At 31.6% G+C, this 72,089-nt stretch overlaps 1 protein-coding gene, 1 long non-coding RNA gene and 1 pseudogene across 6 annotated transcripts; all 3 read right to left on the bottom strand.

Moving 5' to 3' along the window:
* Window positions 1–28,966: 28,966 nt before the first annotated feature.
* LOC100802541 (60S ribosomal protein L5-2) lies at window positions 28,967–30,439 on the bottom strand. Of its 2 annotated transcripts, XM_041013850.1 has the most exons (4): window positions 30,245–30,439; window positions 29,994–30,110; window positions 29,517–29,911; window positions 28,967–29,268 (listed from the first exon to the last, which is right to left on the bottom strand). In XM_041013850.1, exons 1-3 carry the CDS (start codon window positions 30,248–30,250, stop codon window positions 29,615–29,617), a joined length of 420 nt encoding a protein of 139 aa, XP_040869784.1. In that variant the 5' UTR covers window positions 30,251–30,439; the 3' UTR covers window positions 28,967–29,268; window positions 29,517–29,614. The 2 variants fall into 2 exon arrangements, with proteins under 2 accessions (XP_040869784.1, XP_040869783.1); XM_041013849.1 differs by having other exon boundaries at window positions 28,967–29,911; window positions 29,994–30,308.
* Window positions 30,440–59,643: 29,204 nt separating this feature from the next.
* On the bottom strand, window positions 59,644–65,923 carry LOC100801483 (putative UDP-rhamnose:rhamnosyltransferase 1; annotated as a pseudogene).
* Window positions 65,924–67,359: 1,436 nt separating this feature from the next.
* Window positions 67,360–70,590, bottom strand: LOC102668504 (uncharacterized). 4 transcript variants are annotated; one of them, XR_005890951.1, is made up of 6 exons: window positions 69,956–70,590; window positions 69,556–69,633; window positions 69,359–69,436; window positions 68,899–68,981; window positions 67,670–68,447; window positions 67,360–67,593 (listed from the first exon to the last, which is right to left on the bottom strand). It is a non-coding gene; the product is annotated as an uncharacterized lncRNA (long non-coding RNA). The 4 variants fall into 4 exon arrangements; XR_005890952.1 differs by having other exon boundaries at window positions 68,014–68,447; XR_005890950.1 differs by having other exon boundaries at window positions 67,360–68,182; window positions 68,324–68,447.
* Between the last annotated feature and the right edge of the window lie 1,499 nt (window positions 70,591–72,089).

Raw genomic sequence — 72,089 nt, 5'->3', positions numbered from 1 at the left:
CACCATTCTGTTGTGGTGTATAGGGAGCTGTAGTTTGATGTATTATTCCAGTAGATTGAAAATAAACCGGATCATAATACTCACCTCCCCTATCCGTACGAAGAGTTTTGATTAACCCATTTTGATGAAGTTCTACCTCTTTCTTATAAATTTTAAATTTATCAAGAGCTTCATCTTTTGTATTTAATAAATATACATAACAATACCTTGATGCATCATCAATAAAAGTAAGTGGATATTTTTTATGACCTAATGATGGAGTAGCATGCAAATCACACAAATCACTATGAATAAGGTCTAAGACTTTAGTCTCACTTTTAACATCCTTAAAAGGTTTCCTAGTGATCTTGGTCAATATGCAAGTTTTGCATTTTTCAATGTTCATATCAAAAGGAGGAATCATACTTGTTTTTGACATATCTTTTAATCTTTTGTAGTGAACATGTCCTAATCTAGCATGCCAAATTTCTGATTTTGTCATATTAGTTATAGAACTACACGAGGCCATACAAACAGATTCATGAACAAAAGGAACATCAATGTTTAATTTAAACATTCCATTACAACGATAACCAAATCCAACAAACGAACCATGTCTTGACAAGATGTACTTGTCACTTTCAAGTACTTGCTTGAAACCACAATTATTTAAAACCATACCAGACAATAATACGAATACCAGGTACAAGTAAGACATTATCCAAATACAAACTTTTTCCGGAAGTAAAAACTAAATTCACACAACCTAATCCTAGGATTGGTTCAGTTGCAACATTGCCCATCTTCACAATAGAGCCATCATCGATTGGTCTAAATTCCTTGAACCAACGACGATCTTTGCACACATGGCTTGTTGCTCCCGAATCAAACCACCAAGCAACGTCATCATCCTGCACATAGAATGCATCAGATATTAGTGATACATAATTTGAATTCGTATTCGAATTAAAATTATTCACTACAATCTGACCTTGTTTCTTTTCAAGATCATTAGACCCACTTGGACCAGCCTTGTTCTTTCCTTTGAACACCCGGCAATCCCTCTTTAAATGACCAGGTTTTCCACACTTCCAACATGACAATTTTGTCTGTTTGTTTGGACCTTTGTTCTTATTTCCTTGAAATTTTCGTTTGTTACCTTTAGCATTGTAATTTTGCTTAACTGTTCCACTTTCCTCTACCATATTAACGGAAGAGGAACCTGCTACGTTTTATCATTGACTTTGTCAATTTCCTGAGCCCTCAATGACTCCTCAATCATGAAATGACTACCGAGTTGAACCAGAGTCAACTCTTCCTTCTTATGTTTCAAGGTATACTTGAAGTCTTTCCAAGAAGAAGGCAGTTTATCAATTATAGATGAAACTGCAACAGATTCATCCATTTTCAAATCATGTTGAGTAAACTGACCCAAAATCCACAGCAGTTCATTATATTGTTCCATAATAGGCCTCGAATCAATCATTTTGTAATTAAAGAAATTACTAACTAAGAATTTGTTACTTGAGGCATCTTCTGCCATATACTTGGATTCAAGAGAGTCCCATAATTCCTTAGCAGACTCAACATTTTGATAAATATTAAAGAGAGAGTCAGACATACCGTTCAGAATGTGTCCACGACAAATGTAATCGTCGTTCTCCCATTTTGAACGCTTCCTTGTTTGATCCAGAGTTTCGTCTTCCATAAACACCGGCATTGGTGTACTCAGCACATACACCACCTTCAATGTTGTCAAGAGAAAGTGCATCTTCTTCTGCCATCTTCTAAAATCCTGCCCTTCAAACTTGTCCAACTTCACAAACTTGCTTGTCATCTTCGAACTATCGTTCGTCATCTCGAAAAAATTCGATTCAATCTTTTGTTGGTTAATTTGAAAATCGAGATAATACTAGATAAATCTGAAGTCGTGTATAACACTTTCAGATTGAATCAAATTTCGGGGTTCAACCAAAATTGTTCAATCGGATAAAATCAGAAGATTATAATTCAAGAGTTTTGTTTTGGTCTTGTATGTTTTGTCACCCGTAATGCTTTCTGAACCAGAATGATTATTTATGGAACAGGTGGTTTTTTATGGTTGATGGAAGTTTTATCTTTTTTAAAAACTGCCTTTTCCTGAAAGTCACTTTCATGTAATTTCCAAAATTTGCCTAAACCGAAAATCTCGTTATTACATTAAAACAAGCGTGCACTCTTATTTTAACATAATAAAGAGATCAATTACACTAAAATGTCCAACACTACGTACAACTGAAACATGGAAGAAAAATGATGTACACTCGGCATCGATGTTTTCTGAAATCTTATCACCCTTACCGGCGATTGAAAAAAGCTTTTAATGAAAGTCAAGAGCATGAAATTGCATTGATACCTTTAATTCAGCAGGTTCTTGAGCATGTTGAGGACATCAATACTATATTTGGAAAGACTTAAAAGAAGTTGGCAACTAAAACTTGCATATGGAAGAAGAGGTTGATATTCTTTGATCTTCCACACTGATCTGATCTAGATGTTAGACATTGTATTGATGTTATGAATGTGAAGAAAAATGTGTGTGATAGTGTCATCGATACACTTCTTAACATTCAAGGCAAGACAGAGCATGATTTGAATACTCATCAAGATCTAGCTGAGATGGGTATATATGACCAGTTACATTCAAGAACTAATGGTAAGAAAATATACAGTTACATCCAATGTCTGATGATAAGAAAACATACTTGCCTCTAACATGTTATACTTTGTCTAGAAATGACAAGACAAGTTTTTGTCAGTGTCTGTAACGTGTGAAAGTGTCATAGGGATACTCTTCAAATGTTAAGAGTCTTGTGCAGGTGAAGGATTTGAAATTAGTTGGCTTAAAACCTCATGATTGCCACATTTTGATGCAATAACTCTTGGTCGTGGCAATACGAGACATCTTGCCTAACAAAGTCAGGCATGCCACATCTCGCCTGTGCTTTTTCTTCAATGCCATATGTAGCAAAGTCATTAACCCTCTAAAGTTAGATGACTTGGAAAATAAGGATGTTATTATCTTGTGTCAATTATAGATATATTTTTCTCCTTCACTTTTTGACATCATGGTTCACTTAATTGTTCATTTGGTGAAGGAAATGAAATTGTGTGGTCCCTTTTATTTACGGTGGATGTACCCGATTGAGCGATACATGAAGATCTTTAAAGGATATACAAAGAATCTACATCGTCCTGAAACATCCATTGTTGAAAGGTACATTGTAGAAGAAGCTATTGAGTTGTGTTCAAAGTATATTGAAAAGGCAAAACCTATTGAGCTTCCTGAGTCTTGGCATGACGAGAGAGTGTGAGGTAATAACTCCGAAGGCTGCATGTAATAACTTCATGTCTGAAGGAATTGAAACAAACTCATTTGTATATATTGAATAACAGTAATGAAGTTGTGACATACATAGTTCGTCACAAAGCATTAGTCAAAGAAAGTAATCCAAAAATGACCAAGAATAAGGTGTTGAAAGAGCATAACAAGTCTTTCTTAAATTGGTTTAAAGATACAATCTTTGGTGATGATAATGCTTCTTAAATGTTGAGAAAGTTAGCATATGTGCCTAAAAGAAATGTTAGAAATGGTAGGGATATGATATCAACAAGTATTTGTTCTACACCAAATCACAAGATGACAAAAGTACAGTGTAAAACAGTTGGGTTAGTCTTAAGGCTGAATCCCAACACTTTGCTACTGTAAATAATGACAATCCCCGTTTAGCATCCATGCCTTACTTTGGAGTCATTGAAAAAAATCTGGGAGCTTAATTATGTTAAATTCACTATGTATTTTTAAGTGTAAGTGGGTTGATAACAATATCAGTATGCGGACCGATGATTTCGAATTTACTTTGTAAGATTTAAAGAACATAGCTTGTTAGAATGAGCCTTTCATCATGACACAATAAGTTGAACAAGTGTTTTATGTTCAAGATCCTTGTGGTGAAAGGTGGTCAATGGTTCTACACGAAAAATTCATTGGTGTTAATATTGAAGATGATGATTCAACCCTATCACACTCCTTTCTCCACACATGTGCCTAACGTCAATGGAGAAGAAGAAGTTGATGACGTCAATGCAAATCGTAATGATCATGATGAAGGAGAATTAATTAACATTGTATAATGTAATCATTTTTTATATATACTTGTTTCCATATTTACAATTACATAAATTACTATACTTTTGAGTTGACTTTAATTAATGTTGGTTTTTAACAGGCATATGGTTACACCACTGAGCTCCCCCCTCTTGAGTCAGTACCTTCATTGACTACATCGAAGAGGGCTAGAAAAGTCACACAACTTATATCATTGTCTGTCAAACTCGTGGGGGTAGAGAGGTCACTAGTTCATGTGGATCTTACCGCTACGAAAGTTGATGGTCCATACAAAAACAAATTAAGGACCTATTTAGGGGTTATTTCTCAAGACAAGGTGGATGTTACATATGTTAACTAGAAATAGGTTTCTGGAGCTTAGAAGGATTTGATTAGGGAGGACATTCAGGTATTTCAATTAAAACTTGTATTTAAGGCTGAATTTGATATATTAAATCGGTACATTTTTGTGATTCACTAACTCTTACAATTCATTTTGTATTTAAGGCTGAATTTGATATTCTTGAAGCGTCCGATAAAAGGACAAAGAAGAAAATCCTGCAAATTGTAGGAGAACGTTGAAGGCAATTTAAGTCTGATTTGACCTTCAAATGGGCTCTAGTAGAAGGCAAGGAGGACGACGATGACAAAGTCTATGAGAAGTACAAATTTAGCAAAGAGAAGTGGAACCAATTTTTTCAAAGTCGTAGCGACCTTTTATGGGAGGTTAGTTGTGATCCTTCAACTTTTTGACATTGACATTTGTAATTGATTTAAGTTTTTTTTATTTATTTATTGTCTATTTCTCACAGGATGTTGGAAAGAAGGCGCAATCCATGCAGAAACAAAATGTTGCCCCTCTCGTACTTGAACAAAAGTTAATGGAGGAAAATCAAAAGAAATGATTGGGGCAAACAGCTCAATCTGGGAGCACTAAAACAATCTTTGATCCTCCATCTCCCATTAGACAACATGTGAAGTGGAAAATGGCTCACACGAAAAAAATTGGGTCAAATGACATTTGAGGCAGCACACCAAATTGCTGATAGGATTGTAAGATAATTTTTAGTTTCAATTGACTCTGTTTATAATAACAATAATAGTCCATAAACAATTTCATATTTTGTTAATTGCAGGATTCCCTGGAAGAGCAATCCACACAGGGTAGCTTTGAAGCTCATGGACGTCAGGATGTACTGACTGTTATCATTGGGCTACTAGAGCACCCTAGTTGTGTCCGTGTTGCTGGAGCCGGTGTGACAATCATGAAATACTTTAGACCAGCTTCAACAGGCTCCCACACATCTACGTTGATTAGCCTAGAAGAGATGGATCGACTCAAACAAAATATTAAGGAAAAAATGACATAGAATATCATGGACGAGCTTGAGCAGTCAATCATTGAAAAAGTGACGAGACAACTAATGTTGTCCTTCAGCCAAATGCAATCCCAGGGAATTGTACCTCCTGTTGAGCCTGAAGTAGCTCCTTTGGGTGTTGATGTCAGCACAAAGGGAAGCTGTGTTGATCCCTCGGGGCAGGACCCAAACATAGATGCATTAGGCAGGCGTGGGTTGTATGTTGATGACAATCCTCCCCGCCTGGTTTCCTTTGGAAGAGTTTATGAGTGGTCGACAATCATGCGCCATGTGTACCATGTCCCTTTGGGCAATGATCTGGTGAAGGTGGGTGTTGAAGAAGTTTGAGATGCTGATGCTAGAATCCCTATACCACTAAAGTGGTTCAGTTAATGGGACAAGCCCTTAACACCTTCCTTGCTTGGTTGACACATCTTGTATAGTCTTTTTCAGAAAATGTATTTTCTTTTTGTTGTGTTTATTATTATTAAAAAAAGATTTGTTATAAATAAAGTGTTGATTGTCATTAACTTGTGTTTATTAATTGTGTAGGATAAAGATGTACCAAAGGGAATGGCAAGGCAAGGCTTGTTGATAGGCTAGAACCTGATGATGATCCTATATACCAGATGACATAGATGATCTCACAACTTTTCCTCAAGCCTATGCAGGTGGTGTGGGATGCAACTATGTTTGGGGTGTAGAATGATAATGTCCCCTTGTACATAAAGCATGAAGATCTTAGGAAAATAGCGCATGGTAGTCAATGTCTAAACATCACTTTATACAATTGTGGATCATGTAAGTAAATTTAAATTACAGTCCATTACCTAATTGATTATTTTAAATTTATGCAAAATTTACTTTGTTTTAACAACAATAGACATATGAATGAGTTAAGTCTGTGACTGGGGAATGCATTTTGTGTATGAATTCTTTGAGACACAATCCATACAGAGACTTGGGCAATCGTAGTTTGAATCAAAGGATTATATTAAGAAATTGATGCATAATTCATAGAGAGATGTCTACCTAGGAGCCTACTTGAATGGGTAAATAAAACTGAACAAATCAATTTAAATAATATATGCATTATAATAACTTAATATTCTCCAATACAGTGGACATTGGCAACCGGTGGTTATATATCCTGAGGACAATGTTGTCGCCTGGTTCTGTTTCTTGCATAATAATCTCGACAACTACTTGAAATTAATGGTTAACAGGTCCGTTCTAGTTTGTAACACATTTACTTTATCATTGGTATTTAACACCAATATTTTAATTGTACAATATACATGCATATTTCTTTTAACCAATGATTTGAAGGGATTCAATGATAATCGCAAAAGTAAATCCAAGACAACTGCTAAATGGATTTCAGTTAAAAGTCATTTAAACAATGTTTGATCTCTTCAAAATGACATTTTATTACTTTGTACGCTAATTTTGGGATAACTTTGAACATCTTATTGAATTTAGTGTAATATGCAAAGAGGAAGCACTAAGTGTAGCTATTACGTCATGTATTGGATGTCAGCCATAGTCTTAGGAGGTTTCAAGGATAATTAGGAAATAGTAATTGTTTACTTCAAAACTAATTTCATTTGTTATAGTTATTATTATTTACATCGATTAAGTTATATTTTATTATATCATACAATGTTTTATTGATCCAAGACCATTGGAACCAAAGAGAATAAAGACAATTTACATTCAGTGGACAAGATGTTTACTAAGAGTTAAAAATGAAGCACTAAGTAGTGTTTAAGAAATTTTGCAAATGTTAGACTTGTGTAAATTCTTATGTTATAGATGATATTTATGTATTGGCATTATTATATTTATTAATATTTATTCAACAATAATTTGAATATAATATATATTGCCTGGATTGATTTGGTTTTAGCCTGGATTGGTTCTGTTTTTAATTTGCAGGTTTGGGTTCATTTAATAAATAAACAAACTATTTAAAAATATAAAAACAACACTTTTGACAAAATCGATGTAGCTTATGCTTTTTTTTTTTCTATTTGCTACTTCAATATCACATTGGTTCTGGGGAGAACCGATATTGTATAGGGGATTTCAACATCAATTTTTACAACTGATGTTAAAAATAACCTACTTTTAACGATGATCATTTTAGCATCAGTTCAAAATCGATGTTGAAAGTCTAAAATAACTGGTATTGAAATTTCTTTTTGTAGTAATGAATATTCATTCATTCTTAAACCTAAAAAAAAAAACTCCTTAATTTTGGGCTTGCTCCCCTCTTAGGCGTAAAAAAATGTTAAATCAAACTCAATTCCCCAAGAGGCTCAAATTAATTAATGTAAAAAGATAGAGTGATATCGGATATAATGAAAACAAACTTTAGGAATTTTTAGTTAGTTCGATTTATTATTGACCCTATCCATAAATTTGAAGAAACAAGTTAATTTACCTAATTTTTTTTTCTTTTATTAATTTTTGTCGTTGCTTCTTTTCTTAAACCGAAATAAAAGAACAAATGTACTGAATATGAGTTTTTTTTTCCCACATTGGACAACGTTGGTTACCTCTATTTTTTATTTGATACAACTGCTTAGTAAGTGCAAATTGAATGCTGACAGAGGAAGCAAGAGGAATGAAATTAACCTAAAGAGGAAGCAAGACTACTTATGTTTTATATAAATTTTGACGAGAGTTGTTTTGATTCCTCTAATAATTGAATGTAACATTAAGCAGATAAATATATATTAGCTGGAATTTTAATGCTTGTATAATTTGAATATGAATTATACTAATTCTGTCATTGTAAAATTTTCTATTATATTTTTAATGTAAGGGGAAAATAGGTGTTTTATTTTTAATTATAAAAGTATACTTTTTTTTATTCTTCATAAGTTTTAATTTTAATTTTTTAAAATAATAAAAAGAATTACTCATCTACACATAATTTGTCTTGTGCATCGGGTGGGCACATGCACTAGTTTAATATAAAAGATTATTTATAAAATGGATGGAGTTTTAGGATTAATTGAAATGAAGTTTTTATATGTAAAAAGAGATCAATTTTAAGGATAAATTGGAAAAAATTAAAGTTTGAGCTATTAATTTGTAAAAGGAGTATAATTTAAAGATTAATTAAGTAGAAATTAAAGTTTATAAGGGTATTTAATTTCTTTGCAAAAGAGATAAAATTCAGGGAGATTAAGTGCTTTAATTTTTTTTTTTGAAAAAAAACTTCTAAAAATGCTAAAGTAATTATATTAAATTATTAATTGGTTGTGCGATAGTAACAACACGGAATGCGCACATTTCATTTAGAGAGAATTGAATAGACAATTCAAAATAATAGACAAAACGGGATGGTGGCAATATCTTCCCTTTTACTATATGTGCAGGTAAAGGTCATGATTCCTTTTGTTGCTGGTGACACAAGCTTCAGCTTTTTATCAAGTGAAAATTATGTAAAGGTTTTATAGACATTATTAGTCAAATGTATAAGGAGGAAATGTGTATGTATGTATATAGTCAAATGCCAATTAATGACCGCAAATTTAAACTGTGTAAGCCGTTCCATCTAAGGAAGAAGGAGAAATCATTTGTATTCATGGAGAAAACTCAACGGATTTTCTTAACCTCCAAGCCTCTTCGAGAAGGAAAAACTGTTTTCTTAAAGCTCTATATATAAGGACGAAGAGATGTTGAAACTCATTGCTAGAAAGGAAATTAGGATATAAATGATATAGATCAAGAAATTGTATTGCACATATATATCTTAAGCTTTTGATTCTTGTATTTTAGGCCAAACTGTCCAAGACTTTGGAGAGCCAAATCCACTTAGCCTTAGAGTGTCAATAAAGATATCTCAAGGGAGACTTGTTAATGGTGTAACATTGTGGTTTTTTCATAATGTATGTTAAGTGTTTAATTAACACCACAAGAGGAATTAAATTTAAATTTATATTATTTAATGAACTACTAAATAAAATAGAGTATGTTGTTCATGTGTTGATCTTGGTATAGGATTTGTCTAGTTGGAGTTGCAAAGGGACTTGAGAAAATCTCTCTCTCTTGGATCATAGAGTTCCCCCCTTTAGTTCTTCCTCAATAAATCAGGTCTACATATAGTGTAAGGAAAGCTTACTTTATCTTTGATTCTATGTGATGTGTTTTGAATTGATTGTGATGCTTATTTGATTTGTATTGATATGTAAATCATATTTGAGGAGTGAATTTCGAATGGGATTGTTTTGGTTGCCATTAGAGGTTTATTGTAGAGTTTTGAAGTTCTGCAACTCTATTTCACTTAAGCAAGGGGTCATTCTAGATTAAGCGAGACAAGTGGCAAAGGGTGAGTCTAGATGCTATTCTAGCTTAAGTGAGGAAAAATCCTAGCTTAAGCAAGAATACCTAAAAAGGATTAAATTGGTCTTTGAAATTCTTGCTTAAGTGAGACTTAAGTAACGCTTAAGCGAGAACAAAGCAAAGATCAATATGATCCCTAGGAGTAATCTTCCTTGAGGAAGATATAGGTGGCACTTAAGCGATGTTTCTAACAAAACACTTTATAAATGGGTTCTAAATGAATTTCAATTGGAATTTTTTCTATTGTATAAGGATAATGAATTGCCATAAATGGATCCTAGTGCTCTATTAGGAAATCCACATATGTTAAGAATTGATGATGTTGTGAGATGGATGAATGATATGTGAATTCTATGAACATGTATACAAAAGTAATATGTTGAATTATAAGAAGATTATGTTATGTCGAGGTGTTTATATTTATATGAGGAAATATGATTTCTATTTATTGAATTTACTGACATGTGTGTTGGTGAATAACTTTGGTGTCAAGACTATCCCTATGCACTTCAAAATGAATTAACATTGCTTTTTTATAAGATTTTAAGTTAGGTTGTTTTAGGAGGGAAAGTTATACGTCAGAACTTTGATTCACTAAAACAACTTGGGGGACTCGCTTAATGGATATCCTCTAAGTACCCACCCTAGGTGTTTAACTTCGATTGGCGTGTCAAAGTAACAAAATTGAATCATAAAAGACTTGTGGACTCATTTAAGTGGTAAAGGATGGGATGAATAATGATGAGATGTATTTGGACCATTAAGTCAGACATTTGAAGATGACAAATACAAATGTGTCGTAACTAGGATCACAAGGGTTCCAAATATGTTTTTTTTTTGTTACATTATGGGTGCACAATTGTTGTATATACACAGTTGGTTCATAGGCAAGAGTAAACAAGTAGGTTAAGATTTTGTCAAATGGAACCTCAACTATGTGTTGGAGGAATTACGAGGCTAAAGGAATAGGCCTATAAAATAAATGGGTAGGTGAACCCCTTTATAGGTTGGGGCTCGACCAAGGTGAGCCAATACCATACCCATCTATTCCAACAAAACTGCACTTCTTTTACAAGGTCAGCCCAAGGGACTCTTCGAATGGTCAAAGGAGACTATGATAAGGAATGAGGCCTATGGGCATCACTCATATGGTGTTGAAACATCATGGAGTAGAGTTAGAGTTTGATGTTTTAGGTTGCCTAGTGGCTTTTGGTGTATATCAATTGTGATCATAGTTTGTGATGATTGAATTACGATGAGACTTTTGATAATGGATGTTTAAGAGTGAATCATAATGTTTGATGCTTTATGACGATAATTAGAAATTGAACTATGGTGTTGATGATGAGTTGAGTTTATGAGATCACTGCTAGTGATTAAATGTTATTATTTTGTTTCTACTAAAATGCTAAGTTTTATAAGTTGAGAAAAAACTATAGTTAAATTTAAAAGTATTTTTTTCTTCTTTTATTTGATTTTAAGTTGTGTCACTATTGCAAAAAGTTGATTCTATGTCAATTCTATAACACTTTCAAAGACGATTTTGAACCGTCTTTATAAACAACATCGTGGAAAGTCAAAATTTTCTACGACAGATCTTAAAAAATCGTCTTAGAAAAACTATTATTCTAAGATGGTTTTTCGGAAAATAACTATCTTAGAATGACCACATTCTAAGACGGTTCTCTTAAACATCCACTGAAAATCATCTTAGAATATATTTTTTTATAAAAAAATAAAAAATTGAGAATTCTAATATGATTTTTCCAAAAATCGTCTCAAAACCTGTCTTAGAATGTAGACATTCTAGGATGGTTTTTCTGAGAACCGTCTAAGAATTTTTAAAAAAAAATTAAAAAATTTTAAAAACCCGATCAACATATCCAATTCCTCTCTGCCTATTTGTTTCTTTTGCTTCATAAATTATTTTATAAAGTAATTTGTTTCATTTTCTTTCTTTATTTATATTTTTTTTCATATTATAAATCAAACCAATTAAGATATAGATAGCCTAATAACCATAATTTTAATCGATACAATAGTCCATACATACCAGAGTAATAGCCATATTATAAATCAAACCATAATTAATTCATTATATGACATTATAAATAAGATATAGATAGCCTAATAACCATATTGCAATTACATTCACTTTAAAAATGATAATAAGCACTACTAGAAAACACATTGACTATTGGATGCATAATTAATTACTAGTCCAGAATCTAGATAGTGGAAACACCTCTTCTTGGTCACCACTCTCTTCATGCGCACTTCTAGTAATAATTCCTAAGAGGTGTGCCTATGTGTTGAACACCCATTCATTAAGAGAAATGATTGTTGGAGGAGAAAACAAGAGATAGAGGTACTAGAGTGTTTCTGAAAGGAAGCAGCTCTGCATCATATTGTGTTTTGCACATGTATTCACCTGAGCAATTAGCCATAATTTTGTTTAGTAGTGCACAATGTATAAAACAGGAAAATGTTTCATTGTGCAATTTTATTTATGATATATGAAGTGAACAAAGAGAAAGAAAGCAAGAATAAATCTATGAATCCAATTAGTTCTTGATTGAACATTCATAATTTATGATTATTTCACCCTAATATGAGAATAATTAACAAATGCATGCACAACTTTTTTAGGGTTCATAGTAAATCATGCAGGAGTAAATATTGAAGCACCTTATGAATTTCTTACATCTTTGAGTCCAACATATCCTGTCTCAATCTGAGAATTGTTTTCAAATGCTTGGAAAATATTTCAACCCCATTCTCGGTATGTTTCGTTTCCAGTGAAACTCCAAAAGTAGAATAAAGACTCAATTGTTTCAAACCTTTGGATATTCCATGAGATACCAACACTCATATCCTACAATTTTCCTAACCTTAGCACATAACATTGTGGGGGATTTGACTACCAATGTGAGCATTAAAGATTCAAACCTACCCATTGCTTAAGTAATAGTTCTCTCCTGCCAATTTAGTTGGTGTTAGCTGATAGAAATTGTAGCAAGTCCATGCAAGCTGCAGAATAGGATGCATTGGAATTTAGTGTAGTTTGAAAGAAAAATAGCAATAGAAACCAATATATTTCAAGCACAAATTAGAAATTATCATCAAAACCGTTTCCTTTTTGGAAAAAAAATAAAATAAAATTATATCAAATATAAAACTAGAATGTTGTGTGGTTAGGCCTGAAAGAGAATTTACAGCTTAGCCACAAGATGCAACCTAATTCTTTATTTTGTTATCAGTATCACTACCTGTCACCCATGGCACCAAATGTAATTACTCCACTTGATTTAGTTCCAGTAAGTGGATTAATGTATATAGGAAGCAACCCATCCTCTGGAAAAGTTTCATAAAGGCCCTTAATGACCTTTTCAGCCTGAAATAATCAAAAGGAAAAATCATAAAATTCTCAAAATCAATATGGTTAGTGATGTGAAAAAACTAGAATCTGCAATAAGAGGCAAAGTCATACAAAGTTAACAATTTTTATTGTCAAAAATAGTCAGGAAGCACATAAAAAGCAATAAGAGGTTACCTTTTCCTTGTACTTGCGGTCATTTGTCCTTTGAGAGAAAGCAATAAATTCAAGTTGCTTTTAACCAGAATCCGCAAGAATACAGTTTCCTTGGTGATAGAGAATGATTAATTAAGAACATAGACTGAGCTACAAAAATTCATTATAGTCTATAGGTGTACTAGACAAATTTTGAAAATCATTGCTTAAAATGAGACCATCACATTTAGTTCTATCCATTCCACCATTACAAATGCACTAAGAATCAAGATAGCATTACCTTCAACCTATAGTAAGGACATAAAATGGGACCATTTTTCACCCAAAGGATCTCTTTGATAAATCAATGAAAATTATATATATATATATATATATATATATATATATATATATATATATATATATATATATATATAGTATGTGTGTTGAACAAGTGGCTTCAATAACTTAAGAGGGGGGGGGGGGGTTGAATTAAGTCTTACAAAATTTTCCACTAACAAACTTTTAACCCCTTTTTAAATGGTAGACTCAAAATGCAGAAGAAGAAGCAACAATCAATTTAATCGATGTTCTTTAAATGTGTAAGATAAAATTGATTGTAATCAAATAAATGAGGTAAGGGCAGAGAGAATTGCAAACTCGATTTATACTGGTTCGACCACTTCCCGTGCCTACGTCTAGTCCTCAAGCAACCCACTTGAGATTTTCCACTATCTCTGTAAATCCTTTACAGGCTTTGGACATACCTTGGGATCCCTCACCCTTGTGTTTAAGATTCTCTAAGAGATAACCAGTCTCTTGATTATAATTCTCACAATCAAAGAGACAACCAGTCTCTTAATTACAACTAACTATCTGAAATGAACAGAAAGATTTCTCTCCTTTAGAGTGGATGATACAAACTGAAGATCCTAGAGGAATTTCTCTCTTTTAGAGATGATAATACAATTTGAAGTTACTAGATGAATTCTCAATAGATTTGCAATTGTTTGCCCAAGAGTTGTTGAGAGAGCATTTGACAATTAAGTTCTCTTAAAATATCTCTCTCTTCCTTTTTGAAGTCAGAGACACATATATATAGGCCTATCGTGCCTTTTCAAAATGGTTAGAAGAGATGTGTCTTTTCAAAAAAAAATTTCTGAAATTCTTCACTGACAATCAATTACAGGTTTCTGGTAATCGATTACACAGTTATATTTTGAAAGGTTATGACTTTTTAATTTGAATTTCAGGAGTTCCGTTACTTTTAATCGATTACAAACATCTGGTAATCGATTACAACTTTTAAATTCAAATTTCAAAACCCTTTTGAAAAGCTGATTTGCAAAATTGTCTTTTGGTAATCGATTACACTGCCTGATAATCGATTACCAGAGCCTTTGATCTCTTGGAAACAATTTGTTTGAGGCCTTATCATTTTCTTGATCTTTGTTCGCTTGACCTTGAATTAATCTTGAAGTAATGCTTAACCTTTGAATGTTTGTTGAAGTAACCTTGTAAGCAACCTTATTTGATTCTACTTTGGTATCATCAAAACTCTGTATTCTTACATCCACAATATATATATATATATATATATATATATATATATATATATATATATATATTAACAACTTTCAAACCACTAATTTTTTCAGAGAAACAGATTCTATGAAAAGAATAGTCCACCTAAATTAATATCTGCAAAATTTAATTGAAAAACTAGTTTATTTGACATAGTAATAGGTAGATTGAAAAAGCAAAGTACATAGAAACACAAGCTACCTAAATCAACAATGTTAATCTAAGAATCAGCAAAGCAATACAACCACACATGGTTACATAAATACGCATACATACCTCTTCGCAACTTGATTCCATCATCACCTTGATAGACCTAGTAACAAGCATAGCACCAACCCTTTGTTACAATATATAATCATAGCATCAAAAAACAGTAAATTAACACATAAATTTGTTAAAATTTGGTGTCTGTTTGAGAAGTGCTAATTCTCAAAAGCCCTTCCAAGAAGTTGACAAAAATAAGTAAAACCAAATACACTTACATTAAAATTTTAGATACTTCTTTTTCCAAATGAAAGAGAGAGAGAAAACATAATATGGCAATTACCAATGCCTCTTCCTCTGTAGGGTTTGATGACAACTAGCATGGCAATGTAGCCTCTAAAAGTGTTATGGTGTTCCCCCATCTTACATACCATGGTGCCTACATATTTACCCTTGTGGAACGCCTAAAACCAATAGGGAAATTAAAAAAAAATCACAAATTTTTAATGAAATATAAGTAGGGAAAACAAGAATTAGAGGAAAAAGTAAAGAGATAAGGAACCATGAATGAAAGTTGAGGTGCAAACCCCACCTTCACTTCGTTCACCCTAACCCCATTCACATTCTCACCCTCCCCTTCACACATCCCCACCTTCAAATCCGCCATGACCGTACTTTCCATCGCACCGGGGCAACACCTTGGCGTTGGCAACTCCTGCGAGAACCACCCCTCGTCGCTGGCGCAAACCCCACCTTCCCCACATGCTCCATCATCGTGAAAACCCCTCTCCACCCTCTCAACACCACATTCCACGCCATCCTCACCTCTACCTGATGAGGACATGAGGGTTCATATCATTACCACCCCTCCCTCAAAACGCCATCATCATAGCCCATGCCGAAGCAAAACACCTTGGATGCGTCCATGAGCAAGGTGTCACAGGGACTCATAATGGAGACAATGTTAGAGTTGTGCGTGGAGATGTAAATGGCGAAGACGAGGTCACCAAGTGAGAGGCTCGACTTCAAGGGTCTCCGGAGGCGGTGTGTGGATGATATGTTCCTTGCTCAGAATTGAGGTCAATAGGATCGACGGTAATGTCATCGGAGAGCGGTTTAGAATTGGTACCGCCTGCAACTACAGAGAAGAATGACTATTAATGAAAATGAAGGAATGAGAAATTGAAATAGCACAGTGAGTAGGGAATTAGGAATGGAGAGAGACGATTTTGGTTTATTGGGGAATGGAGAGACCAGGGTATTAGGAGCAGGAGAGCACGCGAGAAGAGAGGAAGGGCCACTTTTAATTTTTAAAAATTTTCAAATTCAAAGATGGTTTCGCAAAAATCATCTTTGAAATGTTAGTGATATTTACAAAAATGACACCGCACACTCAATGATGACGATTTTGGAACAATGGTCGTTGAATGTGCGTCGTAAATAACAACTTTTTTAGTAGTGTGTTTTACATAATTATATATATATATATATACACACACTCACACACACACACACACACACACACACACACACACACACACACACACACACACACACATATATATATATATATATATATATATATATATATATATATATATTTATTTATATTCTTATTTAATTTTGAATTGTGTTCAAATATGTTTATTCTCGTAAGTTTAACCTTGTGTGTGGTATATGTGGTTATGACTATGATGGTATGAGAGATCATGTTCAGAAAAAAAATATGGTTAGGAGACATACTTTTCTCTTACAATCAACACAAATGGACTTGCAAGAACAGGAAGATGTGCTTTTTTTCTTTCTTATTTTGTTTAGCTTTTGTGAAGTGTTGACCAAGTTAGGTATTTAGTTTTCTTTTGTTTATGGTTGAAGTTGGGGTTGTATTTTAGTATTACTTATAAAAAGGGGCTAAGAAACAACAATTTGTAATTATTTGGTTTTAAGTGTATGGAAGATTTGTATTTTTTTCAGAAGAAAGTTTAGCATTTGGGTTTGAAACAATAAGAAAAAATACTACCAATTACTTTTTTTTTTTTACAAACAATTCAAAATAAAAGCTAAATAAAATTAATATTGTAAGTTATATTTAGTTATAGGTTTAATTATTCATTTGGTCCTTATAGTTTCATCATTTGTATCTTTTAGTTCCTATAGTTTTAAAGTAGTTTTTTTTAGTCCCTATAATTTATATTTTAATTCTCTTTTAGTCCCTATAGTTTGAAAGTGATTTTTGTAGTCTTTATAATTTGTATTTTAATTCCCTTTCAGACCCTATAATTTGAAAGTGATCTTTTTAATCCACATACTTTATATTTTAATTCCCTTTTAATCCTTACCATCAAATATATGAGTAATATTATCAATTACAATTAACTACAAAAATATTAACAAGTAATTCATAACTAATTACAAGATAACATGTGATAAAAAAAGTTGATAATGTATAACTAATTTGTAGCTAATTATTTTTATATTTTTTTGTAGTAAGGACTAAAAGGTAATTAAAATACAAATTATAGGAATTAAAAAGATCAGTTTCAAACTATAGAAACTAAAATAAAATTAAGATACAAACTATGAGGACTAAAAATATCATTTTTAAACTATAAGGATTAAAAGAGAATTAAAATATAAACTATAGGGATTAAAATAACTACGTTCAAACTATAAGGATTAAAATGTACGAATCGTGAAACTATAGGGACCAAATAAATAATTTAACCTTAGTTATATAACGAAAGTGGATGGTTAAGAATATATTTTTCCTTAAAGATGTATTATGTATATGTCCTCAAATAAAATCCATTTAGGCATTGATCAGAGAGAGATCGAGAAGTGTTGAATGGAGATTTTTTTTTAATCTAAATAAATTTTTTAAAATAAAAAATAGACTAACAACGAATAGTAAATGTAAAAATTCAGAAATGTCATATAAAAAATCAATAATAATTTTAAAAAAATAGTATATTCTAAGACCAAATAAGCATTCAATAATTTACACTTCTCTATACAAACTTTAAAGTCTTTCCAGTTTGTTCATCCACGGGTCCGGATCAATTAAAAAGTCTAATTTAATATTATTTTTTTGTAAAATCAACATATAAATTATTAAAGTATAAACGTACAAAGCATCTGAGAAAAATAATCAGTTCCTTGTTCGCGTGGCCATAAAATAATGCACGTAATGCACCTCGAGAATATATATATATATATATATATATATATATATATATATATATATATATATATATTCTGATATTTTCAGAGTAATAGTTGAAATTAAAATTAAAAATCTAATGTAATATTATTAAATAATTTCTCTCATAATTTTTAATTAATTTTTTTTAACTTACCTAACTTTTAAATTTGGAGTAATGGTTTGTAAAAGAAATATATTTTGTTTACTTTTTAGAAGTCTTTTTATTTATTAATTTATACAGAATTTTTTTTTTTGTTAATTTGTTGGGAAAGCCGCCCCATTAGGAAATAACAAGAACTTATAAATGTAAATTTATAAATGTAAACTTGATTTATAGTAATTAAAAATAAATTAAAAATTCCAATACTTCATGAAATTAGATAAAATGTTTTTTTTTTCTAAAATATGACTAATAAATAGGGGTGTTCACGGGTACAAGTCACCTTCAAACTCAAATTTGATCCAAATCAATCCGAATTGAGTCATTTGTATATTTAAATCAAACCAAACCAATCATATACGGATTGTATCATAAATTTAAATTTATAAATCCAATCAAAATTATATATATATATATATATATATATATACCGTGGATATATCAACAATAAAATTTAATAAGTTTTCTGTAAGTATAAAAACTTATGATTACTATTAAAATATCAAATGTTTGGGTAAAGCATCTTACTATTAGTGTAAATCATAATGCCTAACCCTTTTTTAAAAAAATTAAATGACATTTTTTGTCGACAAGTTATGTTGTTTTACATGTTTAATTTAAGGGTAAAATAAATATAAATGAAAAAAGTGTTTTCCACAAAAAAAAAAAAAAAAGAAGCATTTTCTCTTTTGATATGGCATGGAAAGAAGACGAGAGTAAAAGTTTGTAACTTAATAAATTTATTTACTTAATAAATTACTTGCACCATTATAATTGAATAATATAAAATTATTTAATGTAGTTATATTTTTACTTTTACTTTTATTTCCATTGAAATAAGAAGAAATTAAAATTAATTTATTGATAAAAATTTAATTATGATGATTTAAAAATGTATTTAGTTAGATTAGTGTTAGTTGAGAAAAAAATAATATTTAATTAAATAAATTCAATAAGATCTATAATCAATTGGAAAATATTAGTATAATTTGGCATACTTTAATTTAAAAATACATTAAAGATAAAATAATTTATTAAACTGTCAAAAATAAAAAAAAAAATTGAATTTATGACCTAAAAATATGTTATTTTTTATCCAAATAATACAATTTTTTCCTTCTTTTAATTTTGTTCAATTTTTTCTGCAATACAATTGTATAGTATTTTAACATGTATTTTACACAACCAAAAATTATAATAAATAAATACTTTTATATATGTAAATTATATTATAATGAGTATACATAATAAATAAACATTTTCAAAGATATATTACCTTTTAGATTTATGATCAACAATGCATATTGTGAAACGAGTTTATTTGTTGATGTTTTCTTTTTAAAAAAATGTAGAAATTCAATTTAAAAATAGATGAAATTAATATATTAAAAAAGATGTACAAGGTTCCAAATTTTCTAGAAACACTTTCATAAAAAAAAAAAACTCCTCAAAATACGTTCATTAAACAATATGTTATGAAAACATTGTCATTCAAGATAATTATCATAATTTATACAGAGAAGGTTGAAAATGTCTATATTTTTATATTCTCATGATATATAGATATCTAGTAGGCTCGAATTTAATACCTTATCAGCATTGTCACATGGCAATTACCTTAGGAACAAGAATCCCGATAAAGATGTCTAATTCTTTACATCATTATAAACATTTTATTAATATCTCTTATTTCTCTATATTTTTCTCTTCTTATCATATTATACCGAACTTGAAAAAAAAAACGGGAGGGGCCAAGCTATTTTCTTCTTCTTTTTGTTTTTTTCTATGAAGGGGCCAAGCTAATTAAGGTCACAACATCAATATATTAAATGTAGCAATTTTGATAATTAATATCACTACTTATAAGTTATTTTAAACCTTTGATGATATTTTTTAAATATTAATGGTGATTTTTTTTGTTGAGGAGGTAGAACCCAAAAATTGTATTTTATGAAAATAAAATATTTTTCCTATTTAATTAACATCACTTTTCAGAATTTTCTTTTCTTTTTTGACCTTTATACCTTCATCTACTACAGAATTAAAAAAACTGAAAAGAATTATTTGTAATTTATTTTGGAAAAAATTGCAAGAAACATTAGTTTTATTTATAAGAAGAATATGTATGAGAAATGAATACATAAAAAATTTAAATTTTCTAGGAATTTTCAATAGATTTAAGGAAACAATTATATTTTTTTTTTATCAAAATAATAGTAAGTTTTATACCAAAAAATGGTAAGAAAATCAGAAAATCAATTGCAGAAATTTACATGAAAGTTATGAAAAAAAAATCCCCAAGTTCGAGTCATATTGTATAATTATTTTATGCTAGAGTGACAATATATAAAAGTCACGGAAAAATGGGTTTGAAAACTGCAAAAAAAAAAAAAAAAACACATAGCTTTATATTATGAAATGAAAATTAATTAATGGAAATAAGTAATCTATAAAAAGTGTCATGAGGACTGATTTTAAAAACAAAAACATGAAAGTGTAATACTAAAATAAAATTGTCTATAATAATAATAGTTAAAGATTACTCTTCTTTATGTAGTTGAATGACAAATTAATTTTTCTACATCTTTTAATGACTTAAAATAATTAGGAATCTGAAAATAAATAACTTTAAATTAAGAATATTATAAAGATCTTATAAGTTTCTATTAAAAATATAAATAATTTTTAAGATATATGAATTTGAGGGGCATTCACCCCAACAAATAGAATTAAAAACGGCGAGAAAATACGATACAACTTACATCTGCCATAACATCTTAACATCGGCAAGACATGAGTCCCACTGTATGTCCCACCTTCAAATATAAAATCGTTCATGTTCAGAGTAATGTCACACCAAGTATGAGAACCCATACATCCCTCAGATAATAATTCTATGGCCCCTTTAGTTCTTTTTTTCTTCTTCTAAATTCATATAAGTTTTACAAGAAAAAAATAATAAATAAAAAATAATATCGAGCTAAAATAGGTCAATAATTTCTGGGCTTACATTTTATAAGCCCGATCTAATTTTTGTCTTTTTTCTTTACCTAAAATTTAAAAGTTGAGTCTAACCTTATTTATGAACTACTTAGATCGATCAAGGTGAGGCAAATTTGATAACTTTAGCCAATAGTAAAACTTAAAACCAAATTATATTTATCTTTTTTTCTATATATTTTTTGTTAAATTAATTTATATGTCCCTGAAGTATTTGATAATTTTTAATTAGGTTTCTGAATTATTATTTTTTCAATTGATTCTTAAATTTGTATTTGTTTTTTAATTAGACAAAAAAACTCACCATAGAAACCTAATTATTTCCTATATCGAGTGTTGATATCGTCACCTTTGCAATTGTACATCGAATATTCTCACTCTTTCATGTTAGTATTCTCATTTTTACAAATTTCAAACTCGATATTCTCAACTAAATTCTTCACCCACCATTCTTACTTTTTCAGGTCTTCTCAGCCCAAATATTTTTTTCACAAACTTCTTCAAGTTTCACCTACAATAATCTTGGTGCAAATTACATAATTTACTCATCACTAATATAGTTAATTTTCCGTAATCGTAACTAACAGAAAGACCTAATAAAAAAGTTAGGGTACAAGAATGAAAAATTATCAAACACTTAATGACATACGGATTAATTTAAACCTTTTTTGTTCTCTCACTAATTACTACTACCATGAAGTGTGCATCAAACATTTTTTCTATATTGAGGGAAAGACAAAATGATTAAGGAATAAAATATTTTGGCGAGTTTGAGCACGGGAACCGCGCACTCCAAGACACTAGCGCTCGCGAATTCGTTGCGTCTTGCCCTCGATGCTCAACACGTGTACCGTTTTCAAATCCAACGGTTGACGTACGATTTGCATGTTTAACGAGTAGAAATTAAGAACTCACCACGGATCAATTATCAATTTCGATTATTTGTCCCTTTGTCGGTGTGTGCCTTTGCACCAAATACGAAGTTGTTGTTATAATAAGCTTCTTCCCAACCCAAAAACCATTCATGGCACCACCAATTCACACATTCACAACCTACCCTTCTTTCTTTCTCTCTTAAATTTTCTTCAACCTAACCTTACTTTTTTTGCACACACAATTTCTCTGTTATTGGCTTCTGGGTCTCCTTTTGTCTACCTCTCTTCTTTTCAAGTTCATGTGATGTGCAACCGTGATCCGTTCTAGTGTATCATACAATTCACAGTCCATTGATTCCAGTTTTAGAATTTTCAATTTGTATGTTTTTAGAGATCTTCACTCTTCATGCTAATTTTTTGTTTCTGTTAACGGTTTAGTTTGAATCTAGCTATATAAGGAAAATAAATGTCTTAACCATATATCTATATACTTTTTCTTTATATATGAGTATTTTATGACTATCAAATGGATATATCAACTCCTATGAAATTGTTTTTGATTTAACAAGTGATCTTGAGTTTGAATCTTGACAATAAGACTGTATTAAATATTCTGGAAATGATTTTGTTACTTGTAGGATCAGCCGTATACCAAAAACATTAATATTATGAATATTTCATGGAATGCTTGATCAGCACTAATAAAATATAACCATGATCTTAGATGCCATCTGTTCGAACTAGATAAGAAATCCATCTATACCAAAACCCTTTTTGATTTGTTTTTGTTTTAGTTTTTTGTTTGGTTTTGAAAAGAGTAATAAAACAAAGTGTATATATAAAGATTGAAGTTTCATTCCATAGCCTCTAAAAGCTTGTACATATGCCCTTGATCTGGGATTTATGCTGGGATTATTTGATACACTAGCACGGGTCACTGTTGTACGTCACGTCAAAAGTATTTGCAGTTCTATCATCAAATGAAGCTTCAGTTTGCAAAATTTTGCAAGAAAAGGAAAAAGAGGTTCTGCACAAGGGGCTACCAAATGTGCAAAACAGAAAGGTTAGTTTTGGGAACATATTTGGGTGTGGTGATGTTGATTTTTTTTTTCAACTAATTTACAAATAATGTTAATTTGTTAGTTAATTGAGAGAATTTGAATCCACAATTTCTTCTTCCTCTCTTTTTCCTTTATCATTCTCTAACTATTAAATCAATTGGTGTGTAATATTTGTATACTTTGGGGGGGCAAAAAAAAAAAAAAGAAAAACCTATGGAAAAGTTGAAAAGCTGCTTCTAACATAATGTTCCTCCAGTCAATGGCATAAATTAATAGTGTTAATCTTTGTCGTGAATTAATTTGTTCTACATATGCTGATGAAACATTTTTTGTGAAATGAATATTGCATGCGTTGTCTCAATTTCACAACATTCGAATGGAAAGTAACTTATCAGAGTGTTATTTAATTTATTAGAGAGAATCACCCTATTCTGGGAGGTGATGAATTTATTGGAGTGGAAAAAATGAGAGATAAAAAGAAAAGAGAAAAAGACCGATAGAGAAAATATATTTTTCTATTTAATTATTATGTGAATAGAGTTAGAGGATGGCCGTCTTTATCACGTATATATATGGTAAAAATTAGAAGTTAAATTATATAACTATTTAGAAAAAGAATTCAATGTTTATACTTGAAACACATTATAGTAATGATTTTAAAATTTATATTTATAATGAACTTTAACGGTGTTAAAATATAATTTTTTAATACTGACAATATATAAAAATAAACTCTTAAAATAATTACGTAATTTTATGTTTTTACCTTCGTTATACATAGACGATACGAGAAAAATGTTCTCTCACTTTAAGTTTAAACAATATCTCATGCCCATTTGCATTATTTTTTAGTTTTTTTTCTCTATTTTTTAATGACCATCTCAAACTTCAAAGAAAAGAAAAGGACATCTTGTGGATATTATTACTCTTACTCTTAACTCCTTTTCAATTGATATCGAATATATATATTTTTTATGAATATATTGAATAAAGAGATATATAGCTTAGTAAAAAAACATATTGATTCAATAAATTTTTTTACATCCACTCATAAAACAATAAAGAAGTAAATAAATCAAATTTTTATTATAAATTAAAACTAAGTTATACATTGATTAACTTTTCAAAAATCTGTAAACGATAAATATTCTAAAATAAAGTTAATTAAAAAACGTACAAAAATTAATTTATGAAAAAAAGTTAAATTATTTTGCAGTCTTACTTTCATGGTCGATAAATATTCATTCGATAAATCATCCAAACAATGTACTCCAAATTGTACCTTAGGGCTTAGGTAGGATGACAAGTCTCAACCACCTAATAGTATGAGTAATAATATTTTTTTTTTGGCTTGTTTTAAAGTCTAAATTTAAATAAACAAATTAATTTTCGTGTATTGAAAGCGTAAAAATTCTAATATTATCAATTAATTGCAAATTACCTCAGTTATTTTTTTTGGAAGAAGTTATTATATAAAGATTTATATATATTTTTGTTACTTGTAATTTAGTGTTATTTTCATTTCGTCTCTTTAAAAAATTGTTTTATTTGTTTAAAATGCGATTGTTTCATGTTTATCCTTAAAGTGTTTTGAGTAATAGTTTTTTTACTTGTTCAAAATATTTTTCATCATTTAAAGATTTATCTAAAATACTTTATGGACAAAAACAAAACAAACATATTTTTTGTAAGGATTAAGTAAAAAATACAGGAACAAAAATTAAAAAAAAATACTAAATTGTAAATAAAAATGTATATTTAAACATTATATAAATTAAAATAGTTATCTTTTTACACTAAAGATAGATTTTAAATATTCTAGAAACACATGTCTCTAATTAAGCAGCACGGTTGGTTGGGTAGTATGATTCTTAATGAGGCAAGGTTTCCCCATTCGAAAATGAAGAAAGAATGTGACGTTTGCCCACTTCAAACGGTCGATGGAGACAATGACAGCATTAACTCATTAAAAATATCATAAGATTTTATTCCCGGGTCTTACGCCTCTATATTTTATTAGTATTCTTTTTGTTATACTTGCTTTGTAGTATTTTTTGCAGCTGGATTATTATTGCAGTTTACACAAAACTTTGAATTACTATAATCATTCTCCACGCCAACCCTCCTTTGTTTCCAAGAGCAAAGAGGACAGTACGGATTATTCACATTTGATTTGATGTTTTTTACATTACCCGTACGTACTATGTGGAGTACAATATTGAGCCTTTAACTGTTATACTATTCAATAAATTATTAGATTATACATACAAAATTTATATATTATAAGATTATTTCATATCTCTTTCATATAAATTAAAATAAATGTAATATATACTTTCAAAACACACTTAAATATATATAAATACAAGTTTAATAACCATGCATAAACAAACATAGTCTACATTTGGTAAAATTGACTAGAAAGTTAGCTTGAAACGGAAAAACTAACAAGTCAACAGCAGAAGATTCTAAATTAGTTTATTAAATCATAAATATTAAATAAAGTTAATTGTTGAAATAACTAAAAAATTTAAAAACTAACATTAAAAAAAATGTGAATTTTCTTTAAAAAAACACTAAAGATCACTTAAAAACTTTGTTTGTTGAATCGTCAAATAAATTTCTTAGTTTAAAAAAAATTAACACTAACTTAAATGACTCACAAAACATTATATTATCATCTAATTATAAATTATTATTAATATAACTTTTAAGATAATTATAATATAAGTCAATAAATTTATTATGCACACTTATATTTAATTTAATGATAATGTAAATTATTTTTTATTATCAGTACATAACTTTTTAAAAAAAATATATCAAGTGATAATTCATCAATTATGTGTGAAAAAAAATACAAATATTTATGTAAGTGTGAATATGGGATGAAGTGGATGTTAAGGTACCCTTACTACGCGTACCTTGATAAAATTTCATTGGTTACTAACCGTACTTATACAATTATACCCTTACATTAAGTAATCGTGATGCGTGAGTGAATTTCTAGAATATATTATTCTCGTATCATATCTAGATGGACCCGATGGGTTGGCATTTAGCATTTGGCATTTGGCATTTGGCACTTAGCAGACATATTTTAGAAATACAGTGCACGTTTTGTTTATTACTAATATTTATAGCTTTGTGTTTTATAATTTATAGATGTAATGGTTAATATTTTATTTTGAGGAGATATAATGATTAAGAATTAAGATTTAGAATAGTGCTTAGTTTTATTGAACCGAAGAATAGTACTTTGTCTAACTTTTTCTTTTTGTCATTTTTTAAGTAATTGATTTTTAATTATATTTTATAAAAATTTATTTTTGAGACTCTGATTTATTGGGAAAAAATTGCTTTATTTTTAAAATAATTTCTAAAATTATTTTTAGTTTGATTTTTCCTTTTTTAAAAGAAAAAAGAGAAAGTTAAAAAAAAAAAAAAGAAACACTGAAAGGTTACCTTCAAACAAAACAGTTTTCCTTTTTCTTTCTTCTTTTGGCGAGAAGAGTTTAACTCTCAAAAATCAAAATGACAAAAAAAAAAAAGATTAAACTCACCGTCATTTTCATCTTTTTTTTTATTTTTATTTTTTTTATAAAGAACTAGCCGGTATCTAAAATGATCCATAGATTAATATCACATTTTATGAGTTACGTAATTTTTTTAAAATGATATTAAGCTTCTACAAATTTTTGCAAGAAAAATATACTAAAAAGTATAATAATAATTAATTAATTTTTAAGTATGGAATTAATGTCATTAGTTATCATTAACCGACAAATTTAAGGTTCTAATAGTTAAAAGCAACGTAATGTGATCTAGTTTGGAGGATCAACAAGAGTATAATTAAAGAATTTATTTATAAGAACTTATATACATCTTAATTGAACTTATTTTATGAGATAAATACTTGTGTAATTATTTAAGAAAACTTAAAAAAATATAACTTATAATGTTATGTCTATAAGTCATTTTCAGCTTTCAAAAAAACTCTTTAAAATAACTTATCTTATATAAAAAATAATTTAATCATGCATATTTTCCCTTCAATTATAAAAGGATTTCATATATAAATGTTTACATATTAAAAAAAAAATACTTAACTAAGTTATTTATCCCAATATATATACCTTTAATTAACTATTTTAAGTGATGGTGCCTCATATTTTTGTCAAGAATATGCCTGATATTTTTAGTTTGTAGAAAAAATAATTTAGTTTATCTTTTAAATTTTTTTATTTGTTTCAAATTTTTAAGATATTATTTAGAATTAAAAAGTTATTATTTCATCTCTAGGATATTTTTTTAGATTTAAATATATTCTATGTAAAATAGAGATTTATTTATTTTTTAAGATTATAATACTAGGTATACAAATAAAATTCTAAATATGAAAAAATAATCACTTTACCTGAACCTGAGAGGTATCACATATAAAGAAATGATTTGCAATTTTTTTTTTTAAAAAAAAAACAAAAGAGTTTACAAGTTTCACAAAAATTTGTAATGAAAAAAATTTACAAGTTGAATAAAAACTTGTAATAAGAATAATGTATAAGGATTTATAAGTTTATCCATAAAAATTTATAATGATTACAGTGAAATAAAATAAGAAAATACTCCAGCTCCTCCACACAATATATCTCTTTTCTTTTACAAATATATCTACGTAACGCACATAAAAAAAAATTATCACTGGTATTAGAATTGATCGTTCATGTCCCATCAATTGTAAAGTTTTTTCTTTCTTAATTGAGTATTTTTTTTAACAACAAAAAAGAATAACCTCTATTCATGGGGTGCCAACGCAGTTTACACCCGATAAACCAAAATAGGTCCCTCCCGATACGGTAGAGAGGACACCACCAACCCACCGAAACTCATAATTAAAAATTAAAAAATCTCTCCAACCAACCCAGATATATTATATTTAACCTAAAGAGTTAACATAATAATAAAAAATATCATCGTATTTGCATACATAAAAATATTTATTTAATGAAAGAATTTATGTTTTATTTTCATGGTGTATAATATTTTTTTGGATCAATAATATAACTACTACAAAAGGCGGTTTTTACATCGGTCGAAAATGTCATTCTACATCGGTGGTCAACCGATATAGAACATGACGACGTTGATAGTTCAACGTTTCAACATCGGTCCGCAATCGATAGATGTAGAAAACACATTGTTTTCTACATCGGTCCTAAGCAAACCACCGTCTTTGAAAAGTTATTATTGACAACGTTGCTAATGTCATCAACGACTTAGAAAATGTGTTATCTACAACGTTGCTACCTTGACCACTGATGTAACAAACACGTGTTTCCACATCGGTGCTTACGTCAGCACCGATGTTAAATATTGAATTACCTGCAATTAAATTTTAGGTTAATTAAATCAATATTACAATATTATCAATACTGCTAATAATTAATAAATATTATTATATAATAATAAAATTAATATTTATAATTACTATATTATATATGTTACTAATAATCAATAAATATAATTACATAATATGAAAAGTTGTATTTATAATTACAATATTATCTATATTAGTAATAATCAACAAATATAATTATAAAATATGCAATTATAGTTTCTATATGCACAAAAAGTGTAGATAATTAAGCATTCAAGAAAATGATTATGTAGACATCAAATAAGATAGTTTCTACTTGTGCAGCCATGAGACGGCATCTGCAATGAACTTTCACTCATCATCTTCATTGTTATCGGCAGTAGAGTTGAGAGTCGCCACGCGTGAAATAAACTTAGCCTTCCTGTCCTCATAGGTCAGCTTCTTCAAGTTGTACCTGCAGAAAGAGGCAGATACTCTCATGAACATTATCCTATCAATAGATATACCAAAAGCTTATGTTACCAATCCAAAACTTCTAAAAGTCAAACAAAACCATAAGGGTCACACCCAATATAGCACATAAACAGCTGAAAAGAAAGCCATGCCAACAACATGTCCAAATCATTGCTGGAAATCAAATGAAAAATAGATACATTTCTAGAATCTAGTATTATTCTAGTTCAAGTCAAAACTCATTTTTACCTCTTGTGCTCCTTCGGGGGCTGCTTATCAGATTTCTTGAGAGTAGGATCAGCCTGGATGGCAGCATGAACCTTCTTATACAGTGCCTCAATACCATTCTATCCCACACTTGATGTATTCACTGAAGTGTAACTGGTATTTCTATGGTTCATCTTCCGCCAATATTTGTAGAAAATATAAAATAAGGTTGTCAACAACAAGCTGAAAAATCGCATTAAACAACACAGAAGACTGATACAAAATAAAATCTTCTCTCGTGCCTTCATATAGGCAGCAACATGTCCACCAAAAGCATATTTGAGATGAACCTCTGCATCAAGCTCCTTCTTCTCCTTATAAAACCCAACAAACCTCTTGTCACTGTGAGGAATATCCAAACCCCCATCCAGAGCTCCCTGTAAACAATCACAGATTATTCAATTTGATCGACCATTAAAACAAAATCACACTGATTAACATTGCAGTATGATAGATTACCTTAAGGGCACCAAACACATGGTTACCAGTTGTAGTCCTAATAAGACCAACGTCAAGGAGAGCACAAAATGGCCTCCTGCTCTCAGCAGGTTCCATGGAATAATCCTCTCCAGTAGCCTGAAAAAATAAGAAACTACCAATTAGCTTACACAGCAGAGAGAAAGGCACTCGCTCGCACACAAACAACATAGCATTTGTTTTTGTGGAGATATTTCCATTTCACTAGATAGCAAAGCCTGAAAAAATAAGACCTTCATGCTTTTTTGTGGAGATAAATTCTAAAAAGCTTCTATGAGTCTCTAAAAAGCTTCTACATCAATGATAAATCTTTGAATACCCATTCTTGAAAGTTGCAATCTGCAATCTGCAAGCATCTAAAAATATCTTTTTTTATATAAAAGATTAAAAAAAATGATGATTTTAAAATAATTTTTTCAAAAACTATCTTAAGATGTAGTTATCAATATATCAAGAATTGAAAAAGAAAATTTTTAATAAAATAATAAAAAAATTCTAATAAAAATAATAGAAAAGGTAATCCATGTTTAATTCAAAAATTAAAAAAAGCAAGAAACGTCTATAACTTATAGAAAAGGTAATCCCAATCTATTTTCCTTAGGATCATACACAAATTCAATGTTAAGCACAAAGCATACGAACTTTTTCAAACTTATATTTATCATTCACATTTGCAACAACCCAACAAGACAACATATGCATTTCAGAATATCAACTAAAATTAAAGAAGAAAGACGGGATGAAAAACGAATAGGTAAATTATATTGTAGAAAGAAACTTGATAGTAAACTAAGATTAGTTAAGTATTTTTCCTAGTATCACGCTAGTCCATTAAATAAAAATATAACAACATAAACATATAATTACCAAGACAAGAAGTAAATAGAATTTTTCAAACCTTCTATACATTTGAAAAAGAACCTTTGGAATGGAACTAGATCTATTACTTCCCTCGGTGACCTACATTATGAAAAACAAAGTAAAATAAATATCTATAATAAAGAAAAAGTTGAACTTTTATGCATGAAGAGCATTGATGATGAAACCAAGTGAGATTTCACTACCCCAGCTTAAAAAAGTTCCAGTATAACTTAAAAAACTTCCAATCCTGTTAAGCATTACAACTTAAAAAAGTTCTACTACCCCAACTTCTCCTTTTAAGCCACAGAGGCATGCACCAGCAAACTTGGCAGCTGCATATGCCTACACAATTAGGAGTGAGATTTTAGATTTGTTGATATAGTCAAGTGCATATTGCATAGTCTCCTATGATGATAAAGGAAATTGATATATTGCAATAGGCAGATGTCAGTAACTGAAAAGGCGAAAGCATAGCAAAATTGATAATTATTAAAACTGTAAACAATGCCACATATCAGGTTGATGTTGCAAGAAATAAGACATTTGCATTGCATGAAGTGCAGCCCTGGCTATTAAAACTGTAATTATTAAAACTAGTGCAGCCACATATCAGGTTGATATAGTCAAGTACATACTGCATAGTCTCCTGTAATTATTAAAACTGTAAACCATACCCTAGCTATGTCCTGTTGATAATTTGTAAGATAACTAGTGGCCAATGATGCATGAAGTGCAGCCCCATAGGGAAGTCCATCTTCATTGATTATGAGGTAGGGTGAATGTAATGGTGCAACCGGTTCAAATGAAGCATATGTTTATTTGCATGTCAGTATTAGCTTTATTGATACCAATGCAAGCAAAACACTAAGCTACATCAACAAAAAAACTTGTGCAAGTCATCATTATTTATAGTTGGAGGATATAAAGGTTTCTCTTCATCATGGAAATTGACATTTGCATTGCACCTCTACACAGTAGCTTGACCCATGATAACCTGCATATATATAATATATGAATCATCCTTAAACGTGAAGGCCACAAGGCAACACAACAATCTCATTCTTGCAGTTATAAGTCATTATTTTATCCCACCCCTAGTACACTATCTTGTAATCCAGATACTCGATGGTTTTCAACTCCATATGGTGCTCATTCAAGCTCAACTTTCCAGCCAAACTAATTACTCAGTTTCTTGCATAAAATATAATAATGCTCTTACTTGGCATATAATTAATAATGATTCTTGGAAGTTCGAACTATAGTTATGTTCAATTATCTCTACCATAGAAAAGCTTTAACAAGTTATACATTTCAAGCAAATAAAATAGGCAAAAGGTTTCCATGAATAGGCTCCAATCAAAGGTTGTGCTCATAGTTTCATTTTAGTTCATTTTCTTTTTGATAGTCACATATTAGTTATTTTAAGTAAACATGCAAAAGACAAGATCAAAGTTGTCACTAACACTGTCATCAACTCATATTACAAATGCCTAATGGGATAAGCACATATTTATATGAGCCGAAATTATCAATATATCATTCAGAAAGAAGACAACCAAAGCTAAAATAGAACATTTCATCCCTGCTTCCTATGATACTCTTAAACAGAACACCCAAGAAACTAGTTTACCCATTACCACTTAACAAAATAAAAAACACATACATATCAAAAATAGAAACTCCATAGTTGACATCATTATCATGATACCTAAGTAGAAACATACAATGAAAAGACAATAACTAAAGCAAGGATGCAAGACAAGTTCAATTAAATGGTTGAATTGCATATCCCATAAAAACCAACTTGGGCTCCTCCATCGGAGAATCCAGCAACGCCGCTGCCTTTCGTGGCTTCTTTGCCGGCAACTCCTTCTTGTCCTTCAACCGCTGGTGACAAAACCACATCTACAACTGCCGATCTGACAACCCCAACTTCTTCAGCAACTCCACCCTCATAGTCTTCGACGGGTAATTCTCAACTAAAAACCAAAAACAAAAAATTTGAACGATAAAAAAGTGAACAATAAAAAAGCCTAGATATTGAACAAGAAAAAAAATAATATAAAAAAGGTTAATGATAACAAACCAGCATAAGCTTTCTCGAGCGTTTCAAGCTGAAACAACGTCTTCATTTGACGCTTGTGCTTGCTTAGACACTCACTCGAATTCCCAATTTTGTTGTTACTTTCATTGTTGTTGTTGTTGTTGTTGTTGTTGTTATCATTGTTGTTTTTTTCCTTCTTCACGTCATTGTTCTCTGCCTCGGCCTCCATCGATCGAGATCGAACCTCTTTCCACCTTCAAACCCTAGGAATCAACAACGAAGCCACATAAAGAAACCTAACCACGCAGCACAGAGAAGAAAAGGGAGACAAGCAATTGTAAGGCACAATGGAGATATGAAAACTTAAGCTTACCTTCCACTTTTACCTTGTCTAGAGGTGCTGGCCTCAAATCAAATTTTTCTTTTCGATTTTCTATATCAAATACACAGCATCATCAATAGTATACAATAATACCCTAACGCTGAAAAATGAGTGAGGTAATGCGGACTAGGGTAGAGTGTGAGTATGCGAGGAAAAAAGAAGAAAATTTACTTCAGATTCAAATACGGTGTTTATAAAACCCGTCTTTGGATAATGCAGTTCAACAATGGTGCCACTAAACCCGTTTTTGTAACGCGCAGATGACGTCATTTTTTCACAAAACGTCGTTGAAATAGATCTCTTATTTACTAAAATGTCACCGTCTCTAAAACAACATCGTTTTTGAACCACCGATGTTGATTGCGCATTGTAGAATACTATTATTTTTTTAAACTAACATTTAAAAAAATGTGAATTTCCCTTAAAAAACACTAAAGATCACTTAAAAAATTTGTTTGTCGAATTGTCAAATAAGTTTCTTAGTTTTGAAAAAAATTAACACTAACTTAAATGACTAACCAAACATAATTATAATTTTATATTATCATCTAATTATAAATTATTATTAATATAACTTTTAAGATAATTATTATACAAGTCAATAAATTTATTATACACACTTATATTTAATTTAATGATAATATATAATTATTTTCTATTATCAGTACATAACTTTTTAAAAAATAATATCAAGTGATAATTCATCAATTATGTGTGAAAAAAAATATAAATATTTATGTAAGTGTGAATATGGGGTGAAGTAGATGTTAAGCTAACCTTTCTACGCGTACCCTGATAAAATTTCATTGGTTACTAACCGTACTTATACAGTTATACCCTTACATTAAGTAATCGTGATGCGTTAGTGAATTTATAGAATATATTATTCTCGTATCATATCTAGATGGACCCTATGGGTTGGCATTTGGCATTTGGCACTTAGCAGACATATTTTAGAAATACAGTGCACGTTTTGTTTATTACTAATATTTATAGCTTTGTGCTTTATAATTTATAGATGTAATGATTAATATTTTATTTTGAGGAGATATAATGATTAAGAATTAAGATTTAGAATAGTGCTTAGTTTTATTGAACCGAAGAATAGTACTTTGTCTAACTTTTTTCTTTTTGTCATTTTTTAAGTAATTGATTTTTAATTATATTTTATAAAAATTTATTTTTGAGACTCTGATTTATTGGGAAAAAAATTTCTTTATTTTAAAAATAATTTCTAAAATTATTTTTAGTTTGAGTTTTCCTTTTTTTAAAAGAAAAAGGAGAAAGTTAAAAAAAAAAGAAACACTGAAAGGTTACCTTCAAACAAAACAGTTTTCCTTTTTCTTTCTTCTTTTGGCGAGAAGAGTTTAACTCTCAAAAATCAAAATGACAAAAAAAAAAAGAGTTTACACCGTCATTTTCATCTTTTTTTTTTTTTTTATAAAGAACTAGCCGGCATCTAAAATGATCCATAGATTAATATCACTTTTTATGAGTTACGTAATTTTTTTAAATGATATTAAGCTGCTACAAATTTTTGCAAGAAAAATATACTAAAAAGTATAATAATAATTAATTAATTTTTAAGTATGGAATTAATGTCATTAGTTATCATTAGCCGACAAATTTAAGGTTCTAATAGTTAAAAGCAACGTAATGTGATCTAGTTTGGAGGATCAACTAGAGTATAATTAAATAATTTATTTATAAGAACTTATATACATCTTAATTGAACTTATTTTATGAGATAAATACTTGTGTAATTATTTAAGAAAACTTATAAAAAGATAACTTATAATGTTATGTCTATAAGTCATTTTCAGCTTTCAAAAAAAACTCTTTACAATAACTTATCTTATATAAAAAATAATTTAATCATGCATATTATCCCTTCAATTATAAAAAGATTTCATATATAAATGTTTACATATTAAGAAAAATACTTAATTGAGTTATTTATCCCAATATACTTTTAATTAACTATTTTAAGTGATGGTGCCTGATATTTTTAGTTTGTAGAAAAAATAATTTAGTTTATCTTTTAAATTTTTTTTATTTTTTTCAAATTTTTAAGATATTATTTAGAATTAAAAATTTATTTTTTCATCTATAGGATATTTTTTAGATTTAAATATATTATATGTAAAATAGAGATTTATTTCATTTTTTAAGATTATAATACTAGGTATACAAATAAAATTCTAAATATGAAAAAATATAATTACTTTACCTGAACCTGAGAGGTATTACATATAAAGAAATGATTTGCAACTTTTTTTTTTTAAAAAAAAAACAAAAGAGTTTACAAGTTTCACAAAAATTTGTAATGAAAAAAATTTACAAGTTCAACAAAAACTTGTAATAAGAATAATGTATAAGGATTTAGAAGTTTATCCATAAAAATTTATAATAATTACAGTGAAATAAAATAAGAAAATACTCAAGCTCCTCCACACAATATATCTCTTTTCTTTTACAAATATATCTACATAACGCACATAAAAAAAATTATTACTGATAAAATTTATACAGGTACTGATATACACATGCAAATCAATTTAAATGACATATTCAGATCAAACAACAAAAACTAAATATTACGAGCATACCTCCAGCCATTATAGATCAAACGCGAAGCAACGCATACACGAACCCGAAGGAAGCTTTGTTCTTCCAGACCCTTACTCACTCTGAATAGATGGTGTATTTTTCTGAATAGAGAAGTGAGTTTGGTGATACAAAACTGAGAGCACCCCATCCTATTTATAGAATCTGTCCATCACAGAGCTCAACCAATTCGTTATCAGAACGTGGGCTTGAGGATAGGTACGTGAGTTTGTTACTGAAGGTTGCCGAGATAAGGGTTGAATGTGGAAGGAAAATAAACCAGATTCAGAAAACAAAATTCCTAAAAAATTGCAATGGGAAAAAATAGGAAAAAGGAACGTGGAACGTGGGCCGAACGTGGGTCATTCCATCATTCTCCCACTTTGTCCATTTAACTCAACATCAATCATAACAAGAAACATAATATATGAGTCATGGCGATAGGTCCTCTGATGACGAGTAATATCTTCCATGTACCACAATATATCAAGTCTCTCAACTTAATGAATAAACCATGTGTTTATTCTAGATCTAAATCGAATGATTTTTCTTGAAATAAATAAATATGTGCACAAAACCATATGAGAAAATATCTAATTGAATAAGAGTTTCATTGAAAATAACAAATGTACGTACAATGAAATTACACCATGGAACCAAGTCCCATTCGTTCTACATGATCCTTAAAATTCTTTGGTGGCATGCCTTTAGTTAAAGGATCAACAATCATCAAAATGTATGTTCAATGACCACTTTCTTCTCTTTAACACGTTCTCTTATGCCTAAGTACTTGATGTCGATGTGCTTACTTCGACTTCCACTTTTGTTGTTTTTAGCCATAAACACCACAACAAAGTTGTCACAGTACAACTTTAATGGCCTGGAAATAGAGTCCACAACTCTAAGGCCAGACATGAAACTCTTCAATCATACACCATGCGATGTAGCCTCAAAACAGGAAACGAACTCAACCTCCATAGTGGAAGTAGCAGTTAAGGTTTGCTTGGCACTTCTCCAAGATACAGCTCCACCGGCTAATAAAAATATAACAAGATGTTGATCTTTGTGAATTAGCGCAACCAGCAAAGTCTGAATCGGAGTAGTCAATCACTTCCATACAATCAGTCCGTCTATACATGAGCATGCAATCCTTTGTCCCTTGAAGATATCTCATCACTTTCTTTACAGCTTTCTAGTGGTCAATACCTGGATTACTCTGATATCTTCCCAAAACTCCAACAACATATGCAATGTCAAATCTGGTGCAAATCTAAGCATAAATAAGGCTTCCAATAGCTGAAGCATATGGAGTATTCTTCATGTGTTCCCGCTCAAAATCATTTTTCGGGCACTGACTTAAAGCGAGTTTGTCACCCTTCACAATGGGAGCTACACTTGGTGAACAATCTTTCATGTTAAATCTTTCTAAAACTTTGTTAATATAAGTCTCCTGAGACAAACCCAAAATGCCTCAAGATCTTTCCCTATGGACCTTAATCCCAATGACATAAGATGCATTTCTCATATCCTTCATATCAAAGTTCTTCGAGAGAAATTGTTTCACCTCATATAGCAAACCCTTATCATTAGTTGCAAGTAAAATGTCATCCACGTATAACACAAGAAAGCAAATCTTGCTCCCACTGACCTTTTGGTATATACATTGATCCATGATGTTTTCTTCAAAGCCAAATGAAGTGATAACATCATGAAACCTCATATACCATTGGCGGGAGGCTTGCATCAAGCCATAGATTGATTTATTAAGCTTGCAAACTAAGTGCCCACCTTTAGTAGAGGAGAATCCTTCAAGTTGCTTCATGTAAATCTCTTCCTTTAGATGACCATTAAGGAATTCCATTTTCACATCCATTTGATGTAACTCAAAGTCAAAATGAGCTACTAATGCCATAATTACTCGGAAAGAATCTTTCTTAGATACAGGAGAGAAAGTCTCTGTGTAATCAATTCCTTCTCTTTGAGTGAACCCTTTGGCAAAAAGTATTGCCTTATGTCTCTCAAATGTTGCCTTATGAGTCTTTCTTGGTTTTAAAAACCCATCTACATCCAATGGCTTTTACACCACTAGGCAACTGTACGAGATCCCAGACTTGGTTAAACGCCATAGAATCCATCTCATCTTTCATGGCATTGTGCCACAAGTTTGATTCTTTAGAACTCATGGCCTGTGAAAACGTTTCAGGATCATTTGCAGCTCCAATGTTGTAGTCTGATTCTTGCAGATACACTACATAATCACAAGGAATTGCTGACCTTTTGACTATAGTAGATCTTCTTAATGTTACCTCATCACTTTCTTGAGGAACTTGTTGCTCAACCGGTTGTTCAATAGATTGTTCAACATTATCTTGATATTCCTCATCAATAACTTGATCTATATGATTGTTTCCAATAATTTGTGGATTTTCAATCATTGGTTGTCTAACACCTTTTTGTACTTGAGGGGTATGAATGAAAACCAATTTATCACTTAAGCTAGAGGGTTGAGCTTCATAGTGATCTTTTTCAAAAGCAATGTCCTGAAATTGATCACTCCCACTAATCAAGTCATTCTCAAGAAATTTTGCGTTTCTTGATTCCACAATCCTAGTGCTATGTGATGGACAATAGAATCTATACCCTTTGGACTTTTCAACATATCCAATGAAATACCCACTAATAGTTCTTGGGTCTAGTTTCTTCTCTTGTGGGTTATAAACTCTCACTTCAGATGGACATCCCCAAACGCGTATATGTCACAAACTCGGTTTCCAACCTTTGAATAACTCGAAAGGTGTCTTTAAGACAACCTTGGTTGGAACTCGGTTTAATATATACACAGCCGTCTTTAATGCTTCAATCCACAAGAATTGAGGAAGTTTTTTTATTACTTCTCATACTTCTTACCATGTCCATTAAAGTTCGATTTCTTCTTTCTGCCACACCATTCTGATCCGGAGAACCAGACATATTGTACTGGGCAACAATCCCATGTTCCTGAAGAAACTTCGCAAACCGACCAGGTGCTTGTCTATTCTCCGTGTATCTACCATAGTACTCTCCACCTCAATCAGATCTCATGATCTTAATTTGCTTTCCACATTGTTTCTCGACTTCAGCCTTAAAATTTTTAAAGGCATCCAAAGCTTCATCCTTAGTACGAAGTAAGTAGAGATACTTATATCATGAATAATCGTCTATAAAGGTGATAAAGTATTTTGGACTACTTGCATCCATATCTGGACAAATAATTTCTGTATGTATGATTTTTAACAGGTTTGAGCTCCTCTTTGCACCCTTTTTAGACTTGTTAGTTTGCTTACCCTTAATGCAATCCACACAAGTCTCAAAATCAGAAAAATCCAAAGTACTAAGTACTCCTTCATTTACCAATCTTTTAATTCTCTTGATAGAGATGTGTCCTAATCTACAGTGCCACAACATACAGGATTCCTCATTCACAACACATTGTTTAACCCCGGCGGTAACATGCATAGAATTATAAGCGACATCATTTTGCAATTCAATATAGTAAAGACCATCGAGTAATGCACCAAAACCAATAATTCTAGATTTATTAATTAAAGTAAAACCAGAATCCGAAAAATTAAAAGAAAAACCCAACGGTGCAAGTCTCGATACAGAAATCAAATTCTTAGAAAAACTTGGAACATAAAAAGTCTTTTCTAAACGTAAAATGAAACCGCTGCTTAAAACCAAATTGCACGTTGCAATGGACTCCACATGTGAGCTCATCTTGCCTCCTAAATAGATGTGCTGCTCACTTCCCACTGGCCTCCTTAGGTTTTCCATACCCTATAAGGTATTAGAAACATGGATTGTAGAACCAAAATCAATCCACCATGTGTTATGATTAGTACTAACCATATTAGATTCATAACAAACAAAAGCAAATGGAGTACCTTTCTTGTCCATCCAACTCTTAAACTTTAAGCAGTTTTTCTTCATGTGCCCTTTCTTCTTGCAAAAGAAACACTTGGACTCTTTCTTTATGACTGGCTGAGCAGGAATCTTGCCCTTGTTTTTAGGTTGATCTGCTTTCTTCTTTCCATGAATAGTTAAGTTCACCCTTTCACTCTCTTCCATAATTAACCTTTCCTCTTCTTGAACACACATGATCATCAACTTATTAATTGACCATTTGTCTTTATGTATGTTATAAGAGATTTTGAAAGGAGCATATTGCAAGGGCAGAGTACACAAAATATAGTGTACTAGGAAAGAATCAGACATGGTAACCTCCAAGGCTTTTAGTTGAGCCACTATATCCCGCATGCGCATGATGTGATCACGTACACCCCTTACCCCTTAGAGCTTTAAGGATGAGAACTGCATTATAAGGGTGCTGGCAAGGGCCTTATTAGATGTAATAAACTGATCATCAATGGCCTTCAAAAGATCATTGGCTTTTTCATGCTGATCGACGAAACTACAGATACTAGCAGATATATTAATCTTCATGAACATTACGGACAGATGATTAGATCTCTCCCACTTTTCATAAAGATCAACATCATCTGGAGTGCTAGTTTCAGTAATGTCTGGCGGCTCGTCTTTCCTAATAGCATAGTCAATATCCATCTAGCCTAAATGAAGGAGAATTCTCTCTCTTCAAACCTTATCATTGTCCCTTTTCAGTTTGAGAATATCACACTTAATATCAGAAATGTTTGCAGATTGATTAACTACAAAGTTCAAGAATACATTCTCATTATTCATAATTTGAGACTCAATAAATTGTCATGTTTTACCAATGTAAAATATGCATTAGTTTATAAACCTAGTGACATACAACTTGTCTGTGAGCCAAAGTCTTACTCAATTAGATTCATATTTATGATAAAACTATCAAATTATGTTTCCTTTTCTCAATTCCTATGGGTAAATTAAGAAATATAACCTAATATTTTATCCTAATTAATCATACAAACATAACAAAATTTCTGTGAGTATATTTTATCACATTAAATATGATTAATCAACCAATGTTTTTAAATGTGATTTTTTTATACTTAATATATAAATCTAATCAATTAAAGATGTTGTGGCTATTCTTTAATTAATTAAATCATATTAATCACTTAACATTAATTCTTAATAAGAGCTAAATATTTATATAATATTCTAAATAATGTAAATAAACTGAATAACATTGCATAAAATATTCAAGATAATTTCGCATGTATATTATCATGAATCATACACACAAAACTTCAAAATTAAATAAATATTATATGCATATGATTATCCAATATTTAAAACATATAAGCTCTTAACCATTAAATTTAATGTGCATAAATTATTTAGCTTAATATTGCATGCTTAAATACCAAAATAAACATACAATTAATCTGAATAAATAAATAATTCAAACACACTAAAAGCCAATTAACAACTCATATTTAAATTATATTGAATTAAGTAGAGAAATAATATATATATATATATATATATATATATATATATATATATATATAAGTGTGTGTATATATATATATATATAGAAGCAAGGCAGAGGCACTGGAATGGCTCTGATACCAAATGATATAATTTATACAGGTACTAATCTAAACATGCAAATTAATTTAAATGGCATATTAAGATCAAACAGCGGAAACTAAATATTATGAGCGTACCTCCAGCCATTACAGATTGAACGCGAAGCAACACATACATGAACTCGAAGACAGCTTTATTCTTCCAGACTCTTACTCACTCTGAATAGATGGTGTATTTTTCTGAATAGAGAAGTGAGTTTGGTGATACAAAACTGAAAGCACCCTATCCTATTTATAGAGTATGTCCATCACAGAGTCAACCAATTCGTTATCAAAACATGGGCTTGGGGATAGGTACGTGAGTTTGTTACTGAAGGTTGCTGAGATAAGGATTGAATGTGAAAGGAAAATGGACCAGATTCAGAAAACAAAATTCCCAAAAATTACAACGGGAAAAAATAGAAAAAAGGAACGTGAAACGTGGGCCAAATGTGGGTCATTCCATCAATCACTGGTATTAGAATTGATCGTTCATGTCCCATAATAGGTCCCTCCCGATACGGTAGAGATGACACCACCAACCCACCGCAACCCATAATTAAAAATTAAAAAATCTCCCCAACCAACCCAGATATATTATATATTTATATTTAACCTAAAGAGTTGACATAATAATAAAAAATATCATTGCATTTTTATACATAAAAATATTTATTTAATGAAAGAATTCATGTTTTATTTTCATGGTGTGTAAAATTTTTTTGGATCAATAATAACTAGGTATTACAAGCAAATGAGTTGGGAGACACTCATATTTTTAAACTAAGACTATATATATATATATTTTGTGTATTTTTATTTTTATGGATAATATATTGTTTGACTAATAATTTTTAGTAGAATTAGAGGTTAGATCAAATTCTCCTAAAAATCCTCAGACATTCTCAGGCCATGAATAAAGCATTCCTAATGAAATCTGGATGGAGACTTTGTGCCAAGAAGAAGCACTTCCTTTATTCAAAAAAAGAAAAAGAAGCACATCCTTTGGGCATATGTTGTTTGGTCAAAGCATAAATGTTGTACCAACTCGAATTAGGTTCAGATTTTTTAAATAAGGTTATGAGTGTAAAATTTGAAGAGTCCATTAAAGGTAAGCAATCAAATTTTTCAGTAAAAATTCGTTAAAACTTAAAAATATAAGATAAATGTTAATATATTAAGATATTGATTAAGGAATTAAAAAAATATTTTTATTGAGATACATAAAATTATATTATTTATAATTTTTTTACATTCTATATGATCTTTACATCAATTTTTTTTCTTTTAATTTCTTAATCACTACTCTAACAAGCCTCAAAATGTAAATATTGCGAAGAATTTCAAATCTGACAAGGGATAGAGAGTAGGGGATGATACATCTATGAATTTTTGGACAAAATGGTACAACATACATATACTTGGTTCTAGAATAACATTAAGAGTGTGTTTGGATGAAGGAATTTTAAATTTTAAGAATTTTAAATACTTTAATTAATTTTTTTTTCAAAATTTTGTGTTTGGATAAAAAAAATTAAAATTGTTGTTGTATGGGGAGTCGTAGGAAATCAGGACACGACAGCGTACACCACCATACCTGACCACAACATTCAGTTAACAGTGCAAGGCATGGCCCAGATCCTCTGCACCGACAAACACCTCCACCGCGTGATAGGTAGTGACGACTGCTCCCCTAACTGGTGGGTGCAGTTCTACATGTTCCATACGTCCGCATCCGATCGACGCTCTGCGAGCTCAGATGATGTTTCTTGAAGAAAATGATCATCAGCATGAAGGAAGAGTCGTGAGTTCGAGAACGAGATTTTGGAAACTTTGAGATGAAAGAGAGAATGAAGGTTATAAAGGAAATACACAAACATTTTGGAAGGTTTTTCTATCAAGAAGAGAATTTCAATTTCTCACCAAAGTAAATTAAAATTTCAGAACGCACTTTAAATATATGTCCAATTCTCAGTATAATAAAAACGATTTTTCTATCATTTGCAATTTTACACGGGTTAATGGTCATTAATTACCAACTTTTCTTTAATAATATCGAGTATTTTACTAATCACGTTTTCTTGATTTTTTTTTTTATCTTTCTCTCTTATTTATTTCACAAAGATTCATCTCTTTCTAATCTCTCTTTCCACTGCAAAATTGTTTTTTATTTACTGTCTCTCCGTGTCTATTTTTTTTTTAACTTTTGAAAAGGCTGTCATCTTTATAATACTGCCTAATTATAAATTAAAATTAAAAAAATCAGATCGTTCATCGGATGATTCCAACATGTTCTTTATGCAAACTCTAAAATGATATATTATTATTTCAGAAGGAAGGAAGTATAGTTTTATAATACTTTTTGTACCTAATGATTTTGCTAAATAAATGACGGAGAAATGAAATATGAATATATTTTTCCCTGGCTCATTTGTTATTATTACACTAGATCGAAATGATTTTTTAGTAAAATTACATAATAGTATCATATTATATATAAACGATCTGCTTTTTTAATTTAATAAGGCAGCGTTTTTATAGAGAAAAAAAATGCAGGATTGAAGTAAATATCAATATAGCCCTTTAACGTTTTTTTATGAGAAAAAAAGAAGTTAAGTATAAAATAAGTAAAAACAATAAATATAATTTTGCTGTGAAAAGAGAGATTAGAAACTAGAAAGAGACTCTTACAAATAAAAAAAAGAAACCAGAAAGAGATAAGTCTGTGTGAAATAAATAGGAGAGATATAAATGTTTTTTTTCCAAGAAAATGTAATTAATAAACTGTTCTAAATTAGTGAAAAGTGGTAATTAATTATCTTTAACATGTGCAACTTTGCACAGGATAGAAATCCTAATAAAAATTCGGGTTATTACTTTAGGTGTTTCATTAATTGGATCCATTATGGAGACATTGAAATGACAACTTTTTTTCTCGAAGGGTCTTGACAGCTAAGAAGCTAAGAATATTGTGGATGGCATTTGTGGTATGGTTCAACAGGTTATTCAAAGCAGCCAGAAAGATGTACAACTTGACTTTTCTGTTGTACGTCCTTTTTCAAATTATGCTTCTGTTATTTCTTTAAAATAATATTGTTTTCATGATTTTTTTAAATTGAATCATAATTAAATATTAATATAACTAATATATGACATGTTTTAAATGAATAACATAAGAATAGTTTAAAAAAGAAAAACAAAGAAGCCAGATCCAATAAAGTCACATTACACAACACCCAAAGTTCAGACTTCTCTGATTTATTAGTCACATTATGGTCGACAGTTTTTGGACATGAAGTTGCTATAAATTTAGTTAACAATGGATGTATACATTTTCATGCACTCTCTTCGTTTCAAAATATAAAAGTTATTTTAGTGGAAAAAATTTGTTCTAAAATATAAGTCATTTTGTAAAATTAATACTATATTAATTATTTTTTAAAAATTATTTTCAATCAATACTTTATACATTAATATAACCGTCTTTTTAATTCTCGTGAAGTCTTTTTCCCAAGTCACTATTATTTATTTATGTATTTATATCATTAGCTAATTTAAAAAATTATTTATTTTTTCACAAGTAACACCATATACAATGAATACTTTTTAATTAAATAGGTGAACTGAAAATGTTTTAGTCCATCAAGTTTGAATATGAATTTGTTATTATTAATTAGAATTCTATGTGGTGAGAATAAATGAGTAGAAATATTATTTAATTAAAGATAAAATGGTATACTAGGAAAATCACTAATATTTTTTATGAAATTCAAAAAATTAATTATTTTTCTTAATATCTTAAATGATTTATATTTTGAAATGGAAGGAGTATTTTTCAGCTTGTTCAGGTAATTAAATATTTTGTTGACAAGAGGGAGAAAGCTACAATTAGTTGGAAGCACATTAATCGCAAAACAAACTAAGTTGCTAATGTGATGGCAAAGTCTGGGTTATTTATTGAGAATGATGGTAGTAGATTTTTTTTTTTATCTTTATGTAATCTCATCTTTCATGACTATTCTTGTTTTGGCTGATCTAGTCTCAAGTACCTTTTGTTGATGTTGTGTTTATTAATAACAACATTAATTATATATTTATTTTCTGTTTTTTTTTCTTCGATCTACACTTTACTTTTTAGTTTCAATATTAAGTTGATTGGTTTGATATTTACTTTCATTTTCCTTTTTCGTTCATGTCGTTTGAAATCTCCATTATACAAGTGGCCAGTTTTATGGACAAGTGAAAAAATTGACGAAGTTACAACTAATTTTTAATTATTTCAAAACATTTTGTGGCAATTTATATTTTGAAAATAAAAAAATCACCAGAAAATATTTGGTTAAAACCTTTAAAATGTATTAAACCATTTTTTGGCGGTTGAGAATTGCTAGAAATCATTTTCTAAGGTTTTTAACAAGTATAGAAATTGCTTCCTTTATGTCTCAGATTTCAACCACAAACTCCAAACTCGTCATTTCAGAAAATGAAATGCAAAGAATAACAATCGTTGCCGCGATTTGGTTTTGCATTAAATTTGTTTCTTTGTTGATCCTTGATTTTGAGGTGAAACCTTGATTTTGAAACCCCACAACCTCATCGCCACAATCAACCCGCCACTCTCTTCTGTCTAACATCTTACTTCCAAACTAAAATACATCACCAATTATCTAAACCCCCCTCACCATTGACTTGAAAGACATTTTTTATAGATCCTTCTTTGCTCATGCCTTAAATTAAAGCATGCAAAACTTCTGTCAAAGAGACCTTAAATAGGTCCTTTGTATTCTTCAAAGTTGTTATAGTGGGGCTTCATATTTTTGAGGTACTATTACAAGAATCTTTTATACAATTCTCGAGTCTGCAAATTTTGTGTTTGGTAACCAGTGATAGCTTGACCCAAAATTTGAGAAAGCCAAAATAATATCTAATGCATAAGTCAAATATATGATATTATATTTATATAAAATTTAAGTTGTCGTATAAACACAAAATGCCATATACGATACCATAACCAAAAGTCTAATATCACTTATGATAATGCCTCCATAACACTATAACAACTTTCCTGTATAGCCCAGGAGTCACTTACAATGTGTAGATGCCATCACACACCTTATATACTCCCATTAACCCAAACCCCATCAAGTAATGTAGCAATATATATCAATTAGACATGGCAACGGGGCGGGGCGGGGCGGGACGGGTATTGCCTCACCAGTCCCCGATCCCGACTCCCCAACATATATTCGTACCCGTATCCATCCCCAATATCCGACGTGTTAAAATTTGTTATCTCATTCTCATACCCGTCGGGTATCGGATATTCCCGTCCCCGGTTTAATTTAGATTTGTAAAAAAAAATTTGTAAAAAAATTATATTAAAAATCTGATTTAAAACAAATTGATTGTTACACATTTATTTTTAACTACTTGTATTTGCAGAGCATTTGTCTATAAAAATCATCAAGAAAAAAATATTAAATTATGTAAAAATTATAAAAAAAATTAACATGTATTTAATAAAATTTTAATAATTTCATCATCGGGGCGGGTACGAGAATGAGTATGGGACGAGTAGTGACATCCACATCCCCATCCCCGACTCCGATTAAAAAAGTCGGATAATCCCCAAACCTAAACCCGTATCCGGTCAACTCGTGTATTTTCCGTCAAAATCAGAATGAGTTTGGACAGATACCCACCAATATAAATTTCATTGTCATGCCTAATATCAATGGATAGTTCGTGTCCTACATAGCTCTCTAGGATTTAATCACAAACCAATATAAATCATTTTATGCATCTTTAAACCATTCCAAAATGCGCCTACCACATCAGGAGATACATTAACTATTATAGTATTGGAAAAGGTTTGATCAAATTTTTGAAACATTAGGATAGAGAACAAAATGAGATAAATGATTAGAAACTACCTTAAAGTGCAACTCTGCACTGAGTGACTTGAAATAATCGAATAGGAACTAAAACTTGTAGTTATCTCTATTTAAATGTAAATTATCTTGCAATCGGCTTAAAACTCCACTTCCATCTTGTTTCTCTGCCTAGTCTTGGTATTCATCGCTAAAGAAAATCTTTCAATTATAGCCGTATATAATTTGGGAAGTTACGATAAGGGGAAGTAATTTGTCAATCAAGTAGCAAATTTTTAACTTTTATGTTCTTGCTAAACATGTACACAAATCTTGAATAAATGATAAATTCATCAAATTTGATTCTTGATAGACATCACTAATGAAATGTTGAAGTTGAAATTGTAAATTAATGTTGGGTAATCAATGCTCCTACAAACAAAATTATTCACACCCACAAAGGATCGTGAGAATACAACAAAGATTATATCATAGAAAAATAACAACAAACACAAGAATTTAACGTGGTTCAACATTTTTTGCCTACGCCCACGAAATCATCTAAAAAAGTATTTCACTCTCAATAGAAAGGAAGATTTTTGTCAAACAGATTGTGAGCAATTCTCAAAGAATGTGAAAATACAAAAATAGAATTGAAGAAACAAAACAGAACAAGAACAAAATACAATTCAAGATTAAAAGTATCAATCCAATTCACCAAACCAATGCAATTAGAATCATCACAGTTACAAATGATGTACAATGTGAAAGTTCACTCAAATACATTAGAGAAAGTTCAATCAAATCAAATCTCTAAATTATTTGGAAATTAGGAAATGAATCCATTACCTAATCCATTTTCAATCCTAAACATCATCACAATAATGAAAAACAAAAATAGAATTGAAGAGAAAGAATATTCACAAAGAGTAGAAATCTCAAATAAGGACTCAAATTCAGCCTTGATTGGAATGGATCCTTGGATTGATTAATTGTTTAGTCCTCCATGATCATCACCAATGGAGAAACCATGAAATTTGTGTAAGAAAATGGTGGAACAGAAGTGAAAAGATGAAGAAGAATGAAGAACAATTTGAGAGAAGAAGAAAGAAAAGAGAAAACTTGCACAACAAGTTTTGTACAAAAATGAAGTGTAGTGAAATTCTACTATCAAGTTCAGTTTTTAACTATATAACACTAATTTATAGAGTGTTAGTAACAAACTAACTAACTAACTAAACTAATTACACAAAACAATGGCCCAAACTCGCAACCCAATTCTTCAAGTGCAGAGGCTCTGTCTTCCAAGCTCAATTTAACTCTTGAAATGACAGAATTAACCAAAGCTTATTTGTAACAAAATTGAAGATCTTTTTCTTATCTCTCCAAGGAATACTCACACGTTCCATTTGGAGTTCCTTAGTGTCCTCTAAGCCCTGCACAAGACAAATAGGTCAAGTAAGCACAAAATCTGAAATTAAGCTACAATTCTCAATTAAGTCCAAATCATTTTCCTTAACCCAAAACTGTGTTAAGGTGAGAAAATAAGAGTAAAAAAGATATCAATTGAGCTAAGAAGGATAGAAAAATATTAAACTACAAAAGCTCTATCACCTCGCAACACCAAGTGTTTCCCCTTATGATGAGGACACAACTAAGGGCAAAGACCATGAAGCACTTGAAGAGCCCATGACTAGAGGCATACTTAAAAGGGTCCAACACAGTGATGAGGACACAACTAAGGGCAAGGACCATGAAGCACTTGAAGGGCCAAAATGACCAGAGACAGGCTTAAACAGGTCTAACACGTCACAGAGACAAGGCTGGTTATTTGTATAGCTGCCATTGATGATGATTGAAGGCCAATGTTTCCATTATTTTTATTTTATTATTTAATTATTGCAATTAAATATATAATTTGGTGGTTGTGGCTGAAACCTATTCCTTTTCAGCTGCACCAATTTATTTCGTTTTTAAGGTTTGGTGAACTATATATATTTTCGTCAAAATGAATGAAGAACTTTTGGCATTTTCATAAAATTTGGTGAGAGCTTCTCTCTGGGTTCCTTGTTGAACCAATCTCATACTTATCAAGGTAATCCTTGTGGCGTCTACCCTAACTTATCTTCCTTCACTGGAAGTGGCGTCATCCAAATCTCCGTAGCCTGTATCAAGCGATCCGCTCCTAGTCAGGATCACATCATCAAAATCCTGCAAAAGAGACTCAATACCAGAAGGCAATTTAAATTCATCAAATTGGTTAGCATGCAACATCTGACGTTGACAAAACAATAAATAGAGGGGTTGTCTCGCGCAAAACACCCTCATTAACTCCCTTTTTGTTGCTAAACAAAGTTGTTTGCCCTCAAGTGTTTCACTCTTTTTGTTTTCTCTCTTTTCCCTCTCAAGTGTTTCACTCTTTTTCTTTCCCCTCTTTTCCTTCTCAAGTATTTCACTCTTTTTCCTCTCAAGTGTCTCACTCTTTTTCTTTTCTCTCATTTTTTTCTGATCCTCACAAACCTCTCTAGGAGATAACGGTTTGAGAACAATTTTCTTGTCATCTTGCTTGAAAGAGATTTTGTTGGTGAAGTCGTCATGCACTGCCTTGGTATCATACTGCCACGGTCTTCCTAACAGCACATAGGTCGCTTCCATTGGGACCACATTACACAACACCCTATCATTATATATCATAATGGTAAGACACACCTCAACCTGTTGAGTCACTTTTACCTCTTCATCTTCACTAAGCCACTGAAGTTTGTATGGCCTAGGATGGGATTTAGTTTCCAAATTCAGTTTGGTCACTAACTTGGAACTTGCAACATTGGTACAACTTCCTCCATCAACAATTAAAGAGCACAACTTACCATTAATGACACACCTGGTGTGGAAAATATTTTCTCTTTGGTTGTCATCCAATGGCTGCATCTGATTTCCCAATAGCCTTCTCACCATCAGCATATCACTCTCCATAGCTTCCTCCTCATACTCTTCTTCTTCTTCCACTTCTTCTTCACTGATTTCAGACTCATTAGTGACTTCTCCATCAGCCTTCATGATCATGGTCCTCCTGGTTGGACATTCAGAAGCAATATGTCCTCTGCCTAAGCATTTGAAGCATTTTATGTTTCTGGTTCCAGTATTGGATGAGGAAGTGGAAGTGTTATGTTTGCTTCCACCAACACTGGACTCTGCTGACTTTCCATGTGGGGATGTTGCTACTGGGCTGGACGAATTATCTCCCTCATTCTTGGATCTGTTGGCCCAGTTCTGGTTGTAAGTATTGGGTGAGTTCCTCCTTGCTGCACTTTTTCTTTTAATTTGTTGTTCAACTCGTAGTGCCTTATGTAGCAGTTCATCCAATTCCACATACTCTTGTAATTCAACAATATCTCTGATTTCAGGGTTTAGACCATTCAGAAAACGAGCCATTGTGTCTTTAGATTCCTCTTCGATGTCGGCCCTCACTAACGCCATTTCCATCTCTTTATAGTACTCTTCCGCAGTTAAATTCCCTTGGGACAACCTTTGGAGTTTTTGTCGCATGGTTCTGTTATAGCTAGTGGGCACATACCTTTTTCTCATCACCCTTTTCATTTCAATCCATGTATCTACCTCTCACCCTCCCTCTCTCAGCATTTCTCTCTGGTTTTTATGCCACCAAACAAGGGCATAGTCGGAGGATTCAGCTACTGCTAGCTTGATTTTTTGCTCTTCAGTGTAGTCATTGCAGGCAAATACATGTTCAATCTTCATTTCCCAATCCAGGTAGGCATCTGGATCACTTCTGCCTTTGAAGGGAGGAACATTGAGCTTTACTCCCTCAACCCGGTTTTGCCTCGGTCCGTCATTACCGCCATTATTACCTTTGTTCCCACCTATAGTTCGTCTAGCATTCTGATTCGCTTGGTTCTCCAATAATTCTAGTCGTTCAAAGACCTCCTGATTGTTACGATCCAACAAACGTAGCATTTGTGCGTTCATCACGTCCAGTAACATACGCTGAGCTCCGTCCAACTGATGATACTCATCACCACCATTACCACCTGCTCCTGCTCCTGCCATGATTCAATAGAAAAGTTTGCAGTAAAAATTATTTAGGTTTCAGGACCTCACCACACTCTACTCACGTGTTTATCTCTTAGATGGTAGTACACTCGTGTTTGATGCTCTCAATAGGCTTTTGTGTAATGTATTCCCTCTTGCCTTTTACCACTCGTGTTCCCTCTTAAGTTCCTGGATGGACCAAATTGGACTCACAAGAAGGTTGCAGCAATGATTAGACGCATGAAGAAGTGACGCTCCAGAACTTAACACAATTAGCAATTAACAGTGAATATCCTAAACTAAACCGCACGCAGACTTGGCAAACTTGGGCAAAGACATAAACAGAAGTTCAAGGACATAAACAGAAAGGATAGAAAACAAGGAAACTATGCAATCAACAGAGAAGAAGACACAAAATCAACAAAATTGACATGAAAATTTCAAATGACCATAACTTTTGTTACAGGCATCTGTTTGAGACCCATTATATATCAAAATGCTTAGAATTGAGAGGAGAATCCCTGGGCAAAGGGGATTTGGTGCCACAATTTTCCCAAAAAATGCCTATAACTGCCTTAATTTTGTGTTCAAAGATCAAACACCCAAATTTCTTCCAAACTTTTTTTTTTGTAATTGTTTTTTTTAACAGTCGTCCAGATATTAGAATTCGTTCAATAGGTCAATAGGAAATCAGCATTAGGCAATTTGACAATTTAGCAATTTGGCAATTAGTCAATTTTTACCCAAACATAATTCAAATAGGCTAAAACAATTTGACAGGCACAAACAGAATTTGAATAGGCAATCACAAGAGAATACAATACGAAAATGAAAGCGATGAACAGAAGACAAAACAAAAACAGCGAGAACAAAACAAAACGAACAGAGTACAAACAAAATATGAACAGAGTAGCAACGAAAAAACAAACTTGACAATCAATGAAAATAAACAAAATTGACAACCAATGAAAATGACAACAGAACCTGTATCAAGAGACGAAGCTCTGATACCAGATGATGTGATCCTGACTAGGAGCGGATTGCTTGATACAAGCTACGGAGATTTGGATGACGCCACTTCCAGTGAAGGAAGATAAGTCAGGGTAGACGCCACAAGGATTACCTTGATAAGTCTGAGATTGGTTCAACAAGGAACCCAGAGAGAAGCTCTCACCAAATTTTATGAAAATGCCAAAAGTTCTTCATTCATTTTGGCGAAAATATATATAGTTCACCAAACCCTAAAAACGAAATAAATTGGTGCAGCTGAAAAGGCATAGGTTTCAGCCACAACCACCAAATTATTTATTTAATTGCAATAATTAAATAATAAAATAAAAATAATGGAAACATGGGCCTTTAATCATCATCAATGGCAGCTATACAAATAACCAGCCTTGTCTCTATGATGTGTTGGGCCCGTTTAAGTCTGCCTCTGGTCATGGGCCCTTCAAGTGCTTCATGGTCCTTGCCCTTAGTTGTGTTCTCATCACCTTATAGACCTTGCATCTCTACTTTGAACCAATATACTTATACCGTTGTGATGTCATCTCCCATGTAGAAATCATATTGACAACAACAAAAGGTACAAATCTCACATTTGAGAAAGTTCGAATAACACCATCATGGAGTTTCATCTTCACGCTGCCTATGCCTTCAACCTTCATTTTTACGCCATTCCCTAACTTGAAATAGCCGAATTCCTCATTGGTTTTCAAAGTATGAAATATCTCTCAATCTCTTCAAATGTGCTTTGAGGTAGTAGAATCCATCACCCATTTTTTTTAGCAACCTCATCATTTGTTGCCAAAAACTCATCATCTTCATCTTCAACACGTTTTACTATATTAGCTTGGAAGTTAGCGTCATCTTTGTTCATATCTCTTAATTTATTCAAGTCCTCCTTCATTTGTTTGCACCTCACTTGCACATGACCATTCTCACCGTAATAGTAACATTGAATGTTACTTATATCTCATTGCGGGTGTGATTGTGATTTTGATCTTCCTCTTGGACCATCATGTCTCCTTGAATGATTCCTCTCTCGCTCAGACTCCACCACAATTATTACATGGTGTTCATCATCAACATTTTCAGTTCTCATCATTCTCTCTTTTTCTCTAAGAATGACATTCACCTCATCCAAATTCAAAGTTGATCTTCCTATAAGCAACGTTTGAACCAAAGCTTTGAAGGACCTTGCTGGTGAGGCCAACAACAACAACAATTGCTCCTCATCAGAGAGCTTATCATCAATTGGCTTACTAGCTAATTAAACTTGTTGATGTGGTCATGGAGATCTCCTCCCATCTCCATTTGAGTTGATACAACTCCATCTTCAAACAAAAGCGATTGGTTAACGACTTTGATGGGTAAATATTCTCGAGCTTCTCCCACAAGACCTTCAGTGTTGTTTCCTTCAACACGTTGTGTTTTATCTCGGGAGCAAGAGCTAACCGAATCGTGCTCACAACCCTCCTTTGGATCTTAGTCCACTCGATTTCATTTATAAAAGCCGATCTTTCATCTTCTAACACCCGATCAAGACCTTGCTGCACCAAAAGGTCTTAAATAGTACTCTACCAAATCATAAAATTTATTTTTCCATCAAACAATGATATCTCAAACCTTTGTGTGCTCTCGGCCATAGCTCTGATACCACTGTTGGGTAATCAATGCTCCCACAAACAAAATTACCCACACCCACAAAGGATCATAAGAATACAACAAAGATTATACCGTAGAAAAATAATAACAAACACAAGAATTTAACGTTGTTCGGCACCTTTTGCCTATGTTCACAAAATTGTCTCAAAAAGTATTTGACTATCACAAAAATGCTTCAAGATTGTAACCTACCTCAAATAGTGTATCACTCTATAAATCCGAGTACCACATTTAATGGTTACAAGAAATGATAACACTCTCACACAAAAACACTTTTCTCTCAACAAAGTGACTTTGTTTCACAATCTCTCTTCTCACACACTCTCTCTACATGTGTTGTTTTGCCACTAATTTTCTTCTCTATTTATAGTGAAAATTGTCACCAACTATAATAAATAAGTTCTCTTGGAAATTGAAACAAAAACAACTTTCAATGCATCCATTCAAATAAGCTTCATCTAGTAAAATGCAATCTTCCACTTTGTATTTAAGTCACCTAAACCTTAGTGATAAAAATTTAATTCCCAATATGCATGCACCTTATCTTTTGGCTTGAAATTCTACAATAAATCCTCTCCTACTTATTGAAATTCATGGGGTTACATCTTGTTGAGTGAGCCGGGTACCTCTTGTACTCATTTCATCTTTTTAATAAAATTTTATTGTGTAGATACAAGAAAAAAATTAACAACTCTATTGCTTGGTCATTAAACTTGTTTTCCAATTCTTGCCATTGTTTGTCAATGGTAAGAAAAATACTTCCATTCTAAAATAATTCTCTATTGTGATGTGATCCTTTTGGTGATGTTTGAAACATCTAGCGAAGAACATCCATATCCTCATAGTCTTTCTCATTAAATGCAAGATCTATACACACTCAAATGAAGTCAAGCTATCGTATGCATGATCAACATACTTGTACCATACATATTTTTCAAGTTATGAATAAAAGAGAAATGGGATCCTCCAAAAGTATCCCTAACGGGTTTCAAAGTGCCAATTTGATTTTCCCTTTTACTAGTTTCAACCTCATCAATTTCTAACATATGTATAATTTTGTCTAACTTAGACATGGCAACGGGGTGATGACTGGTATGTAGTTTCCCATCTCCTAGCCTCCCAAAACCCATCCTCATCCCCGATGAGTATGATTTTTGATTTCCCTTCCCCAGTGGGTATCAAGTATACTCGTATCCTACCCGTACCTGTCCTATAATTTTAAAATAAAGAAAAACGTAAAAAAATAATTTTAAGAAGAAGAAAATGTAACAAAAACATATGATCTTGTATAAAATAGTGTGATTAGTGTTACCATATATATCCAAGAAAAAAAGGCTCTATCGCTTCATCATATGCATATTTGATTCCAAAATTATAGTCCAATTACCAAATGAAAGTAAGAATCAATCATGGCATGTAATTATTGTAATAAATATCCAAGAGTGACATGAGTATGCACTTTAGTTACAAGACAAACAATAACATAAGGCTAATTAAGTAATATGTTACATAAAATATAGATAATTTTGTTATTACACATATCGAGTACAGAGACAGGTACGATTACAAGGTTGTATATACATACTCGTCTCTATCTCCTTACTTGTTTCTAAAAATCGGGTATTACACAGATCCATCTCTGATCAAAGCGAGATTTTTTCAGCAAAATCGAGGCGGGGTGGACGATACCCATGAATACGAATTTATTTGTCATGCCTAGTCTAACTTGAGAAACTTAGTATAACCCTTACTAGAAGAACAAATAATATTAACTAATAACAAAAGTTATTTTTGAAAAGAAATTTTGAATTAAAATAACTTCTTTTAATGCAGCAATCAAGGCATGTTATAATTGATGAGCAAAATAATGAATGTAATAAGCATAAGGAGAACCATTCAAAAATAGTACCCGTAAACCTTTCATTCTTATTTCATATTGTTAGTACCATTATACCCTTGACTACAAATGTTAGAAACATCAAGATTACGTCAAAAAAGTATAGCACATAATTCTTTCTTAAGAGTTAATGTATATTACATTCATTGTTTTGCTCTGTTTTACAAAAGGAAACAATCTCACTCTTATAGCCTCACCGGTTGCTCCATTAATCTTCATTATATCACAGTTACAAAAAAAATGTTGCAAGATGCTCATATGGATCTTCATGACTAAGACCTGAAAAAGCATTCAGTTGAAACAAAGTTAGTAAGGGATGCTTCATTTCAAAAAACTTTGCTTGAATAGTTGGCTTATCAATACTAGAAAAATTATGTGGTCCAGTGCCACGATCACAATCTCCTAATGTTCCTTGCTTGCTCTTCTTCAGCCATTTTAATAGCTTCATTTCTTTCTAGGTCTCTTTGTTGTCTCCTTTTTCTCAACTGACATTTTCTTGTTGGATTTATTCCTTAATTTTCTTTCTCTTTTGTCTATGCTAGGGTCAAATTCCCATTGTGCCATGGATCAACCTACCACCCATAAACTTAAACAAAAAATCAAGGTAATATGCACCAAGATAAAATTGACCAAAATACCAAAAAGTAACAAAAATAAAGGAAAAGTTTAAATTAGTATAGACTAATGAAATTGCTAGCATTAAGGAGTCTATGACAGCGGCGTCGTAAAACTTTTGGACTATTTTAGGCAAGCGTACCTAGTCATGTAGGTGGACAATGTCAGCATAGTATTGTTGCCTTGGGAACTTTGGTTTAATGCCTAGTAATTTCAACTTCCCCACTATTTAAACTATCGAATTTGATTTCATCTAGCAAAAATTAAATTTGAAACTAAACTTTTTAGAGAAGCACTGTTTTTTTTTTATAATTTTCTCAATTTTTTTTTTCAAATTTCTTAAAAACAACAATTTATAAATATGCTGGAAATTATGAAGTTCCAAATCTCAATCTCAAGGTAACAAGATTTGTTCTATCTCAAATTTATATATTTAGTTACACTAAAGGCACTTTTTTTTTTTTTTTTGCATTCCCAATTCCTTGATAATGGAAATTCTCAGTCTTATAACTTATTCTTATTCCTAAGAAAATAAATTATAAAATATTGATTTACAGAACAAGCCTCTCACTGGCTAACACATCACAATCCATTCCTAGATCATAATATAAAATGTTTCCTATTTCATTTCCAAATTAATAAACTGATTTCCCAATCATAACAATTTCCAAAACCATTCCAATGGGTGATTAGGCAACAAAAAACATTAAGGACTGAAAAAGAGTGTTACAACAAAAAATATAAACAGAGATAGAACTTTATTCAAATAAAAGATCAATACATGAGATTGGTTTCAAAGTACCCACAACTCGATCCCAACAAAAAATGTCTAGCCACTCATGATTATAGCAAGCATCAGTCTAGATTCCATTACAAAACTTTCAAATAAAATATAAAGATAAGAACTAAGACCCTAAGAAGTCTTTCTTTCGTTATTTTCAGAAAATGATAAGTCTCCTCATTCCTATTTTCGGAATGCATTTATATAGAGTTATAAAAACTCGACCTCACCCGACGCGAGGCACTTCTTCAATGATAAAGAATTCATCCTCTATGGACACTAAGCACGAGGCACTCACTCTCAATAGCTTGACTTCCTGCGAGCACTCCTTCTAAAACTCTTGACCTCTTCTTGGGTTAGCTACTTTTCATTTCTCCTCTTGCTTATTACCCAATCTCATATAATTGATAAAAACCTATAAAAAAAAATATAGTAAACACATAAGAAACTTAATAAAAAGTAACTTATATAAATTCATTACTCAACTTTCTAAGATTTATTTAAATAAACTAGAAATTAAAATAAAAACAAACTATCATTCATATTCAAATATTCTTCTAATAACACACATCTCATATATCATCTTATAATTTTATTATCAATGGTTTGGTTTAACTTAACTTCTTATCTTTTTCAATTGATCATTTTTAACATCTTTAGTTCTAACTTGAATTTAAATTCTTTTTAAAAAAATCATTAATAAAAAATAGCAATATTTTTTATTCAATTAAAAATAACTATATATTACAACATAAATTATTTATCACAAATAAAAAATATAATTTATATGTTAAAAAAATATTACAGATTTTAATTATAATATGATTTATATGTTTAGAAATGTATTATAAATTATAAATTATAGTTGTATGAAATAAACACATATTGTGTACAATGCACCTGCTAAAATATTAATAACAAAATCATAGAAACAAATAACTCTTACATAATTATACTTGTAATATTACAATGTAAAACCTTTATCTCAACAATAAATATTTTGATGAAGAGTCAATTGAATTTTCTAAAAATATTGACAATATTTTCAATGGTAGAATTTTTTTACACCTTTTCAAGTATTTATTGAAATTTTTATATTACTTTTTGATAATATACAATATATAAAATTAAAATATACTTAACTAACAAAAATTGAAAATAATTTTATCGATCAACTTTGTAATAGGTTAGTCCATTTTTTTTTATTATAATCACATAGGTGTAAAGTATCTTATCAAATTTGTAGATAATTAATTTTTATCAATTTTTTTAATAAAATATTTTTTTAATCACATTTTTTATTGATAAGACAAGACTTAAACTCGAGACCTCATTTAAATTATTCGACTTCAGTTTTACTATTTCTAACAATTTGGTGTAATAGGCAAGTTTAAATCTACTGAAAATAAAACTAAAGGAACCCAACATGAAAAAATCAAGTTAAAAAGAAACCAATCAAGACGTTACATTAAAATAGAAATTGGGGAAGAAAGCATGTATTTTCATGATATCCAAATAATTAAAACGAGACCAGAGATCAATTGAGAAACCAAACTTTAAGGGTCTTCCAAACTCGAGTGATTCAGTGAGAGAGAGGGACCATCTTAAAGGGAGCTCTAAAAGATAAATTTATATAATTTTAAATGGAATTATAGTTTTCCAATTAATAAAGAAAATTTTTTGAGTGTAAGATGGACTTTTTACCAAACTGGATATTTTGTAAAATAATATATCAAAATAGGTGTTTTTTAAAAATTATTTATCTACCACATATGACTTTTTCACACAGAATATATGAGACATAACTCTGAGAGACGTCTCGTGTTCATCCTTTACCTTTTTGTGAATGAATATATAATTTGCAACTAATTATTTCTATTATCTAAATGACATTTAAAATTCATCCTTATTAGCTTGTACAGACATAAAAAGATACATGTTTTTTAATTCACCAAGTACCAACCAACTCAACAAACAAACATTGGAACTCGTAATGGTGCATCAATTAGAACACCCAACCAAAATATAAACTTTGTCCTGGCTGGCTGATAGTACATATTACAATAAAAAAAAGCAACAAACTTTTTTTTTCAATAAGTAACTAAGTCCAAATGATAATAAAATCTGAAATAAGGGATGCTAGCTAGGGTCTTTATCTTTACAAAGAAACAAAGTGCAAATTTTTCCGTTTCTTTTTATCAACACACTTATGAACTAAAAATCTTCATCAGTTCAATGCTCCAATACATCAAATGGAAATCACTAAATTATAATAGATGTATGACAGAATACGTTAAGTGCTAATCCTTAATGGCAGGCCTATGAATTTTCATATAACCAACAAACTCATCTACATAATTTTGGTGCAGTTCTTTGTCCCCAAATCTATAGGTTTTCCCTTCCTCTTCCAACATCACCGATCTCAATGCCTTGGCCACTGAGTCCGTTGTGAACTCCCGTCATGCTCATTTTTTTTGTACTTCGATCCCTACCCTTTTCTCCTCCATAAGCCTAGCAACTAAATATTGTTCATTATGGAAGGGCAACATTATAATTGGTAAGAGCAACTTTAGTTCGAGATCTTGACCAAGGATCTTAAGTTCAAGATTTGGTCTTTACTAGATCACCCAATAAAAGAGTTGGATAGATCTCCAGCATGAAGAATGGATTCTTGCACAAAAACTCTTAAGATTTGTACATTGTTAAAAAATATATATTTTTTACTCTCTCTCCCTAAGCAAAACGCGGGAGGAGAACAAAGACCAAAAAATCGGATAGAAGGAGATGAAGAAGAAAGCAAAATATAAACAAAAAAAAACAACAAAAAAATAGACATACCGGCAGAAAGGGGGGGGGGGGGTGTCACAGCAAAGGGGAAGGGGGAAAGGGATGAGCTGCAACGGAGGGGAAGGTAGCCGCGACAGAGGAAGAAAGGCAACGTGGAAGGAGAGGGAGAGGAGAAAAAAATATTTTAATTTTTTTAATAAATATTTAAATAAAATATTTAAAAATAGGGTCTATGTGGAATACAAATAGTTATCTAAGATCCCAAAATGAGATTTGCATGAAATATTTTTAATCCTACGTGGTGCTATGGGATCCACCAAAAAGTGATCTAAGATCCCAATTTGGGATCTATCACTTAAGTTATTCCTTATGTAACACCTCATTTTTCATAAAATAAATAAAAAAGAGTTTTATTTAAAAATTAATAGAGTTTTTAGAAATTAAATAAATGACAGAAAATGGTTTTTATCAATTAAAATAAGGGATTCATAGTATTAGAAAATAAATAGAGTAAAATAATGTTTTAGAAAATAAAGAAATATTTTAATTGGTTAGTTATTTAATGAAAGAGTAAAATAGAGTTCTTTTTTATAAAATAATAAAATAAACAAAAATAAAGTAAATAATAGGCTTAGAGTACTCTGGCTATAACTAAAGACATGTTAGGTCAATTTTTACAATTATGATACATCTCTACACTATTTCTTTCTCCCAAATTTTCCCCCCTTCTTCCTCTCCCAAAACCCTCTCTTTTTCCCGCATATACCCAAACTTATCCCAGTAAAATTATGATCCCAAACTCGTTAATCGTTGGATTGTCCTTAAATTTGGACACCAAGTAACGGCCTATGTTCTTCCATAGCTCAAGAATAATAGAAGGATTTTTCCTACGCATGATCTAAAGTTGGTAGCCACAGTGTGCGCCTTCATGTTTTGGAGGCATTATTGTTAGTTTTGAAATGATGTGAAAACCTTAGAAGTTGGAATCTGAGGTAGAAGAGATGGGTAGGATTCTTAAGAGCATTGCCCTGAGTTTAGTTTTACCGATAGAACTACCTTAGTAGTTGATGCTTGAGTAGGAAGATCCTTTATGTAATGAATTTCTTAGTTAGGGAGTTAGATATCATGAGTATCAGTTGAACCCTTAACCTAGAGTGTGAAGTTACCATAATGGTGCAAATATAGGTGTGTTGAGATTACCTTTAAGCGTTAGTGAGTCCAGGGAAGTGAGGAGTTTATTTGTTTTGCTTAGCTAGCTAGAAACCATGGTTATGTATCGGATACAAATCTTAGAATGAAAGTGTTAGAATCTCAAAAGCTTATATCTTTTTTCTTGAATCATTTCATGTTCGAAAAAAAAGTTGGTCGTGTGACCTGTCGTGTTACCTTATATTCGTTCATTTGGATCCACCACAGTGTCTTTTATGATATTACCCAACTCTAAATAGTATGTGCTTCACATTTTATTATCATTGAGACGTCACCCTCGTGATAAAACTTGACTTATGAAATACTATCTTTGAGGAAGCAAGAATCATCGGGCTTAGTCGTTAAGTGCAAATGAGTCGAGTGATAAAAGAGCGCTTCAAGTAGGTACATAGCTTGGTATCGAGAACCAGATGTGTAATCTCTTTCTTCTCGTTCTTTCGGTGAAGTTTCGGGGGTGAAGCTTCCTTTAATGGGGTGGAGTTGTAACACCCTATTTTTTGTAAAATAAATAAAAAGAGTTTTATTTAAAAATTAATAGAGTTTTTAGAAATTAAATAAATGATAGGAAAAGGTTTTTGTTAATTGAAATAAGGGTTTCATAGTATTAGAAAATAAATAGAGTAAAATGATGTTTAAAAAATGAATGTTTTAATTGGTTATTTATTTAATAAAAGACTAAAATAGAGTTCCTTTTTTATAAAATAATAAAATAAATAAAAATAAAGTAAATAATAAGCTCAGAGTACCCTAACTATAAATAGAGACATGTTAGGTCGATTTTTACAATTACAATACGTCTATACACTCTTTCTTCCTCCCAAATTCATTCTCCCTTCTTCCTCTCCCAAAACCCCTTCTTTTTTCTTGCATACATCCAAACCTGTCCCATTAAAATTACAATCTCAGACTATTTAACCGTTGGATCGTCATGAAATTTGGCATCACCTTCGGAACTCGGTTCCGCACATTCCCACCGTTAAGATTTTTGAAATAATATCTATAGCCAGAGATATGTTCCTCGCACAGAGACACTGAAATTGAGGCACCAATCCATTCTTCTTCTCTCTAATGCTTGAAAATCCTAGTAGAGCAACCAGAGGAAAAGCTTGAAGAATTTCAAGAAACTGCTAAAGACGCCTCTATCGTTGTTGGACAACACACGTGAGTTTTCTTAGAGGTAAGAGATGAGTTACTCACGCTTGAGGATTAGCATGAATATGTGTGGGATCCCTAGAGGATAAATTTTGGATTATTTTGGGTTTTTTTTTAAGAATTTCAATTTTGTTCTTATTTTTTTATTCATGAATTGACTGTGTTTGACAGACTAAATGATGTCCCGTTGTGAAATTGTTGTGAAATCGATATGTTCTTGTGTTGAGTGTGAAACCTAGAAATTGGGCATCTTCTAATTAGTGTGAATTGGTGAAATTAAGCAAGGTGAGATTTATCTAAGAGGGAATGATATATTGATTTTGTATTTTTTTCCTTTTCGTGCTTTTTAGGGTTTCTTTTTTATATATATAGTTTGGAATTAATTATAACTTGGAATTAGGATAGGCTAACAAAATGATATTCTTGATTATTGTTGTAGTCTTAATATTTAGTATGAGTTTATATATTGTTTCATATTGTTATTCTTTAAAATTGGCAAAAGTCTATTTAACTATAAGATTCTTTGAAAGTTTTAGTGAATCCTTGATGCAGTTTTGTTTGATTATATTTCACTTTGTAAATTCATGATTAGAATATTTGTGTATTTAGTTATTTATATATTGTGTGTGTTTATATATGTAATACCATTTGTATATTATGAATTATGATTGAGATTGGGTATAAGTGGCAAGTTGAGCATGTGTTAATTTGTGAGATACACGTGAACATGTGATGGTGGATTGTGACGTTGGGAGGTGTTAAATTGTCAACATGAGATATGGTTGTGAATAATTGCGTGGTTAATACTTGATGTGATATTACTTGTGTCTTGAGTTGTGAATTATACAATAATCCGACTGGTGTTTACCTTGAGAAAAGTGTTTATGCGTGAAATGTTAAAAGAAAAGTGTAGGGTTCCAAGTTAGGAACCTGATGTGTTAAATTGTAGCTTAATGCGTGAGGTGTTAAAAGGAAAGTGTAGGGTTCCAAGTTAGGAACCCGATGTGTTAAATTGTAGTATAATGCTTGAGGTGTTAAAAAGAAAGTGTAGGGTTCCAAGTTAAGAACCTCAGGTGTTAAATTGTAGCGCATTGTGTTAAGTGTGTTTGAAAATAAGTGTGAGGTCCTAGGTATTGAATAATTTATGAGCAGTGTCTGCATGCAAAAATTGTTTTAGGGGTTAGACTTGAATCAAGAAGGTGAGACCCTAACAGATTCTTCAGAGTGTAGACCTTGGGGGTAAATATGCTCGGTTTGAGTGCTTCTTTAAGCCTATGTTGATCCCATATGGTTGGAGCATTCTCGCAAAACAAAATGACCCTGACTGGTCTCCTTATGATTTCACTTAGTGAGAGTGACCTGAGATACCCATTGTGTAGTGTGTCTTGTTATCTACTCTTAGGCGCCCTAGTGTTATTTTTCACTGACATGGTACCACATTGCATATAGGATTGAGTCTTAGTGTATCTGTTGCATAACACCCGTGTAATGATCATTGTGACTTGCTACATGATGGTGGATAATGAATTGTGTGTGTGAGATGTTGTGTTGTACTTGAGATGTGTTGTTCTGAACATGTGATTAATGTGAAGGTGTGGAATATGATTTTGTGATAAAATCCTTGGGACAAATGATGTTATGCAATGAGTGGTAAAATGATGCAAATTGTGTTAAGTTGAGCTTGTGATACTTATAATATATATGTGTGTCTTCGTTTATCTCTACCTGTTTAGGAATGTAATAACTCACTCCTTGTGTATTGTTTGTGTTTGGATCCTGTGATGATCTCGAACCTTATGTTCATGGGAGCAAATGTCTAGGTGAATTTCTTTAAGGAACCTTGTGCTGGAGGACCTCGGGACACAATGCTCTGATAGGATGTGACATTGGGGCATAAGTTTTTGTTTTAATTGCATGATGTTCCAAACATGTCATTTTACTTTATTTGGTTCTACTGCTTAACTTGAGTTTTTTTTTTGTAAACTTGAACAACCTTGTTTTGAGCCAAATTTTTTTTTGAGAAGTTTTATTTGGTAATAGTGAAGCGAATGTGAACCTTTTATCCACGTGGATTTACTTACGATTTAATTGAATAAAATTGATTTAATTAGATTTCGTGTTTTATATATGTTTTTCCCATTTATATGTATGTTGGGATAGAGGGTGTCACCCCTTATGGAAGAGCAACATTCTAATTGGTAACCTAACTTGAAGACCCTCTATGACTGAACTCCAACCACAGTGAGTCACGAAACTCCAAATAGACTTGTGTGCTAAAATCCTTAATTGAGGGCTCATGCTCTCCACACCATTCCCCTTTTGGACTCACTCAGAACCCAATCCTATGACTCAATAACTGAGGTATTTTGCTTCCTTAGAGCCCAAAAAAAGGGAAAACCAAACAATTCTAATCCCATAGCAATCTCAATAAATTCTTCATCACTCAGTGTCACCTCACTTTCAAATGCTACATAAACCACTAACCATTTTTCCCTGTTTATCTAACCAATTAAGGATAGTATTCCAGTTGTCATCATTATTGTTGTCTTCACTTAATTACAATGAAGGTGGCAATAACCCAACCGAAATCACTAGTTTCCCACATATACTTTCAAGCAATTTGAGAGACTCACATTCAATCTCCATGCAGCTTTTTGGAGCAAACACTTGAGCACCCTTCAGGGTTTCTACATATCGAAACATGTCTAAAACCCCAAATTCATCTTACTCAACATAATATAAAAAAAAAAAAGCTTAATGTGTTGCAGATTTACTTGTCTTTCGTAGAAACAAATCAAAAACAGAAAACATGCCAAATGCACTAAAAATTAATAGAGAGAAAGATGCATGAGATTCCTAGCTTAGAAGATATTGGTGGAAACTAGTACGGTGCAAAGTTGCATATGATCCAATCAGGTTTGCATCTCTCAAAAACTTAGTCAAAGGTTCTTGAAGATCATCATAAGCCTTCTTGAGGTATGGAACAATGTGCTGAGGAATGTCCATTGTGGCCTCAACATTTTATGGGAGTTCTATGAGATCCACCAAAGGTTATAAATTTTCAAGTACTTTAGGGAGGCGATGGATGTTTCTAGGTGTGGAAATGAATGAAATTTTGTGACCCTTTTGAGCTATGAGTTTTGCCAACTCAAAAAATGGGCCTATGTGACCAAAGGCTGGCCATGGAAACAAAGCAATGTGCAACTTATGTTGTTGCACCATGGAGATAATAGTGTTTAATGATATGCTAGGGTCTGTGACTTATTAACGGTTGGTCATGACCTTATGAAGGGTTATCCTCTATATTGTTAGTTGGGCTTATGTCTCATGTGAGAAAATTCTTATCATTGACGAATTGTTGAAACAAATTATTCGACACTTGGATCCCTTAATCAAGATCAAGAGTTCAATCCCACCTTCCGATTTGGGCATGAAGTCGCAATCGGATGTACCTCTTTATCCCATAATAGACTAACCTGATAGAAGATAATTAGTTAAGTGTCAAGTCAAAAGCCACAAATACAAGAATTACATGGTAGTTTGGGACCACCACGTTAGCTATGGACCCAACAAATAACAAAATGACATGTGACAACATAGGACAACCAACTTGCATTCTTCAAAAGTTAAGGGAGTATGTTGTAACCATGAAGGAGGCCTTCGTTATGTTCTAAGAAAGAAAATTTAGGATAAGATATATATTAATCAATTTAAATTTAAAATCTGATACAACAACCATAATACAACACATTCCATTAACCTTTGAATACTCAAGACTCAAAGTTGGTTGTCCTATGTTGTCACATGTCATGTTGCTATTTGTCGATATCACAATTGACATGATGGTCTCAAATTATCATATAATTTCTCATTAGTTTGACTTGTTTAAAATATTTAAAGTTTATGTTTGGCCTTTTTTAGATTTGAGATATTTAAAAGTTTGGTTATGCTTATAAACATCATATTAAAACTCCTATCTCCGATTAGATAGATTGGCTAATAGGTCATTAAGGAAAAACTTTATATCTCTAAAATAAAGCATTTTGTGTGTGTGTGTGTCACAAATTTTCATTCATTTTCACGCCTAGAAAAGAAAATGCAGAGAGGCCGCATCGGACATTCCTAACCATGTCATTCCATACCTATAATTCAGCGTGGCAAGAGAAGTGAAATGTTGAAGAAGACAAAATGTTTCAATTATAAAAGAACATCTTTTGAATGTACAATAAAATCATTTGAAGAGTATTATTAATTAACAATGAATGTAAATTATAGAATAAAAATAAATTGCATGAAATTATCTATAAATCCCACACAAAAAGCAACCTCGTTTAGTATAGATTAACTCACTACAAAAAATTATCATTTTGTGACGGTTAAAAAAGTTATTTCTGACAGCTAAAAACCGTTACAAAATGGATTTCTGACGGTCATGATCTATTGTCAAGAGTACCGACGTCAGAAAAAATTTGTGGTGGTTTTTAGATAAACATTGGTAATTTTGCCGGAAAATTTGTGGCGTTTAAAAACTGCCACAAAGTTTATCTTTTGCTTTTTATTTTTGTAATTTTTTATTTTCTAGCGGTTATAAAACCACCACAAAGTGCATTTTTGCATTTTTTTTTGCCAAAAATAGTATTTTTTTATAAAAAAAAAACTCAAATAGTATTTTTTATAGAAAAAACTCATTAATCTTTCTCTAGTTTTAATCATTTGCATTAGTTCTATAATTATTTTCATTCCTATTTGATTAAGTATAAAAATTGAGATAATGTATAAAATTTCTATTCTCTCAAATTTCAATACTATCATAATTATTGTAATTGTCTTGATAGAATTACAATTGCAATTAAAAATATCAAACATAATTTCAACATGTATAAAACTTCAATGTAATAACAAGTTCCAAGTTGAAACAGTGTACATGCATAATGTGTTCAAGGAAATCTAATTAGCCAACCATTGAAAGCTTGAAACATATATTACATCCAAAATAGCATATATCAAAAGGAATTAAGCAACATATGTCAAGTTGCAAGAAAATTACTATCTAATGATGATTCTCCTCTTGGTGTTGGCCCATCTTGTCTACTTCCTTCATCCTATGAAATAAAAATCATATTATGTCAAGTGTTAATAATATATTAAATTTAACACAAGAATAGAAGAAGCACTTACAACTGCGTTACTAGTGTTATGACCAAACATAGCACCCAGCTCAAAAGGAATATGCCCTTCCTTCATTTGGATGTATGCAAGCATGACATTTTTTAATGTCTTGACATTCTCCTAGTCCTAAGCAACGCATACGCCTGGTATGATCATTTCCCAATACTTTACCCACACTATCATTAGCTGAAATTTCTGTAAAGTTGTCACTTTGACTCATTTCTCATGTCATCTTGTCCTATAAATTAGAAAAAGACTAATAACACAAATAAAGGAGGTTTTCCCTTATCAAATTATTTTTTCACTTTATTCTTTGCACAACGCTACAATGAGGTATATAAATAAATCCTTACCTTAGGATTAAACAATGAAATAGTTTTCATGCACAGTGTTGTTTCCAAATTACTATTTCATCTGAGTAGGCTAAGTAGTCTCTTCAATTGAGTTCAGCCTCAGTCTGCATTCTCTTTTATGCTATTCTTCTCCTAGTTATTTTTCTTTCCTCTTGTGGTTATGTTTTGACTTGGACACATTTGAACAAAATAAGGAAAATGCATCAACCAATTTGTTTGCAATGGGAGTTGGGATAAAGCAAAAAGATCTCTTGAACAAAATGGTTCAAAAGGTAATTTCAAGGGGTGTTCTGTATAAATTGTTGATTACCAATGTTATAGTTTGATAAGTGATAAGTGATGACTATTTCAACCCCAACTTGCAGTTTCTAGCAAGCAATTTCGTTGTAATGCTCTTCCACTACGATGGTATTGTCATTAGGGAGATCGGTAACCTGCTTTCACGAATAATGAATTAGGTAAAGGTGGTAAAAAAATTTATGCAAAATAATAAAATATTGATTTTTATGGTGAGCATACTTTCAAGAAAAAGTGCAGTGTTATTGTATATGTATACATGGTAATGTTTCGGGGAGCATTTTACACTTACACAGTCTAATTATACCCTTATAGCTCTTATTCCTATTCCTTTGCCTTCTTAGCACGCATCCCCAAAAAACCCCTTCATTTATTAGATTTGTTCTAGAAAATGACTTACAATGTAATTTAAGATTTTCTCCCTAATCACACCACCCAACTTGATGAAATCTCTTCTTTCTCTTGGTTACTTTTCCCCTAATAACATGTGCCATGCAATGCTAACCTATTGGTTGTAAGAGAATTTAACCACATTATCATATTGAAGCAATCTCAAAACGTCTAAAGACAAGGACAAGATAAACAAACCATGATAGTGGAGAATAAATCTGCAACACCTCTCTAACCAATCAATACCGACTAAAGACATGAATTAACCAAAAACATATGACCTGTAAGACATGAAACAAGAGAAAGAAATTACAATTTCATACTAGTGATGGATCTTTTGAAAATAACAACATAAAAGAAGTAGAAGACATGTACTTTATAGGAAAAAGAAAAATCAGATTCAAGCATCTAAGATCTAGTGGCTATTTAATAGCCTCAATGCACTTGAACTTTATAACACTAACCAGATTGAAATCAAACTAATTTAAGTTAGTCTTCTCATCCAATTTCAAAATAAGTAAAATAGAAAATAAAGGAAAGCACAATAAGCTACTTTACATGGATTATAGCTAGAGTGATGTTCCAATATTTCATAGCCACTACTACATATTTTTATTCAGATTTAGGAAATAAAAAGGTGAGAGAGTCAAGAGCAAACCTGAACAGCTGCTTTAACCATAGGTTGCTTCAATCTAAAGGGTAACTCAGCTGAGAAATCATTGGAGATGATATCCACCTGCAATTAGTTTCAACATTGGAGTTCAAAACCACTTTTAGAAATGAAGAGCATAGTATACTTGAGATTTAATTAATGAACCACCATTCTATGCAAGACATGATCAAAAGTATATTCACCTAATAGCTTAAGCTCTCAACTTTGGCTTCTTTGCACTGTTCAATCAAATCAATAGTTGCAAAGTGTTCCATTGTTTCCTGAAGCAAAATGTCACAAGCCATTTATTTTCTATTATTTTATCAATACAGTGTTGTTTGAAATCCAATTATCAATTAGTTGACACACCATCTGGAACTGTGAAAGATATCACTATTTATGAGCCTTGGTTAAATTTTTCTGCATTTCTTTGACCACAATATCATAATGGTTGTTATAAGTATAAACTCAAACATGGACAAAGTAACTATCAAATCCTACTAATGAAAAATTGATATTTGATCGATGTCACAATGAAGGAAGACAATATTCATATGACTTCTAACAAAGAAGAAAAAATAACCAAAAAATGTTGCTTAGTACCTTATCGTACTGCTCCTTAGCTTGAGCAGCCAATAATTTCGGATCTTCACAAGAGTGCCTTATTTCTCGGAACATCACATCCTATAGCAGTATAACTAGCCTAAATCAGATTGTTGAATAGTAAAACTAAACTTCTGAATGTTACTAAAGGTACATAGGTTGCCAAGTTTCTATTTTGGGTTCAAAAGTATACCATTGATTGACTTCAATGTCTTATAGTAGTAAATATTAATTTCTCTTAGGTTATATGAGCTTGAAAATATATCCAATTAATAAGTACAATGCTAGATCTTAATGGTAGGAAGTTAACATGAAATAGTGAAGCATTACTTACACATCCCTAGCTGCAGCCTCAGTAGCTATGTGATAGGCCCCCAGTGCAGGATGCGGACCAAGTAAATAAGCCCAAAGTGTGGAGAGTGTATGTGAGGAAGAATAGGAGAGCGGAGAGACAATGATGATGTGGCTGTGAGAGAAAGAAAGTGAGGATGGATGGTGAGGTATTCTGTTATAGAAGGACGTGGGGGTGAGTGGGGGGGATTATGATTGTGCGTATCATTCTGTTAGGCAGAGAATACATCCATTCTCTGAAAGGAGCTAGGCTCTGTGGGTAGTAGGTTTTCCCCAACTGCTATTTTTCTTATTTCATCAATAACATACACTTGATTCCTTTCCTTTTTCTCTATTTATGCCTATTTCTGTTCATCTATAAATCTAGTATGCATCAAATTGGTCTGACCTGCAGGATAACATTGATCTGTGATCAAAGAGATAGAGACAGTGACAGAATCAGCAGAGGAACCTGTCGAATGCCACCCAAGAAGATGGAGGTGAATATGTCAGCTCTAGAGAACGAAGTAGCAACGTTGAAGCTCACCTTGGCGGAGATGAAGGCTCAAGAAGCGACAGACCAAGAGCGATTGGTCTCCCTGCTTACCCAAACAAAGAACGACACCCACAGTGAGAAATTAGTCAAGAAGGATGGAGCGGAGGACGATACTGGAAGTAGTGACTCGATCGTGGTCAAGCAGTTGCTTCAGAAGCTTCAGGGCAACACCCTCGATGAGTTCAGGCAATTGGTCAAAAAGGTGGAGCTCCCAATGTTCAATGGGGACAATCCAACTGGTTGGATTGCGCGTGCAGAGGTGTATTTCCGTGTCCAAGGGACGCAAGAGGAGCTTAAAGTAAGTCTGGCCCAGTTGTGCATGGATGGCCCTACCATCTATTTCTTCAAGGGCTTCACGGATGACGATGAGAACATGCCATGGGAGAAGTTGAAGGACGCTCTATTAGAACGATATGGCGGTCTCGGCGATGTGAGTGTGTTCGAGCAGCTATCAGTGTTGCATCAGGAGGGGAGTGTCGAGGAGTACATTCAAGAGTTCGAGAGGCTGGTGGCTCAAGTACCTTGGCTACCTGACGAGCAGTACTTGGGGCACTTCATCCATGGACTACGTGAGGGGATTCGTGGAAGGGTACGAAGCTTGAAATTTCTGGGACCCATTTCACGTTCTCGTGTGTTGAATGTGGCCAGGGTCGTAGAGGCTGAATTACAGGAGAAGAGGCCCAATTAGGGAGGTCCTCGGCTACTTGGGAGTCATGGGTCAGGAAACTAGAGCGTTCACAACAGGGCTAGTGCGACTTCAGGTAATGGGTCACACCACACGGGTCACTCCAACCATAGTGATTGGGTCTATGTCAGGGGCGCTAGAGAAAGTCCGAATAAGGGTAGTACCAGGCCAGGCCTAAAACAAGAGACCGGGGTGGATCGTAGGAGTTTAGGGCCAAGGGACGGTGGCGTCAAGCACCTCTCCTACCAGCAACTTATGGAGAGACAAAAGAAGGGCCTGTGTTACTGTTCGCTCTCTCGACAAGTGTACCAATTTGCACAAGTAGTATAAAACGGTAAGACCGAGTATCGTATCCTAAGGGAATTTGTTTCACCTAGACCATGTACATTCAGTATGTAAACACTTATACGGATTAAAATAAGGAAAATGTTGAGTTCTGTACTAGAAAATATATTTGAACATAAACAAAATATCTAAAGTTATAAAAGATGAAAACTATCAAGTTAAGAGCGTTGGGGAGAGTTCTACTGAATTTCTCTTGATGTATAAAGTGTATTTTTCTC

This window comes from Glycine max, chromosome 3 (assembly GCF_000004515.6).
Source record: "Glycine max cultivar Williams 82 chromosome 3, Glycine_max_v4.0, whole genome shotgun sequence".
Classification (NCBI taxonomy): domain Eukaryota; kingdom Viridiplantae; phylum Streptophyta; class Magnoliopsida; order Fabales; family Fabaceae; genus Glycine; species Glycine max.
Note: the sequence above shows the minus strand (reverse complement) of the source record. Positions and strands in the feature narration are given on the sequence as shown.

What these genes read in the sequence shown, in the direction of transcription:
- LOC100802541 (XM_041013849.1), bottom strand. Translation starts at nt 30,182, where the DNA reads ATGTTGTTTGTGTGCGAGCGAGTGCCTTTCTCTCTGCTGTGTAAGCTA. An exon ending in ATGTGTTTGGTGCCCTTAAG is followed by an intron (nt 29,912 to 29,993) that starts GTAATCTATCAT and finishes GATTGTTTACAG; the next exon opens with GGAGCTCTGGATGGGGGTTT.